This window comes from Saccopteryx bilineata, chromosome X (assembly GCF_036850765.1).
Source record: "Saccopteryx bilineata isolate mSacBil1 chromosome X, mSacBil1_pri_phased_curated, whole genome shotgun sequence".
In the NCBI taxonomy this organism is placed as follows: Eukaryota; Metazoa; Chordata; class Mammalia; order Chiroptera; family Emballonuridae; genus Saccopteryx; species Saccopteryx bilineata.
Window position 1 is genome coordinate 97098249 of NC_089502.1, and position 72089 is coordinate 97170337.

The 72089-nt window shown below is 38.3% G+C and overlaps 1 non-coding gene across 1 annotated transcript; it reads right to left on the bottom strand.

The window, feature by feature from the left end:
* Nucleotides 1-39720: 39720 nt before the first annotated feature.
* Nucleotides 39721-39796, bottom strand: TRNAA-UGC (transfer RNA alanine (anticodon UGC)). Its single transcript has one exon. It is a non-coding gene; the product is annotated as a tRNA-Ala (tRNA).
* Nucleotides 39797-72089: the final 32293 nt, after the last annotated feature.

The following is a 72089-nucleotide window of genomic DNA, read 5'->3' on the forward strand; positions in this document are numbered from 1 at the left end:
TTGGGTCCACATGTTGGGTGGGATGGGGTCTCAGAGAATCACTAAGGTGGGGCAATCAGTGTGATCCAAGTTGAAAGGACTCAGATATGGCACCCACTTGCAGGCTCTGTGATGGAAGTGCCCAGAAAAGAATATATTCATTCTACTTCATTTTCTTCAGTTTATCACTCAGGGAGATGCTTGGGCATCTGTATGGGGAAAAAGCTGCCCCTCTAGTTTTGCTCTGATGCTAGACTACTCAGTTTCTTCCCATATGTCCCTGGTGCCCTAGTGCTAGAATTCAGAGTGAATGAGTCGAGTAAGTCCTTGTGTGGGCCCTTAAAGAACACCTTGGACTCCAGGCACTCTACATCTCATTCAGTCACAATTTGAGTTTATTTTCACAGCCAAGAGTTATGGGGACTTCTCTTCCTGCAGCTGGAACCCTGGGCTGGGGTTCCAGTCATGGACCAAACCCCTTGCTCCTAAGAGGGACCTCTTCATTTGCACTATTCTTCCTAATTTTTTTATCCACCACATGTGGGTGTGGAACTGGCCCATTCAGACTCTCTGCCTCTTTTACCAGTCTTGATGTGGCTTTTTCTTTATTTCTTAGTTGTAGGACTTTTGTTCAGCTAGATTTTAAGTGGTTCTAAATGATGGTTGTTCTGTAGTTCAGTTGTAATTCTGAGGTGGTTTTGGGAGGAATTGGTTGCCACATTTATCTATGCATCCACCTTGACCTGAACTTCTTTCTTATCTCCTGTTAAAGTACCTGGATGAGAAAAAGTGCCCCTAGAAAACAATAAAGAAGGTAAAACAGCTCACTACAAATTTCATATTCTAAAAACTTTTATCTTTAAAGTGTACTTAAATGATAAAAACAAAAGATCTTGACTGACCAAGGTGTAATTAATTATAGGGACTAAATCTGTAAAACACAGTAATCTTCTCCATCTTCTCCTTTTTCAAGATAGTAGAGGCACACAATGGCAGCAGTCTAATATTGGCTAGCTTTGTGTTTTGTTGTGCTGCAGAGTCTAGGTTTAGTGCTTGGTACAATCTCATTGAACTAAATATCAAACCTGATCACAAGATTGGATCACTGGATGATGAAAGTTCATGTTACTTCAGTATCTAATAAGTCACATATGGATATTTTATATAAGCTCATTTTTGTTGAGAGTGAGTTTGTGTCAAATTAAGGATTTCATGAAAATAAATAGGTCTGAGTAATAAATCTCTAGAACTTTCAACAAGAGTAGGAGCATTCGGCCTGTTCATCTGCCATGCTCCAGATCCAAAATATATTCATTCTGCTCCATTTTCTTCAGTTTATCACTCAGAGAGATGCTTCTGCAGTATTTACTGGTATTTAGAAAGTCCCAGGCTAGCCTGATCAGGTGTTGGTACACTGGATAGAGCACAACCTGGAGGCTGAAGACCCAGATACAAACCCTGAGGTTGCTGGATTGATTGCGGGTTCAATCAGCTTGAGCACGGGCTCACCAGGTTGACCGTGGGATGGCCAGCTTGAGCATGGGATCATAGACATTACCCTATGGGTCACTGGCTTGAGCTCAAAGGTCAGTGATTTGAAACCCAAGGTCACTGATTTGAGCTCAAGGTCACTGGCTTGAGCCCAAGGTTGCTGGCTTGAGTCCAAGGTTGCTGGCTTGAGCCAGGGGTCACTGGCTCAGCTGGACCCCCCCCAGTCAAGATACATATGAGAAAACAATCAATGAACTATGAGTTGATGCTTTTCATCGCTCTTTCTTTCTGTCTATCTGTTCCCTGTCTGTCTTTCTCTCTCACTAAAAAATAAATAAGCAAAAAGAAAAGAAAGAAAAAAATAGAAAGTCTCAGACTAGATTAAGAAAAAAAATCACCTCTGTGTCCTAATTTTTTCTTTATTTCTTTACAGTGGAGCAGTCTTCTCAACCCCCTCCCTGACATTTTAGTACCACCTTGATCCATATATACAGGTCTTTGTTGAATACACTGGGGTATAGACAGGAAAATAAAGAGCTGTACCAAACAGTTCTTTTTAAAGTCTTATGGCCTGCAAACAACTGTACATAGACTTACTTGGATGTACAAAAATTTGTTTTATAAATTGCCTTGTAAGGTTTATATATCTAAAATAAAATAAACAAATATTAAGAAAGGAAAAAGTACACTTCTTAGCCTTTAGTTCAAGAAATCATAAAATATGAAGTATGATTTACTCAAATAGAGTGGGTTATCAGTACAATGAAAAAATTTAAGCAACAACCTAACCAGTGGTGGGCAGTGGATAGAGCATTGACCCAGAACACTGAGGTCCCTGGTTTGAAATCCCAAAGTTGCCAGTTTGAACGTAGGCTTGTTGGCTTGAGTATGGAGTTGCCAGCTTGAGCACAAGTTCATACCTGAATGCAGGACCTTTGGAATGATCCCAGTATCAGTGGCTTGAACCCAATGTCACTGGCTTGAAGCCCAAGTTTGCTGACTGAGACCAAGGTCTCTGGCTTAAGCCCAAGATGGCTGGCTTGTGCTCAAGGTCACTGGCTTGAGCAAAGGGTCACTGGTTCCGCTTGAACCCCCTGGTCAAGACATGTATGAGAATCAAACAATGAACAACTAAAGTGTAGCAACTATGAGTTGATGCTTCTTATCTCTCTCTTCCCTTTCTCTCTCTTCCTGTTTTTTTCTCCCCCACCACTCTTTTACTCTCTCTAAAAAAAAGAAGAAATGTATGTATTCATTAACACTTACAGTATTAAAAAATCTCAAAACTTAGTACCTTAAAGCAACTAATCATTTCATTTTTGATTCTATGAGTTAGTTCTACCGTTCTTGTAATCTGGGCTAGTTCTGCTAATCTCTGCTTTCAGGGTGGCTAGAGGCTGGATGATCTAAACAACCTCATTCACATATCTGGTGTTTGACAGGCAATGATGGTGATGAAACCTCCTGTCTCTCATCACTCAGCAGGGTAGCCCTGGGTTCTGCATGTAGTAGTTTCAGAGTTCTAAGAGTGTGAAAGCATAAATTGCAAGACTTCTTAAAGCCTAGGTTGACAATTATCCAAAATCACTTCTACTGCATTCTGTGGTCAAAGCAAGTCAAAAGATTTAAAGGGTAATTAAATTGGCTCTATTTCTTTATCATAGAAGCTGCAGACTGCTGTGGCTATTTTTGCACTCTCTCAGAAGAAGTATATATACATACATTGCACGGCACTCTAATCACAATTATGCTAAACAAACCCACTGCTAGGGACACGGGTATGATGGTGTCAAGGGTGCAGAAACCATACTCCAAAGACCAGGGATCTAGAAAAGGTTCTGCCATGTATTACTTCCTAACCTTAAATAAATTCATCTAACTTCTGTGGGCTTCACTTTAGTCATCTCTAAAATTAAGGATTGAATAAGATGATCTTTAAAGTCTACTCCAGATTTCTAAAGACTAAGAATTCAACACACTTCTTGGCTTTTGAAGGCCAGATTTCTTAGTTGTAAGGATCTCAAGAGGATGGTGTAAAATTCTAAATTTATCTTAACTTTAGGACTCTAACTTGGGAAAGAAAACCTATGCAATGATTGCAGCCATGTACAAAATATACTTATGAAAAAATATATAAAAGTTAATGAATTATAGATTTTAAAAATTATTCTAACAGACTTAAAATTTATGTTCTTATATGAACTCAATTAAAAAGGAATAAGTACTTTTTACATGGTATTTCCAATAAGAAATTTTTTGTCAGATCAGCAGGACCACAACTCTCACAGCACCCAAAAGCAACAAGAAATTAATTGCTTGTTTAGCTTTTTTCATTCTCCGTAGGCAGTAGAGAGAATGGTGAGAGAGATCCTTGCATCTCATATTCTTTTCTTCCTGTCACATATCATGCCCAGACTCCTCGCCAAAATTATTTGTTTTCTTCCCAGACAGCTACACTTAAACTTTGAATTGAAAGTTATTTTTCTTCAAACTAGCCAAACATTCAAGACAGTTGTTATGAGAGTGAAGGAAAGGAAGTAAAAGGAAGGATTATGGTTAAGGGGTCATCTATTTCCACTTTTACCTAAGCAACAGTCATCATTGATTTCCTAGTGTTCAATTTTCTTAGATCTTTTCAGGTTTATGTTACTTGACCTTTCAGGTAAGTTAGAACTTCTTGACCACTCTTTTTTTTTTCTTGGTAGTTCTTTCTCCCTTGGCTTCAAAGATACTACTCTGACTTTTTCCTTTTCTTCCATAGCCAGTTGCTTGAATGTTGGTGATGTCTAAGTTTTAACTCTGGTCTTCCTCTCTGATCATACAATAACAACCCTGTGTGAACTCACCTGTTCCAAGATTTCAAAGACTCTTTATGTTCTGTTGACTCCCAGTTATATATCCTTACCACAAACTTTCCTCCTAAACTTCAGACTGCATTCTTGGTAACTTTACGTGATATGCCCTAGGGACCTTAAACTCAACACATTTCCAAATTTCTATATCTTCAGCTCAGTGAATTACCATCTGCCCACTTTCTCTCTTCAGTGAGCTGAGCCTATTTTCCCCTCAGAATCATTTCCTGCCATTCCCCTGCTTTACTCACAGGAATTAAACCCTGCAAGTTACACCTGTTAGGTTCTTATATCAACCAGCTTCTGGTTTTTGTTTTTGTTTTCCCATTGAGAGACCCCAGCTTTAAAGACTAGCAAGGATCAAGAATGTAAAATTTTTCTTACCAAAACTGATATGCCTAGTTCACCAAATCAGGAGCCAATTTAGCACCATTTAACTCCCAATTTAGCATCATTCTTTGGGGAACCAGCAAGCTATAATATATAGAAATAAGTTGATTGCATTTGTCCTCTTCTTATCATGAGGGGCCATACTTTGTTCTTACTATTTTGAATAAGGATTTGTCTTCTTAATACCACCATCTATGAGCTTATGGAGTGATTAATTCAGCACTATGTTATCACATATGCCAGTGCTTCTGTCCAAGGGACATATTTCATTGCAGGAAAAATACAGTAATAAATTAAGCTACTTCGATCCTTTAATTTTGGCATAGATATCTGATAAAATAGTACCAACTGGGAGGTCACATTCTGTGAGGGTGTGGTGTTCTCCTCAGGATATGGCATATTGTATGTAACCAACATATGGCATATCTGTCTTTATACAGGATACATGAGTCTAGAAATTGCAAAAAAGTGCAAATGGCCCTTCTTATTATTTTATCTAAAAATCCACTCACATAATTTGTGCTTCCCGTCCACAGATTTTAGTTCTGCCAGATTAGAAGTCTTTGTTCCCAAGGAAAAAAATGTTTCCACCCAGTTTCATTATAATTTAAAAGTTGAGATTGTCACCTGGTATTTGGAATTCCTCATATCACTGAACCAACAAGCAGAGAAAGAGTTATTATATTGGCTGAGGTGATTATGATTACCAATAATAAATCAGTTTACTGCGATACCATGGAGATGTGGGGCTATGTCTGAAACCCAGGAGATTCATAGGGGATATCTTTTAGTACTTCTTTGTTTGATAGTTAAAGTCATCCAAAGTCTACAGCAACCTAATAAAGTACAGGACAACCAAGGACTCAGAACTTTCAGGAATGAGAAATTGGATTATCCTATTGGACAAAGAGTTGCAACCACTCATTGCATTGGCTGACAGGATAAAAATAACAAAAAAATGGTGGAAAAAGAAAGTAATAAATGCCAACTGTAAGGTCGGTGGATAGAGGGCTGGTCACGTGGAAACTTAGGCTCTGGGAACTTTGGCTAGGACCGCCCACAGTCAAGCGCGCCAAAAAGAAACTTCCTAGGACTCCTTGGAAACAAAGGCGATTGACTGTCAGCCAGAAAGATTTCTCTATGTCATATTAGCCCGACTGCCCTAGAGGGACCCTTTTTAAAATATACCCGCGCGGTCTGTCCATGTGCGATTTTTTCCTGACCTCCATCTTGCATGCCAGTGAGTCTCGTCCGGGAACGCTTTGTACTGAATAAAGCCCTTTGAACTTACCACACTTGGTGGCTCCGAGACCTGTTCCTTCCTTCTCGGCAGGGAAAAATACCTTACACCAACTATGACCACATGACCAGTTACAGGAACAAGAATTATAGCTGCCAGGGATCATTTATTCTGTGTGTATTAATCAAAAATGTCTCATTTCACTTTTCTCTCCCTGCTACTTTGTACAGTATAAGGAATGTTGGTAGTAACTACTTGGTAATTTAACTTATAGGTCACCAGACTACCAGGAGCCACATCTAATATTTATAGGAGTGATTCCATAATGCCTGAAAATCTTGAACTTGAAATAGAAAAATAGCTCAAATAAAACTTTTTCCCCTTCCTGGAGAAAGCTGGTGAGTCGTATCATGAATAATTGTCTCATGTCTGACAGAAACACATGAATTGTTTAAATGTGTGTATTAGTTGAAAATATATGTTGAGTACCTAAGACTGACTATGCAAATCCTAGGCCTGTTTGACCTCACATCTGTTTCTTGCCCTTCCCCAGCTCTGCTCTATACCCTAGAGAGTTGACCTCTCTGGGTTATATTCCCCAGGCCGTCGAGTAATCTGATTTGCAATTGGATTTGGAATTTTTAGGAAATTGGCAGGTGGGAATAAAAAAGAAGCTGGGATGTTTTCACCCTTTCTTTCTGATGTGGGTAAATTTTCCAGCTGTGGTTACATCTGTGGCTTCAGTTCTTGTCAGACAAGCTACATACTATATTTCCAGCTTCCTCAGGGCAGTCTTGTCCCCTGAGCTTCAGTAATATGGCTTTATCTTTTGTCTTTCTGGCTAAGGACTGGTGAAAGCTTCTTACTGTGGCAATCTCTGAGGTTCATCACTGTCCTCTGTTTAGCTCCCATCTTCTCTCTCACATGTGTAATCTACTTTCTGTATTAAATTCACCAACTGATACAACAAATCTTGTTCTTTAACTTGCCTTGTGGCTGTTCACTATTGTTCATTTCTTACAACCATATTTTATATATACAGTGGTCCCTTGTCTATCACAGGTATTAGTTCCAGAAGCCCCCGTGATAGGCAAAAATCCGTGAAGTAGCAATCTTATATTTATTTTATTATTTATATATATTTAAATTTTTTTATTTAATCTTCTTTTTTTTAAATTTATTTATTCATTTTTAGAGAAGAGAGAGACGAGAGAGACAGAGAGAGAGAAGGGGGGAGGAGCAGGAAGCATCAACTCCCATATGTGCCTTGACCAGGCAAGCCCAGGGTTTCAAACCGGCAACCTCAGCATTTCCAGGTCGACGCTTTATCCACTGCGCCACCACAGGTCAGGCTAATCTTCTTTTAATACGTTTTAATTAATATTTTATATTGTTTTCAATTTTTTAGGCAAAAATGCTTATTTTACCACAAAAATAATTAAAATAATAAATATATAAAAATACCTGTATACCGCAAAATCCCATGATATAGCAAAAAATCTGTGATACCAAATTAGATATATACAATTTAAAAATCCGCAATACAGTGAGCCTGCAAAAAGTGAAACGCAATATGGTGAGAAACGACTGTATCAGGTTCTCACTACGTTTTACTACTATGAACACTTGTGCACAGGTTTTTGTGTGAATGTAAATTGTTGTATCTCTGGGATAAATGCTCAAGTGCAATTGTTAGTAAATGGTAGCTGCATATTTAAACTTTTTAAGAAATTGATTAACTATTTTAAAATGGACTGTACCATTTTACATTCCCACCAGCAAAATATGAGTGATGAAGTATCTCCACATCTTTATCAGTATTTTGTGCTGTCACTATAGTTTATTTAAGCCGTCTTGATAGGTGTAGAAGGATATCTCACTGTGGTTTTAATTTACGTTTACCTGACATTTTAATGATATTAAACATGTTTTCATGTACTTATTAACCATCTATGTATACATTTTGGTGAAATGTCTGGTCATATCTTTTGCCCATTATTAAATTGGATTATTTTCTTTTTACTGTTGAGTTTTGTAAGTTCTTTTTATATTTAAGTCATTTATCAGATACATAGATTGCACATATTTTCTCCTAGTTGTCTTTGTACTCATTTAAAAAATATATATTTATTGATTTTAACAAGAGAGAGAAAGGGAGGGAGAGAGAGAGAGAGACAGGAACACTGATCTCCTCCTGTATGTGCCCCAACTGAGGATCAAACTGGAAACCTCTGAGCTTTGGGAGCTATCTCGCCAGGGCGTCTTTATACTCTTAATAAGGTCATTTGTAAAGCAAAATTTTTAATTTTCTTGAGGCTCGATTTATTGATTTTTTTCTCTTATGAGTTTTTTTTTTTTGTAGTAAGTCTAAGAACGTTTTGCCTAGTCTAAGATTCTGAGGATTGTCTCCTACATTTTGTTCTATTCAATAAAAGCCTTATTACTTTACATCTAAGTCAGTGATCCATTTTGAGTTAATTTTTGTATGAAGTGTAAGACTTAGATCAAAGTTTATTTTCTGCTTATGGATGTCCAATTGCTTCAGCAAAAGTTGTTGAAAAGACTATCATTTCTCCATTAAATTACTTTTGCACCTTTGTCAAAAGTTATTTGAACATACTTGAGTGGGTCTATTTCTGGATTCTCTATTCTGTTCTATTGCTCCATATGTCAATCTCTTCCAAAATAGTAGTCTTGATTACTGTAGCTATATAAGTTTTGAAGTCAGGTAGTAAAATGTTTCTTCCCATTTTCTTTTTCCAATTATTTTAATCTTTCTGGTTTATTTGCACTTCTATATAAATTTAGAATAATCTTATCTGTATCCAGAAAAAGATTCTGACTGGGATTTGAATAGAAATTTTATTAAACCTATACATCAATTTGGAGAGAACTGACATCTTTACTATGTTAAGTCTTTCAATCCATGAACAAAATATGACTCTCCATTTATTTAGGTCATCTTTGATTTCTTTCATCAACATTTTGTATTTTTTTAAAAATATTTTATTTATTGATTTTTAGAGAGAGAGGATTGAGAGAGAGAGAAAAAGAGAGAGAAGAGGGAGGAGCAGGAAGCACCAACTCCCATATGTGCCTTGACCAGGCAAGCCCAAGGTTTTGAACCGGCGACATCAGTGTTCCAGGTTGACGCTTTATCCCACTGCACCACCACAGGTCAGGCCAACATTTTGTATTTTTCAACATATAGTTCCTGCACATGTTTTATTTTAGAGTCAAACTTAAGTATTTAAAAAATGGATAGCAATGATAAATAGTATTATATTTTTAATTTTATTGTTTTCTATTTATTGTTAGTATATGAGGTACAATTAATTTTTGTTATGCTTATCTGTTGTCCTGCAATCTAGGTAAATTCACTTATTAGTACTAAGAGTTTTGTCTTGTTTTGTAGATTCCTTGAGATTTTCTACAAAGATAATTTTGCAATCTGCGAATAGAAACAGTTTTCTTTCTTCCTTTATGATTGGTATGACTTTCATTTACTTTTCTTACCTTATTGAAGTAGTGAGAAACTCTAGCACTATGTAAAATAATAGTGGTATAAGCAGATATGCTCATCTTGTCCCTGACCTTAAGAGGTATTCAGTGTTTCACCTTCAAGTATAATGTTAGCTGTAAATTTGTAGATGCTTTTTACCAAGTGGAGAATGTATTCTCTAATTCTACTTTTGTGAGAGTTTTTTTCTCATGAATGTGTGGTGAATTTTTTCAAATGCTCTTTCTGCATCAATTGATATTATCATATGATTTTTTGTGTGTGTTCTGTTGATATGGCAGATTATACTGACTACTTTAATACAATGGTACCTTAAGATACAAGCAGACCAACATACGAATTTTTAAGATACAAGCTGCAATTAGGTCTGTACTTTTGTTTGAGATCTGAGCGAAATTCTGAGATATGAGTTGTGATTCGAGAAGCTGCAGCTAGTTGGCACATTGGCACATGGGCCCAGTATCGGCAGCAAAATACCAGCATCTTGTTTTTTCTCAAGTGTTACCCACAGAATCAAGTCGAATTTCGTGCGCTGTACTCATTCTTGCATCATTTTTGCATTTTTTACTAACTTTTTTTGTGTGCTATCATGGGGCTGAAGAAAGTGAGTGTAAAGGACAGTGGTGAGAAGAGAGAATGATGTCAATAGAAGTAAAGCAAGAAATAATAGAAAAACATGAGCATGGTGTTCGAGTGATTGAACTGGCAAGGCTGTATGACTGCAATACATCTACAATTTGTATCATCCTTAAACAAAAGGATGACATCAAAAGCGCAAATCCAGCAAAAGGAACTACAATTCTGTGTCAATGAGGACAAATATCCATGAAGAAATGGAGAAGCTTCTGCTGGTGTGGGTGAAAGAGAAAGAGCTGGCAGGAGATACAGTGACGGAGACTAATACATGAAAAGGCATGTATTATTTACAGCGACTTGAAGAAGAAAGAGCCATCAACCTCAAAAGAGGCAGCAGAAGATACGTTTAAAGCAAGTCACAGTTGGTTTGAAAATTTCAAGAAGACATCTGGTATCCACTCGGTGGTGAGGCATGGTGAAGCTGCCAGTGCTGATGTTAAGGCAGCTGAGAAGTACATCACACGTTTTGCTACGCTTATCGCAAAGGAAGACTACATCCACCAACAAGTATTCAAATGTGATGAAACAGGATTGTTTTGGAAAAATATGCCCCAGAGGACTTTCATCACCTCAGGGGAGAGAGGCTGCCAGGCCATAAACCCATGAAGGACCATCTGACCCTTGCATTATGTGCAAATGCTAGCTGTGACTGTAAAGTAAAGCCACTGCTAGTGTATCATTCCGAAAATCCTCAAGCCTTTAAGACTCACAAGATTCTTAAAGAAAAACTGCAGATTATGTGGCTGGGGCATGGGTTACGCAACAGTCTTTTATTGAATGAGTAAATCTTGTCTTTGGTCCTGCAGTGAAGAAATATCTTCAAAAAAATAAAATCCCGATGAAAGCATTACTAATCCTTGATAATGCTCCAGCCCACACACCTTGTCTTGAAGATGACATTCTCGATGAGTTCAAATTCGTGAAAGTCTTTTTTTTTTTTTAAACCAATGTGTGGTGTGTTTTTTTTTTTGTGTTTTTTTTTTTTTTTTGAGGCAGAGATAGACAGGGACAGACAGACAGGAACGGAGAGAGATGAGAAGCATCAATCATCAGTTTCTCGTTGTGCGTTGTGACTTCTTAGTTGTTCATTGATTGCTTTCTCACATGTGCCTTGACCGTGGGCCTTCAGCAGACCGAGTAACCCCCTGCTGGAGCCAGGGACCTTGGGTCCAAGCTGGTGAGCTCTTTGCTCAAGCCAGATGAGCCCGCGCTCAAGCTGGCGACCTCGGGGTCTCGAACCTGGGTCCTTCCGCATCCCAGTGCAGCGCTCTATCCACTGCACCACCACCTGGTCAGGCTCGTAAAAGTCTTGTACCTCCCACCCAACACAACTTCAATCTTGCAACCTATGGATCAGCAGGTTATTTCCAACTTTACAAAGCTTTACACAAAGCACTTGTTCTGCTGCTGCTTTGAAGTGACTGAGAATACAATTCTAACCCTTCAAGAGTTTTGGAAAGATCACTACAACATCATGATATGTTTACACATTATTGACTTGGCATGGCAAGAGGTTATAAGAAGAACCTTGAACTCGGCTTGGGAAAAGTTATGGCCTGATGTTGTTGCAGACAGGGACTTCGAAGGATTTGAACCAGAGACCGAGGTAGAAGTGTTGGAGGAGATTGTGTCTCTTGGAAAGTCGATGCGTCTGCACTAGAGGTAGATGAGGGTGATGTAAACGAGCTCATCGAGGAACATGAGGGGCAACTCTCAACTGAGGAGTTGAAGGAGCTACAGATGATGCAATATACGAAGCTTCTGCAAGAAATTAGTAGTGAGGAGGAGGTAGAGTCGGAGGAAGTGATTTATTTCTACAAGTGAAATTAAAGACATGCTGGCAACGTGGGAGAAGCTTTCAAGTTTCATTGAAAACAAACACCCAGAAAAATTTTTAACTGGTCATGCTTCAGCACTTTTTAATGTCACTTGTTTGTCACATTTCCTTAACATTTTAAAAGGCAGGCAAAAGCAAACCTCTTTAGATAGAATTTTTATTGAAAAGTCCTGCAAGTGAAAGTGCTGAAAGTGCAACCAAAAAGGCAAAAACAGGTGATGATTAAATGAAAAATACATAATGTTAAGCTTAGGTTAAGTTTAAAGTTAAGAAAGTGCATTTTTTTTAACAATTAAGTTTTTGTGGTTTCAATTTTAAGTAAAGAAAGTGCAGTTTTAGTTTTGTTTAAAGTAAAGAAAATGCAGTTTTAGTTTACATTAATGTTAAAAAAAGTGCAGTTTTAGTTTACGTGTCTACAGTGCCTGCATCCCTTCCCTCCTCCCTCCTCCTCCGCCATTCACCTTCATTAGCCGCACTAGTCTTGTCTCCAAGGTAAGAATACAGTACTAAATAACTTTTTTTCTTTGATTTCATATATTTTGTTACGCATTGGTAAAGTATACATGTGTGTTTCTTAATGAAAAATCTCTTTTTTCATAATTTAGGATGGTTTGGGGATGTTTCACAGGGCTGGAGTGAATTAAATCTATTTCAGTTATTTTATTTTATTTTTTATTTTTTATTTTTTTAATAAATTTTTATTAATGGTAATGGGATGACATTAATAAATCAGGGTACATATATTCAAAGAAAACATGTCTAGGTTATTTTGTCATCAAATTATGTTGCAAACCCCTCGCCCAAAGTCAGATTGTCCTCCGTCACCCTCTATCTAGTTCTCTGTGCCCCTCTCCCTCCCCCTAACTCTCTCCCTCCCTCCCTCCCATGTCCTCCCTCCCCCCCCCACCCTTGGTAACCACCACACTCATGTCCATGTCTCTTAGTCTCATTTTTATGTTCCACCAATGTATGGAATCATGTAGTTCTTGTTTTCTTCTGATTTGCTTATTTCACTCCTTATAATGTTATCAAGATCCCACCATTTTGCTGTAAATGATCTGATGTCATCATTTCTTATGGCTGAGTAGTATTCCATAGTGTATATGTGCCACATCTTCTTTATCCAGTCTTCTATTGAAGGGCTTTTTGGTTGTTTCCATGTCTTGGCCACTGTGAACAGTGCTGCAATGAACATGGGGCTACATGTGTCTTCACGTATCAATGTTTCTGAGGTTTTGGGGTATATACCCAGTAGAGGGATTGCTGGGTCATAAGGTAGTTCTATTTGCAGTTTTTTGAGGAACCACCATACTTTCCTCCATAATGGTTGTACTACTTTACAATCCCACCAACAGTGAATGAGGGTTCCTTTTTCTCCACAGCCTCTCCAACATTTGCTATTACCCGTCTTGTTGATAATAGCTAATCTAACAGGAGTGAGGTGGTATCTCATTGTAGTTTTGATTTGCATTTCTCTAATAACTAATGAAGCTGAGCATCTTTTCATATATCTGTTGGCCATTTGTATCTCTTCCTGGGAGAAGTGTCTGTTCATATCCTCTTCCCATTTTTTTATTGGATTGTTTGTTTGTTTGTTGTTGAGTTTTATGAGTTCTTTGTAAATTTTGGATATTAGGCCCTTATCTGAGCTGTCGTTTGAAAATATCAGTTCCCATATAGTTGGCTGTCTGTTTATTTTGATATCAGTTTCTCTTGCTGAGCAAAAACTTTTAATTCTGATGTAGTCCCATTCATTTATCTTTGCCTTCACTTCTCTTGCCATTGGAGTCAAGTTCATAAAATGTTCTTTAAAACCCAGGTCCATGATTTTAGTACCTATGTCTTCTTCTATGTACTTTATTGTTTCAGGTCTTATATTTAGGTCTTTGATCCATTTTGAATTAATTTTAGTACACGGGGACAGGCTGTAGTCGAGTTTCATTCTTTTGCATGTGGCTTTCCAGTTTTCCCAACACCATTTGTTGAAGAGGCTTTCTTTTCTCCATTGTGTGTTGTTGGCCCCTTTATCAAAGATTATTTGACCATATATATGTGGTTTTATTTCTGGGCTTTCTATTCTGTTCCATTGGTCTGAGTGTCTATTTTTTTGCCAATACCATGCTGTTTTGATTATCGTGGCCCTATAATATAGTTTAAAGTCAGGTATTTTAATGCCCCCAGCTTCATTCTTTTTCCTTAGGATTGTTTTGGCTATTCGGGGTTTTTTATAGTTCCATATAAATCTGATGATTTTTTGTTCCATTTCTTTAAAAAATCTCATAGGGATTTTGATGGGAATTGCATTAAATTTGTATATTGCTTTGGGTAATATGGCCATTTTGATTATATTTATTCTTCCTATCCAAGAACAAGGAATATTTTTCCATCTCATTGTATCTTTTTCGATTTCCCTTAACAATGCTTTGTAATTTTCATTATATAGGTCCTTTACGTTCTTTGTTATGTTTATTCCTAGGTATTTTATTTTTGTTGTTGCAATCGTGAAGGGGATTATTTTTTTGAGTTCGTTTTCTAATATTTCATTGTTGGTATATAGAAAGGCTATGGACTTTTGTATGTTAATTTTGTATCCTGCGACCTTACTGTATTGGTTTATTGTTTCTAATAATCTTTTTGTGGAGTCCTTCGGGTTTTCGATGTATAGGATCATATCATCAGCAAAAAGTGATAGCTTTACTTCTTCTTTTCCGATATGGATGCCTTTTATTTCTTTGTCTTGTCTGATTGCTCTGGCCAGAACTTCTAGCACCACGTTGAATAAGAGTGGAGAGAGTGGACAACCCTGTCTTGTTCCTGATTTAAGGTAGAAAGTCCTCAGTTTTATGCCGTTTAATAGGATGTTGGCTGATGGTTTATCATATATGGCCTTTATCATGTTGAGATATTTTCCTTCTATAACCATTTTGTTGAGAGTCTTAAACATAAAATTGTGTTGTATTTTATCAAAAGCCTTTTCTGCATCTATTGATAAGATCATGTGGTTTTTGTTCTTTGTTTTGTTGATATGGTGTATTACGTTAACCGTTTTGCGTATGTTGAACCATCCTTGAGATTCTGGGATGAATCCCACTTGATCATGATGTATTATTTTTTTAATATGTTGTTGTATTCGGTTTGCCAGTATTTTGTTTAGTATTTTAGCATCTGTATTCATTAGAGATATTGGTCTGTAGTTTTCTTTCTTTGTGCCATCCTTGCCAGGTTTTGGTATGAGGGTTATGTTGGCCTCATAAAATGTGTTTGGAAGTATTGCTTCTTCTTCAATTTTTTGGAAGACTTTGAGTAGAATAGGAACCAAGTCTTCTTTGAATGTTTGATAGAATTCACTAGTATAACCGTCTGGGCCTGGACTTTTATTTTTGGGGAGATTTTTAATAGTTTTTTCTATTTCCTCCCTGCTGATTGGTCTGTTTAGGCTTTCTGCTTCTTCATGACTCAGTCTAGGAAGGTTGTATTGTTCTAGGAATTTATCCATTTCTTCTAGGTTGTTGTATTTGGTGGCATATAATTTTTCATAGTATTCTACAATAATTCTTTGTATTTCTATGATGTCTGTGGTGATCTCTCCTCTTTCATTTTGGATTTTATTTATTTGAGTCCTGTGCTTTTTTTCCTTGGTGAGTCTTGCCAAGGGTTTGTCAATTTTGTTGATCTTTTCAAAGAACCAGCTCCTTGTTTTATTGATTTTTTCTATAGTTTTTCTGTTCTCTATTTCATTTATTTCTGCTCTGATTTTTATTATCTCCTTTCTTCGGCTGGTTTTGGGTTGTCTTTGTTCTTCTTTTTCTAGTTCCTTAAGGTGTGAAGTTAAGTGGTTTACTTCGGCTCTCTCTTGTTTGTTCATATAGGCCTGAAGTGATATGAACTTTCCTCTTATTACTGCTTTTGCTGCATCCCAGAGATTCTGATATGTCGTATTTTCATTTTCATTTGTCTGTATATATCTTTTGATTTCTGCGCTTATTTCTTCTTTGACCCATTCATTTTTTAGAAGTATGTTGTTTAGTTTCCACATTTTTGTGGTTTTTTCCCCCTCTTTTTTGCAGTTGAATTCTAGTTTCAAGGCTTTATGATCAGAAAATATGCTTGGTACAATTTCAATTTTTCTAAATTTGCTGATATTGTCTTTGTGGCCCAACATATGGTCAATTCTTGAGAATGTTCCATGTACACTAGAGAAAAATGTATACTCTGTCGCTTTTGGATGAAGTGTCCTGTAGATGTCTATCATATCCAGGTGTTCTAGTATTTCGTTTAAGGCCACTATGTCTTTATTGATTCTCTGTTTGGATGACCGATCTAGAGCCGTCAGCGGTGTATTGAGGTCTCCAAGTATGATTGTATTTTTGTTAGTTTTTGTTTTAAGGTCAATAAGTAGCTGTCTTATATATTTTGGTGCTCCTTGGTTTGGTGCATATATATTAAGGATTGTTATGTCTTCTTGATTCAACTTCCCCTTAATCATTATGAAATGACCATTTTTGTCTCTGAGTACTTTTTCTGTCTTGTAGTCAGCATTATTAGATATGAGTATTGCTACACCTGCTTTTTTTTGGGTGTTGTTTGCTTGGAATATTGTTTTCCAGCCTTTCACTTTGAATTTGTTTTTATCCTTGTTGCTTAGATGTGTTTCTTGTAGGCAGCATATAGTTGGATTTTCTTTTTTAATCCATTCTGCTACTCTGTGTCTTTTTATTGGTAAGTTTAATCCATTTACATTTAGTGTAATTATTGACACTTGTGGGTTCCCTACTGCCATTTTATAAATTGCTTTCTGTTAGTTTTGTATCTAGTTTGATTCTTCTCTTTTGTTTTTCTATCATTTGTTTTTTTTTGTTTGTGTTCCATACTTCTTTGCTCTGTTGCTACCTTTTTTAAGTCAAGTGTTTTTGTGGTGGTTTTTTTAAGGGTGGTTACCATTAAGTAATGAAAAGGGTACCTACCATATTCATTGTAGTACCCTATCTTATAAGTATTTCTGCACTTCATCATCCTTTGCTACTGTTAATCTCCATCCTCTCCCCCCTTTTTTTCCTTTGTTGTCACAGTTTTAGTTTGGTTTTATTGTGTTCTTGGTGGAGCTGTTACTTGTGGTGTTGTTTTCTTTTGTTCTTTGAATCTGGTTGGAAACCCCCCCTTAGTATTTCCTGGAGTGGGGGCTTTCTGTTGATAAATTCTCTCATCTTTTCTGTATTTGTGAATGTTTTTATATCTCCTTCATACTTGAAGGATAGCTTTGATGGGTATAGTATTCTTGGCTGAAAGTTCCTCTCTTTCAGGGCTTTAAATATTGGGGTCCACTCTCTTCTAGCTTGTAGAGTTTCTGCTGAGAAATCTGATGATAATCTAATAGGCCTTCCTTTATATGTTGTACTCTTCTTTTCCCTGGCTGCCTTGAGAAATTTTTCTTTGTCATTGGTTTGTGTCATCTTTATTATGATGTGCCTTGGAGTGGGTTTGTTGGGGTTAAGAAAACTTGGTGTTCTGTTTGCTTCTTGAATTTGAGGCTTTAGTTCCTTCCACAGGCTTGGGAAGTTCTCGTCTATTATTTGTTTGAGTATATTCTCCATTCCATTTTCTTTCTCTTCTCCCTCTGATATACCTATTATTCTTATGTTATTCTTTCTGATGGAGTCAGACAATTCCTGTAGGGCTTTCTCATTTTTTATTATTTTTGAGTCTCTTTCTTCTTCTCTCTGTTGTGCCTCAAGTTGTTTGTCTTCTATTTCACTAATCCTATCTTCAATCTGGGCTGTTCTGTTAGCTAAGCTTGTTACCTCGTTTTTCAGCTCGTGAATTGAGTTTTTCATTTCTGTTTGATTTGTTTTTATAGTTTCAATTTCCTTGGTAATATATTCTTTGTGTTCATTGAGTTGTTTTCTGATCTCCCTATATTGCCTTTCTGTGTTTTCTTGTATATCTCTGAGTATTTTTAAGATTTCTATTTTAAATTCTCTGTCATTTAGCTCCAAGGCTTCCAGTATGTTAAGTCTTTTCTCCATAGATTTTTCCACATCTATTTGTGTTACCTCTCTTTCTTTTGTATCCATAATATTCGATTTCCTCTTTCTTATCGGCATCTGAGGGTGGTCTTATTGATAGCACTAATTAGAATTAATAAAGAGTAAAAAGAAAAAAAAAAAGGGTAAAACACCCCACAAAAAAAAAACAGTAATAATTTATTATTTCCCCCTTTTTTTCTCTCTTCTCTTTCCCTCCTCTCCCCTCCTCAGGGAAATATCATGCCTATAATGGAGGGCCTGATTTGGGGTGAAGAGTTCAAGGGGCAAAAAAAAGGGAGTAGGGACCTACTAAATGCAAAAAAAAAAAAAGGGAAGAAAATCTTAGACAAGCATAAGATGATTTGCTTGTAAGTGATGGTCAACTAAGAGATATAATGAGAGGGATAAGAGGGAATCAGAAAAAAGGACCAAAAAAGAATAATAAAGAAGAAAAAATAAAAATAATAAGTAAAAATCTGTTGTATTAAGTGGAGCGAAGACTAAATACAATGGAGACCTTGGGTTGGGAGGACCCAAAATGCCACAAAAATAAACAAACAAGAGAAAAAAAAATAAAAACAAAAGCAAAAAAGAGAAATAAAGCCAAAAAAAAGCCTTGAGTCCCAAATTAACTAATTTGTTCGTGATTGAGGATTATATGGGAGGAAAGTAAAATGAGAAAAGAAAAAACGAATAGAAAGGAAAAAATAAGAAAAAGAGAAAAACGAAGGAAGAAATAAAATAGGAGGAGAAAAAAACAAAATAAAGCAAGACAAAAAAAAAACAAAAAAAAAAAACAAAAGAGGAGAGAGTGAGAGTTAAGTGTTTTGGAGTATAACCTTAAAGGAGGGTGAGGATGAAGAAGAAAAATAAAATGCAACACTCATGGGTAGTGTAGTTCAAGAAAGGGGAAGCATAAGATGGGCAGAGAATAGAAGGACCGAGGTGGAGGAAATAAAGGCAAAAAGATAGAAGAAACAAACAACAACAACAACAACAACAAAAAATTAGTGGATCAAGTTGTAAAGTCTGTGGGTTTTTCTTGATTTTGAGAGGTTAACTTCTTCCTTTTTCTTTTCTCTCCCTCTTCCTAGTCGGTGACTCTGTACCCCAGGCTCTGCCCCTGTGTCACTCTTAGGTAGGGATTTGCAGTTGATGGGATTCTATGGCAATGTCATATAATTGGCTTTAGTCTTGCTGGAAGTAAAGGCTTGTTGGCGTTTGTAGGGTCCAATGATGAGAGAGTTTGCTTTCCTGGATTCTCTCTCCTAGTCCCCCCTTTCTGAATTAGCAGTCTGGTGATCCAGCTATAAGGCTGCAACTGCTTCTGCCTGGGGAGTAAGAGGCTCAAAGAGCTGGGAAATCCCCACTCTATCCCCACTCAGTGCAAGGCTTTGGGAAAGGCTCTGAGAGTCAGGGCCTCCAGTGTAATCAGGCGGGGGTGGGAGTCAATTGTTGTCAAGGTGACTGTTCAGCGCCTATCATTTAGTTGGACCTCTCAACCCAGGCTTTCCACACTTTGTAGCCTGTTTTTGCAGGGAAGAAGAGGCACTAGTCTCTGCTTACGACTAGTGTAGTATAGACCTTATTATCTGCCAAGTCCTTCTTGTTAGCGTTTATCCCTGAATATGGAGGCTCTATCAATCAGAATATTTCAGTTATTTTAAATAGGAGATATTTGTTTGATATACGAGTTGACTGACTTATGAGCTCAGTTACAGAATGAATTAAACTCGTATCTCAAGGTACCACTGTATTTGAATATTAAAGTACCCTTGCATACCTAAAATAAAAACTCTATTGATCATGGCATAATTCTTTTTATATATTGCTAAATTCTATTTGCTAATACTTTGTGGAAGATTTTAATATCTATTTTCATAAGAGATATTGGTCTGTAGTTTTTTTGGTTTTTGTTTTGTTTTGTTATTTATTTTTCTGATTTTGAAATAATACTAGCTTTATAAAATGAATTGTAAGTATTCCCACCTTATTTATTTTCGAGGAGAAGCTATGTGGAACTGTTAATTTAAAAACATATATTTGGTAGAATTCCAAAGAGGAAGCATCTGGGCTTGAAGATTTATTTTATGGGAATTTTAAAACTACAGATCCAATTTCTTAAACAGTGATAGGGCTATTCAAATGTTCTATCATATGGGTCAGTTGTGATAATTTGTGTTTTTGGGGGAATCAATCCATTTCATTTAAATTATCATATTTATGCCTGTGAAATTATTCATGGTATTCCCATAGCATCCTTTTGATGTCCTTGATGTCCACAGTCTCTGTAGGAATATCCCTTGTTTCATTTCTGATATTGGTAATTAGTGTCTTTTCTCTACTTGTCTTTGTTAATCTTACTAGATGTTTATCAATTTCACTGATATTTTCTAAGAACCAGTTCTTTGTGTTGTTGATTTTCTTTTTAAAAATTTTTTATTAATTTTAATTTTTGTGTTAACATAGATTCAAGTGTCCACTTAATATAACACACTCACCCCCCACCACCATGTTCCCATTACACCCCATTTTCTCCCCTCTCCATAACTCCCTCCCCCCTTCCCTCTGGGATTTTCTGTCCTATTATGTATATGTATGTGTCAATTAGGGGATGGGATCAGAGAAGGTGCAGAACTTCTTTATTTTTTTTTCTATTCTCAATTTTACTGAGTTCAACTCCTATCTTTATTATTTCCTTTCCTCTGGTCGCTTTGGGATTATACTCATTTTTTTTCTCCTGGTTTGTGAGATGCGAACTTGGACTACTGACTTAAGACTTTTTTTCTTTTATAAGGTAAGCATTTAGTAGTATAAATTTCCTTTTTCATTGCTTTAGCTTTGCCTTACAAATATTGAAATGCTGTATTTTTATTTTCATTTAATTCAGCATGTTTTCCAATTTCCTTTGAGACTTTCTCTTTGGCCCATAGATTATTCAGAAGTTTGTTACTTAGTTTCTAAATGTTTGGAGAGATTTTGTTTATTTTTCTGTTAATTCCAATTAATTATATCATGGTCCAAAAAACGCTTTGTATAATCTTAATTCTTTTTAATTTGCTGATGTTTGTTTTATGACCCAGGATGTGATCTATCTTGGTATGTATTCCATGGAACTTATGTTTTCTGCTGTTTTAAGGTGAAGTGTTTTAACAAATGTCCGTTAGATTCTGTTGGTTGTTAGTATTGTTGATTTCTCCTATATCCTTGTTGATTTTCTGTGTAGTTGTTCTAACAGTTTTTAAGATGGAGTACTGAATGAAGTTTCCAACTATAATTGTGGATTTGTTGGCTTCTCCTTTCAGCTCTATCACTTTTTGCTTTATGTATTTTGAAACTCTATTGGATGCATACACATTTATATTTGTTATGTCTTCCTGTTGGATTAATTTTTTTATCATGTTGTATCAGTTATTGTCTAGTATTTTTTTATTTGATTTAAAGTCACTTAATCAGATACTCATACAGCCACTTCTGCTTTTTCACATTACTGTTTGCATGTTTTATCTTTTCTTCTCCCTTTACTTTCAATTTTTATATGTCAATGAATTCAAGGTGAGTTTTTTAAAAATACCATATAGTTGGCGTGCTTTTAAAAAAATCCCCCCTGTCTTTGTTCTTTGGTGCATTTCTATGTTTTATATGTAAGGTAATTATTGATATGTTAGTTCAGAATTACATTTGCCATTTTGTTTTTTATATGTTTCCACTGGGTCTTATTTCTCTGATTGTTTGACTTTTTTTTTGTAGGTTACTTGAGTAGATTTTTGGATTCCATATTGATTTATTTATAGTGCTTTGGATGTATCTCTCTTTATAGTTTCTGTAATAAACTATATAGTTTACTACAGAATAACTGTAATAAAATAAATATATAGTTTCTGCATAGTTTTTGATGTTCTCTGTATCTCTATCAAATGAACAAATAAATCTAAGAATAAATAATTGAATAAATGAACTGTTGAGCAGGTGTGATCAATAGTCAAGTACAAATTGGGATTTTAGATCTCTTGATCACAATAGTTATTTCTCGTGAGGAACTGACTCAGTTCTATTTATAGGCTGTAATCCTAAGTGAAATGCAGTTCCCTAAGGAATTAACAATCTCTTCTGTCCTTGGTTATTTGCATCTTCACTTTCCTGAAGCATCTAGTCACCCCAATTGATTGAGAGCAAGAAGAAAAGTGATGGGGATTTCATGAGAACTCTTAAAACTCCCAATGAGAATAAGGAATAATCCAAGAGACTAAAATTATGAATGTCCTGCTTTGCCATTTAACCTGTTTTGTCCCCATTATTTATATCCTTTGAAATATATACATTAGAGGCTCTTGCAGGATAACTCAGTCGGTAAGAGCATTATCCCAACGTGCTGAGGTTGACAATTTGATCCCTGGTCAGGACACATACAAGAATCAACCAATGATAGCATAAATATGTGGAACATCAAAAGCTCTCTCTCTCTCTTCCTCTTTCTAAAAAAAATGAACAATTTAAATAAATAAAATTTATCTATTAAAAATCATTATTTGGATAAACATGGATGAATTCTTAAATATGTCTTTGGATAAAAAATTAAATGTTCCCAGATTCTCAGAAATACAGGACTTTGGCAATGTGTTTCAGCAGTCACTCTTGTCTATAACTCACAACACTGAGCTGTAGTGCTTTGAGGATCAGTTTCATTTTAGTCTAGAAGCAACAACACATACTGTATTTGATTTCCTAACTAAAGGTTTGATGAACAGATTTAGTCAAAGGCAGAACCATGTTTACTATGTTAGTTTATTGAAAAAAAATCTTTATAGTAAATGTATCAGTTGGTTTTATATATCATTCCTGTTTTCACTGTTTTCTTTCTTTCTTTCTTTCTTTCTTTCTTTCTTTCTTTCTTTCTTTCTCTCTCTCTCTCTCTCTTTCCTTCCTCCCTCCTTCCCTCCCTCCCTCCCTTCTTCCCTTCCTTCTTTCCTTCCTTCTTTCTTTCTTTTCTTCCTTCTTTCCTGTCAATTAAAGCCTATTTTTATATACAGAATACATCCAAAAAATAAAACATGTAATGTTTGCTGAATCAGTGGCAAATTAATGATGAATTTAATCAAAATATATTTAGGCCCTGGCCGGTTGGCTCAGCGGTAGAGTGTCGGCCTGGCGTGCGGGGGACCCGGGTTCGATTCCTGGCCAGGGAACATAGGAGAAGCGCCCATTTGCTTCTCCACCCCCACCCCCTCCTTCCTCTCTGTCTCTCTCTCTTCCCCTCCTGCAGCCGAGGCTCCATTGGAGCAGAGATGGCCCGGGCACTGGGGATAGCCCCTTGGCCTCTGCCCCAGGCGCTAGAGTGGCTCTGGTCGTGGCAGAGCGACGCCCCGGAGGGGCAGAGCATCGCCCCCTGGTGGGCAGAGCGTCGCCCCTGGTGGGCGTGCCGGGTGGATCCCGGTCGGGCGCATGCGGGAGTCTGTCTGACTGTCTCTCCCCGTTTCCAGCTTTGGAAAAATAGAAAAAAAAAAAAGAAAAAAATATATATATTTAAACAATAACTGTATATTCTCTGGCAAATGAATTTAAATGTACTGAAAAGAAAACAAAGCAAATAATAATAGGTCAAATAATATGTATATATTTTGGTGAACACAATTTAATAGAAGTTTCTTTAATTGGCAGCTGAATTGACTTGTAATCCTATTTGTGGTAAGGTTTTTCAGAGCATAATCTGAAACCTGTGGCCCTTTACCACTTGGAACCAGTTAAACATTCCTGCTTCATGACAAGTTTCCAAATAATTTGGTAAAACTTAACCAAGTTGTGGCAGTGTGAAGACCAAAGACTCCCTGGGGAGGCTGTGACTGTTACTGCCTAGAAAGGAGCCTTACTTAGCTTCAGGCTCACAAAGGTCATTTTCAAATACTGTTTCGGGTACAAAAAAGGGGCCTTAAAGCAGTGGAGTGGGGATGTAGGTCAGTTTCAGGCTCTGTCCACAAAAATAAATTGCAACCTAGAATTTTAGCCAAGTTCTGAGCATGTCCAAAGAACATTCATGTTCACCATCATTCTAGATGAGAGAGCCTGGAAAAAGAAAAGCCACAATCACAGTGAGTGAGGAGCCATTGCTCCACCTCACCCACAGGTATTGTAAAGTACCAAAAGCTACAGAATTAATATTAATATTTTGGGAGGCTTGAAGAACATTTTATTAATTTGGGTTAAAGTGTGCAGAGAAATTGTGAGAAATAGTCTTTGTACTGTGTGATTGGCATGACCAGGATGGCCCTTGGCATTGTATTGTAAATGTAAAGGGGTGAATGGCTAGCCAGGTACTGGGAGAATAAAGCCAAAGTAAACCTTTTCCTATAGTAATGAGCCATTTGCAGGCATTTGTTCCCATGGAAACTACCTCTCCCATTTGAATGCATATAGTTAATGTGTGTGACTCTGGACAAAGAGATGGCGAATAAACACTAGAAAATATAGCAATGCCTTTTAGTATGTAAAGAGACATCTTTCTACCATTGTGTTAGCTTGTAAATTTTGTTTTCTCCAAAATGATGTATGGCTTGCAAATTGAACATGGTCCTATCATGTTAAAGGACATATGACTATAACCAATAGTGGTAAGGGGCTCCTAATTACAATTTTTGCTTCTGTACTTCCCACTTACAAAACTATAAAAAAATAAGTAGAACAAAGGGCTGGCGCGCGCTCTCCCTCAGACCACTGTTGGAGTTGCGCCGCTTGGCCAAGCTAGACAATAAGGCTTTAATGTGTAATCGACGGACTTTGTTCGTGTCTTCAATGTTTCGGGTCCCTCCGGATTAGGATTAACAGTGAGAACAAGGTCACTTAGAGTAAAAATATTTAATGTTTATAGAAAGAATGATATTATTTTGTGTCCCTATTAAGTGGTCTTCAATTTTTTTGGTTTCATTAATATGCTTTCTTTATTTGGAAGAATTACTAGGTTTGTTTACCAAATGATTACCTAATCATATATTATTTTGCCTTCTAAAATGGCCAAAAAGTTTTGTTTTGCTGTTTCTGTATTTGCTTCGGAGCAGCTGTATTCTTATTCCTTAGTGGAGTAGGTATAGGTTGTTTAAGGATTAACATGAATAATTAAAATGAAAAATTACCCTTTTGTTTGTGATACAACTTATATTTTTCTTATTTTTTAAACGTCTTTTGACTTTCTTTTTTTAAGAAGAGAATTTTACTTTTTAAATAATCAAGTTTACCAATTTTTGATGTTATAGGTTTGGATTTTGAAATTTAAAAGGCGATCCCACTCTGAATTTATCAATTAATTCCTCCAGGCTTTGTTCTAGTGCTCACAAAGTTAAATTACATCTTTGATTTGGTTGGAATATGTCCTGGTGGATTGTATAAAGTATAGATTCAAAGTTATTGTTTTCTAGACAGTTACTAATATTTACAAAACAGTTTTTAGAATAAAAATATTCGCAACACTGATATGAAAGGATACCTATACCATATATGAATTTATTACATGTATTCCAGTCTGCTTTATTTTCTCTTTGTTTTATTTGTTTATCTTAATATTTATGCACTGATATCACATTGTTGAGGTCTTATATATAAAATGTTTTTATGGTTGATAGAGATGGGCTTCTTTACTTTACCTCTTTTTCTAAATTTTCTCCATTATTCTTTTTATATTTTTTGTATGAGCTGTAGAGTGATTGTATCTTTTTAAAAAGGTTTTATGTACTGATTTTAGAAAGGGGGGAGAGAGCAAGAGAAAGGCATGAGGGAGGAGCAGGAAGCATCAACTCATAGTTTCCTCTCTTATGTGCTTTGACTGGGTAAGCCAGGGGTTTTGAACTGGCGACCTCAGCATCCCTGGTGAATGCTTTATCCACTGCACCAGCACAAGCAGGCAGAGTACCTTTATCTTATTTCTACCCAGATCACCAAAATTAAACAAGTAAATAACATCTGCTGCAGCTCATTGTGCTATCACATTGAATTTATGAATAAACTTAGAATTTGTATCTATTGCAAATTAAGTCTTCTCACCCAAGAATATGGCTTGAGCTTCTAGTATAGGATTTTTTTTAATGTATACATGTTAAGCCAAATTTGGAGGGACCCGAAAGCATGAAAGACAGGAACAAGGTCCATTGTTTACACATCAAAGCTTTATTGTCTAGCTTGGCCAAGCAGCGGCAACTCCGACAGAAATCTGACGGAGAGCGCACCGGCCCTTTGTTCTACTTAGTTTTTATAGTTTTATAAGTAGGAAGTACAGAAGCAAAAATTGCAATTAGGAGCCCTTACCACTATTGGTTATAGTCATATGTCCTTTAACATGATAGGACCACGTTCAATTTGCAAGCCATACATCATTTTGGAGAAAACAAAATTTACAAGCCAACACAATGGTAGAAAGATGTCTCTTTACATATTAAAGGCATTCCTATATTATCTAGTGTTTATCTGCCATCTCTCTGTCCAGAGTCACACATGCATTTACATAGAAGAGGGAGTTTCAGTGGGGACAAATGCCCACGAATGGCTCATTGCTATAAGAAAAGGTTTATTTTGGCTTTTCTCTCCCTGTAGTGGCTAGCCATTCACCCTTTTCCCCACAGGCATGGTGGAATGTCTGGGGATCCATGTTTTCCTCCCCTTTGCATTTACAATACAATGCCAAGGGTTATCCTGACTATGCCAATCACACAGTACAGAGACTATTTTCACAATTTCTCTGCACACCTTAACTCAAATTAATAAAATGTTCTCCAAGCCTCTTATAATATTAATATTAATTCTGTAGCCTTTGGTACTTTACAACACCTGCGGATGAAATGGCTCAGTGGCTCCTCATACGAGAAAAGTGATTTAAATTATTCTTCACATAAGTTTTTTTTTTCTTCACATAAGTTTTTGATATTTGTTAACTATAATCCTATGCTTTTTCAATGTTATTGTCACTATTATAAAGTTGGTATTTTCTTTCATTATAAATTCAAACTAGCTGTTATTTAAGCAAATAATTTTTTAAAATGAGAGTAGAGGAGATACAGAGACAGATTCCTGCATGCTCCTGGACCAGGATTTACCTGGCAACTCCAATCTGGAGCCGATGTTCTGCTTATCTGGGACCACTTGCAACTGGGTTATTTTTATCCCCTGAGGTAGAGGCTTGATGTAACCATCCTCAGAGCCTAGGGTGATGCTCTCGAATCAATCAATCCAGCCATGGCTGCAGGGGGAAAAAGGGAGAGAAGAAGAGGGGATGAGGAGTGAAGAAAAAGCAGGTGGTCATTTCTCCTGTGTGCCCTGACCAGAAAATCAAACTCAAGATTTCCACACATCCAGTTAATGCTCTACTGCTGAGCCAACTGGCCAAGTGAGAAATTTTTATATGATAAAATCTTACTGTTTTTTCCAAATGGGAATCTCAGAAATATCACCGGAACTTGACTGTGATTCAATGATACTTCAATTAACAAATTCTTAATAATGAAGTTTCATTTTAACATACTGTACTTGTTGTAAATTAGCCAGATCCACAAATCCGCGGGTGTTCATAGAGGCATGTAGTCCAAATAAGTTTTTGAAAAGTTTTATTAAAGGAGGAAATTTATTAAATATGCCAGCCGCATATGGCTGACATAGGGCAACAGACTCAAACTGTGCAGCCCCCCAAAATAGTTCAGGGGCTGTGTATATATTCTTAATTATACATGGGAGGGAAAAAAACCCTGACATCATGGCATAAGTTTATACCTTTTGTTTAGAGTTACATACTTTAATTACATGCTTTCAGGAAGGGAAGGGTGGTTTCCATGGGAACAAATGCCTGCAAATGGTCCATCAGCCCAAGAAAAGATTTAATTCTTTTCTCCCTACACCTGGCTAGCCATTGACCCTTTCCCCCATAGGTATGGGGGAAGGTCAGGGAATCCAAGTCTCTTTCCTCTTTCTGCATTTACAACACAATGCCATCTTGATCTTATGCTAATCACACAAATATAAGGATTATTTTCAAAATCTCTCTTTGCACGCCTAGCCCAAACCAATAAGATGTTCTTTAAACTTCCTAAAATATTAATATTAATTCTGTAGCTTTTGGCACCTTACAACACACTAACACAATTTTTTTCTGGCAATATAACAACCCATGAATAAAGCCTTAAAATGTCTGTTTCCTTTGATTTATATGTGTTTACAGGCTATGAGCATACATATGAAGATGCCAAGACTGGCTGACTCTAGGTAAAAGAGTTTGTGGAAGGGTTTACATTTCTTTGTTTTCTGTTTACTTACATGTTTTTGATTGTTTAAAATATCAAACATGCATTAATTTTCTGACATAAATATGATTTTTATTAAAAATTCATCATCTTAAATCATAAAATAGATTCATGTGTGCACAGCCACATGTCACCAAAATCTCCTCCACAGCCTGGGTTTGCTGCTGAACAGTGCGGACAGTGCATACAGGTAGCTCTGTGCTGAATAGAAAGGAAAGGACGGTTTGGGAGTGAGTTAGGCTTGATACCTAATCCTAGCTCTGCCACCTGATAGTTTTGTGTTCCTGGACAGGTTACTGAGCTTTCTTGGACTTTCATATTCTCTCCTTAACAATATAGGGATTGTTGCTGTTATAGAAAATATAGGTAACACAATATTTAACATTCATCAAGAATTTCAGTAAAAGGTGATTGTTTCATTGATTCAGCAGAATTGAGACAACCCCAGATAACATTGTGAAGTCTGAAAGTTTTCTCCTCCCTTTATTCTCTCTTGCTGACTCCCGTACTTCCTTCTCAATAACTTCTAATATTTAATATATACATTTTTGCCCTTTATTTTTCACCTTTCCTTATTGAAAACCCCTTCTTATTATCAAAACAAGAAACTATATACAACATCCTCAAGTATGCATTTTACCTTTTATACAGAATAAAAACTAAAACAACTGTTCTCAGTTAAAGGAATTTTAGGTTAGGGTGATTTTGCCCCTCCCTCACCCAAGAAAAGTATTTTATATTTTCCAAAACACTTCACATAGAGTTCATTGACATTGAGTCACCTATACATTATTTATAATTTATTTTACTACAATTTGAATAATAGTTCTCAATGATACTGTTAAATACATTTTCATGCCTCCAGTATTCCTCCAAAAGCAATGAAGTTTCTGAATACAATATGTGCTGTCAGAACACACTGTATTTTTGTTAATAAAACTATGTTAGAATACTTATATTTAAATTTTATAACAGAACAAAAGAAGTGCTTTAGTGTCACATTCTTTTTATTGAAAAAATTTGATGTGTAACATTATGCAAGTTTAAGGTGTACACATGTTACTTTGATATATTTACGTATTATAATATAATTGCTTATGTAATGATATTTATCACATTACATAATGTCCATAATTAGAGCTCATTTAGATTCTGTTACCCAAATGTATTATTGAGCCTAAATGAAAATAAAGTGCAGGATGTGTAAATAGGAAGAAAGCAATAAACAGTAAAAGCAATTTTGCTGATTTTGCAGCACAGTTAAGACCGGTTGCAGAGGCTGAATATCAAAGGTTTCAGAGGCCAACAGGAGCAAGATTAAGGACAAAAAGAAGATTACTCCTTTCTAAGTGGGAAGATGAGAAAGAGAAAGGGGAACCTACTGTGTTAAATGAAGTCAGTTCCAAGGATCTGGAGCCCTGTGGTACTGGTGTTGACAGTAGTAATACAAGTTAGACAGAAACATTTGGACAGAGGGTGAAGGCAGGTCTGTCTGGGGAACTATGGCAGGAAGTGCTGAAGGGAATGACTGAGGTACAGGCAGGAATCTTTGTGCACAAGAAAGATGTAGACATGTACAGATGGTAAGAAATGTCTATATGGCTGATAGCAAAAATAACCCTACCCATCTTTACATGGAAAGGGAAAGATTTCAGAAGACAGGTTTACCATGGCTTTGTGAGTCAAAAATGCCAACTTTAAAAAGAGAAGCACTGGTGCCTGACCAGGAAGTGGCGCAGTGAATAGAGCGTCATCAGACTGGGATGCGGAGGACCCAGGTTTGAGACCCCAAGGTCGCCAGCTTAAGTGCGGGCTCATTTGGTTTGAGCAAGGCTCACCAGCTTGAGCCCAAGGTTGCTGGCTCAATCAAAGGGTCACTCGGTCTGCTAAAGCCTCCGGTCAAGGCACATATGAAAAAGCAATCAATGAACAACTAAGATACTGCAATGAAGAATTGATGCTTCTCATCTCTCTCCCTTCCTGTCTGTCTGCCCCTATCTGTCTCTTTCTCTGTCTCTGTTAAAGAAAAAGAGAGAGAGAGAGAGAGAGAGAGAGAGAGAAACAGAGAAACACTGGAATTTGAAAGAAACACCCATAAATAAACCAAATTAACCTTACTTAAGGACAAATCTAAGGTTTATAGAGGCGGTATGGCACAGGTGAGGAGTCAACCTATAAAAATCTCAAAAGCAGCCTTTGTGCCTCAGTTTCCAAATCTATACAATAGGGATAGTAAAGCTACATGTATCTTATAGAGTTATAATCATGATTATAATGAGGTCATCTGTGAAAAAAACATTCAGAAGACAGCCTAGAACATAGTAAGTGCTACATGTTTGTTATTGTTTTGCCACTAATCTTCATTTAATTATTATGGTGCCTTCCAAGGGCAGCCCATGCAGCCTTTCTGGAGGCTAAGTACATCATTTAACAGCAGGACAGTGAAAGAGCAGTGTTCTAGGATCACATAATTCCTTTGTGCCGCATTAAGGACGCTTCTAGCTTCCTGGTAAGTTTAGAACATTGGTGTGATGCTGGTTAGGAAGGGAAAAGGTAGAGAAGGAAGGTGGTGGGAGGCAAAGAGCTATTCTGAGTTTTGAAGATGTAATCTCATATGAATCTAATGTTGGTTAACCTCTGTTAAAATATTCAAAATTTCTGGAGATGTTTTCTCTGAATCTATGTACCCTAATTAATCAATGTCACCCCATTAAAATTAATAATAAAGGAAAAATATTCATAATTTGTTTTGACTCAGATTTTACTTTTATTTCATTTACCCATCATTTGTAACATTTAAGAAACTATATATGGGATTGGTCAAATTCATGTTCTCTTTTACATAGTTCACGCAAGACATCACCATACAGGTGCCATCATAGACTCATGGACACTTACTGGTCCCTTCAAAATAATTAAGAAACAGACAGGTGGCGGCCCTGGCCGGTTGGCTCAGTGATAGAGCGTCGGCCTGGCGTGCAGAAGTCCTGGGTTTGATTCCTGGCCAGGGCACACAGGAGAAGCGCCCATCTGCTTCTCCACCCCTTCCCCTCTCCTTCCTCTCTGTCTCTCTCTTCCCCTCCCACAACCGAGGCTCCATTGGAGCAAAGATGGCCCGGGCGCTGGGGATGGCTCCTTGGCCTCTGCCCCAGGCGCTAGAGTGCCTCTGGTGGCAACAGAACGACGCCCCGGAGGGGCAGAGCATCGCCCCCTGGTGGGCAGAGCATTGCCCCCTGGTGGGCGTGCCGGGTGGATCCCGGTCGGGCGCATGCGGGAGTCTGTCTGACTGTCTCTCCCCGTTTCCAGCTTCAGAAAAAAAAAAAAAAGAAAAGAGACAGGTGGCTTCCATAGGCCAGTGTTAGGCAAATAAGTTGTAAAATTTGTGTTATTTGAATTTGCCCACTTTGATTGTTAAAAATGGCGCTGCCTGCGTGGAGCACCTGATTACCTTCATGTTTGAGAAGGGGCTTGGCTGTGCTAATATGTGCTGGAGCAGGAGGTTGTCCCACCAAAAAGTTTTAAAAGGAGTAGCTAGAAGGCTTTTTTAGGGAGAAGACCATGTTGTTCCAGGGGAGAGAGGCCACATGGTTGGAGAGGAGGAGGCAGCCAAAATGCAGGCATGCAGAGGGGACTGAGTGAGACTGGTGAGGCCTTTAATTCTAGAAAAAAACTGAAAAGATTCTCCTGGTTGTGGAACCGAAGGAACATGTGAGTAGGTTTTGGTGCCCCGTGTGTTTGTTTTTACTTGTTGGCCAGTAGGAGTCTAGAATAAAAGGGAAATGGACCAAGATTTCTTGGTTCTGTTGCTTTGTTACCATCAACCCAAATCAAATGTGAACCTGCAAAGGCCAGGCGACTGTGATGGTGGCCAAGGCTACTTGCCTTACAACCAACAAGTCACTATTCTTTCTCTTTTGGGGTTCATTGAACTTCCAGCAGAAGGTATTGACAATGAATACTTTTCCATCTCATTGAGCTGTAAATTGTAACTTTGTAACTGCCTCCTCAAATCCCCAGTACTTTCACAAATTTATCTTTTATGAGTGTTGCAGGAAAGCAACTCAGTGGAGGATAGACACTCAGACAACTGTGTAGGAGGAAAAAGAGAATTTATTAAATCAGGTGGAGCACATGGGGCCTGCGTCTCCTGTTAGATTCAAGGAGTACTGACATGCTGGGGCTGCCAAGAGTGTACAAGGTCCCTGTGACACTAAGAACAAAGAGTTCAGCAACATCCTGCATTGAGTCAGAGACCCTTATCAGAAGTTTATGTTTGAAATTCTCCACTGAGCAATACCCCCCCCCGTAACTGCGCACGACCTCCCTAGCCAATGACTAACAGCCACATCAGCTTCTGTATGATGCTTGCTCATCCTAGACAGCCACCCTATAAAAAGGAGCCATTTTAGAAGCTCGTGGCTGCAGTGCTCCAGTCTCTTCGGAGGCGTGGGTTGCCTGCAGTCCCTGTGCAGGTTTAGGGGGCTGCAGTGTTCCCCTGTGTGGGTTACCTGCAGTCCCTGCACAGGTTTAGGGGGCTGCAGTGTTCCCTTGCATGGGTTGCCTGCAGTCCCTGCGCAGGTCTGCAATAAAACTTATAAAATTTACTTTGTGTCTGCTGTGGCCTGTCTCCTGGGATGTAACATCTCCAAAGACAAGTGCTCCCTGAAATTAAATTTCTTACATCTTATATACCCTTTACAGAACACAAGTTCACATACATGGATCTCGTGATTTCTTTGTTTAGAGGTACATATGTCAATCACACGATTTCAGGATGGAGGGGCTTACTTGATGTCAGAGGATAAGCATTTGTAAATCTCCCATTAAAAAGAAAGAAAGGGGAGAGGAAAGGGCTACTCAAATCTCCCTTCCCCCTCCTGCATTCCTGGCTGTTTACCTTCTTCCTCACAGGTGTGGGGAAGGGAGGAGGTCCAGTCTCCTTCTTTCTTCCATTCAAAACTTTCTAGTATGAAAACCTCTCCATTTACAATATAATAGCCCTTCCTAAGTAGGAATGCGATCAGCCATCTTGAGCTGGTGTAAATCACACACAAGTATAAAAATCATATTTACAAAATCTCTCTGAACGCTTGGCCTAAATCATAAAATGCCTTTTAAGTCTCTTAGTAAAAAGGGGGTTTCTTATTTTACCATCACCCTAAAATGAAACCAGTACCCATTAGCCATCACTCCCCATTCCCACACCAGACCTAGGAAACCACCAATCTACTTTCTGTTCCTGTATATTTGCCTTTTCTGGACATTTTATATAAATGGAATTTGCACTATGCAGCACTTCCTGTCAAGTTTCTTTCACTTAGCATGTTTCTGAGGTTCATTCATGTTGTAGTATGCATTAGTACTTTACTCCTTTTTATTGCCAGATAGCATCCCATTGTATGGATATACCACAATTTGTTTATTCATTCATTATTTTATGGATATTTGGTTTGTTTCACATTTGGGCTATTATAACTAATCCTGATATAAACATTAACATATAAGACTTTGGACATAAACAATTTATATCAAACTTAGTGAAAGTAGATTAAAATTCAGCTTAGATTCTCATTTCAGTCAAAACACTATCTTTAGTGGAGATTTTGGGGGGTGATATTTGCAGATTTGTAAAGCCAGGAGCCAAGGCCAGGGCCACTATCAGAGGAGCCCAGCCCATGCAGGTTCGCATTGGATTCGGACAGTCGGTAAAGAAACCATGGAGCCAAAAACTGGTGGGCCATAGTCTTTAATCTAGCTTGCACCCGGCGGGCAAGTAAAAATACACACTGGGCTCCAAAACCCAGTCACATTCAGTGCTCACAAAGCTACTGACTTATCCGAGTTTCCTAGAATCAAAGGTTTCTAGCTCACCAGACTTATTCACCTCTGTTCCCCATCTTCTTCCTTATCCCAGATACAAACTCTACACAAACTGGCATCTCACTCAGCACTCTGCCATCTTGGCTGCTTCTCCTGGCCTCCTCCATGTGGCCTTTCTCTGCTCTCCTCTGCTCTCTCTTCTAATCTCAGGAACCAAGAGCCCAAGCTCCCACTTCGTCCCCATTTTATAGTGTAGCAATCCAAACTCTTAATCCAATATACAAAACAGGGAAGTCTCTAATACAAAGTCACTTCTCTGAGGCATGATTGGATTGTACCGCCCTACATCAAAAAGGGTAGGAAAGGCTTAATCCCAAAACCAAGCCTCAGGCTACAAGGATTCTCCCTGCCTTTAGCCCACCCCAACACACATTAATATCACCTGGGCAATGGCCTCTTTAACAAAGTGAGCATAATACATTTTATCTGCCCAACAAGATTAAATGGCAGTTACACAAAAGTGCTGTTAATCACAGTGCTAGTTAAAGAAACATTTGTTTAAATTTCCAAGGACTTTATGAAAATTTGGAGTTATATGAGAATATTTAGGTTGTGCCATTTCCATGACCACTGGTTAGCATTTTCCAATGGCTATAAACAATAACAAGGGTTAGAGTGAGTATTTGTTGGCTTGAATTTAAAGGACTGGTCTGGGGCTTAAACTTTCTTTCTGCCTTTTCTATACCCCTCTTTGCTGTCCTGGGAAATTTTTGTCTTCACATTCCTCAGTTTTCTAGTCTTCAAAATGGAGATAAATGGTTCTCATACAAATCATAAGGCAGTTAGAAAGTTAAATATCTTCCAGACATTTAGAGCTCCTGGAGTGAAAGGTAATGCACAATAATAAACATAAAGAACTTTTGTTAGCAAAGATGAAAGAAAGGCTTAGTCAACCTTTTGTTCTTTCTGGAAAATCCAAGAAATATATAAAAGCACAGGGTTTCCGTGGGCGAGAATGTAATATTCATTTCCACTAGGGCCAAAAATGTTAAGCCCTTGATTAGAGGAAATTTTCCTGAGTTCCCCAAAGCTTTCCTAACTATATGCTAAAATGAAAATCTTTCACCTTTTCATCAAAGCATAAAAATATTTGGTTTAAAGCAGAAAAAGAAAAAAGTTCTGCAGAAAAAATTTAATCCAATAAGTAATTAGCCAGCAAGTCCTCATTGAAGGAAATAAAAAATGTTTCTGGTTTTAAGGAACTTACTCTTCCGAAAGGGTTCAAAGAGAATTAACTATGACTTATTTCATTTTAGTACATCATGTCTCTTTCCATTCCAGAATGTTCTCTGGCCTGTTAAAGGTAATTTTTTTAATTGTTTTTTAAGTGCATTTTATTGGCGTGACTCTAGTTATCATAATTATATAGGGTTTAAGTGCCTGTACAACCATACTGTTTGTTGACCTTCCCAACTCCCCAAGTTAAACTTTTATCCATCACCATCTATCCCCCCTAACTCTTCCTCCACCCCCCCACCTCTCCCAGCAATTATCACACTCTTGTCAATGTGAGGTTACTTTTTTTCTTTTTTTCTCTATCATTCTACCTCCCTCACCCAGCAACCTCTCCCCAATCCAGAATAGCTTTCAGCCTGCTATTGTGTGAGCCTGTTTCTATTTTGCTTGTTAGTTTATTTTGTTTAGTAGAATATACATATGAGTGAAATCATATGATACTTGTCTTTCCCTCATTGGCTTATTTCACTTAATGCTCTCCAGGTCATCCATGCTGTCACAAAAGGTAAGATTTCCTCTTTTTTTTTTTATGGCCTTGTTGAATTCCATTGTGTAAATGTGTCACAGCTTTTTTATCCACTCATCGGATGAACACTTACTTGGGCTGTTTCCATATCTTGGCTATTGTAAACAATGCTGCAATGAACATAGGGATGCATGTATTCTTTTGAATTAGTATTTTGGGTTTCTTCAGATAAATTCTCAGAAGTGGGATTGCTGGGTCAAAAGGCAGTTCTATTTTTAATTTTTAAAGATAACTCTGAGGAGCCACTGCGCCACCTCACCCGCAGGTGTTGTAAAGTACCAAAAGCTACAGAATCAATATTTATATTTTAAGAGGCTTGAAGAACATTTTATTGATTTGGGTTAAGGTGTGCAGAGAAATTGTGAGAAACAGTCTCTGTACTGTGTGATTGGCATAAAACCAGGATGGCCCTTGGCATTGTATTGTAAATGAAAAGAGGAGGAAAACATGGATTCCCAGGCATTCCACCAACCCTGTGGAGAAAGGGGTGAATGGCTAGCCAGGTGCAGGGAGAGAAAAGCCAAAATAAACCTTTTCTTATAGCAATAAGCCATTTGTGGGCATTTGTCCCCAGGAAAACTACCTCTCCTATGTAAATGCGTGTGGTTAACACGTGTGACTCTGGACAGAGAGATGGCAGATAAACACTAAAAAATATAGGAATGCCTTTTAATATTTAAAGAGACATCTTTCTACCATTGTGTTAGCTTGTAAATTTTGTTTTCTCCAAAATGATGTATGGCTTGCAAATTGAACATGGTTCTATCATGTTAAAGGACATATGACTATAATCAATAGTGGTAAAGGGCTCCTAATTGCAATTTTTTACTTCTATACTTCCCACTTACAGTACTATAAAAACTAGGTAGAACAAAGGGCCGGCGCGCTCTCTCTCAGATTTGTTGGAATTGCCGCCACTTGGCCAAGCTAAGACAATAAAGCTTTAATGTATAATCGACAGACTTTGTTCGTGTCTTCCATGTTTCGGGTCCCTCCGGATTAGGCTTAACAACTTCATACTGCCTTCCACAGTGGCTGAACTTATCTGTATTTCCACCAACAGTGCACAAGGGTTCCCTTTTCTCCACATTCTTGTCTGCATTTGTTTGCTGATTTATTGATTATAATGATTCTGATAGGTGTGAGGTGATATCTCATTATAGTTATAATTTAAATTTCTCTGATGATTACTAATATTGAGTATCTTTTCCTATGTCTGTTGGCCATAGGTATGTCTTCTTTAGTGTCTGTTCAGGTCTTTTGCCCATTTTATAATTAGATTATTATGTTGTGGGTTTTTTTGATGTTAAATTTTTATATATAAATTTTGAGTATTAATCCCTTATTAGGGATGTATCGGGAACTGTGGACAAGGCCCACCAGGGGTGAGGACTATGGAGACACAGAGACCCGACTCCAGGGACCAGGTTCAGTGATGCAGATCCGATGGTATGTAAGCTCGCTTATATACACAGATTCAGCCTATAGGGTGTTACAGCGTGTTCTTTAAAGCCAATGGCTGAAAAGGTCAGGGAGCTGCCTGGTTGGCGCTGAATTACTTCTTTACAGCAGGTAAGCTCCCTCCTGGGTGTGCCTACGAAGGTTTCAGGTGCTGGAGTGTTCTCACAGCATTGCAACAGCCACAGCTGCTAGGAATGCACTCTGCGCTCTACCTACAAGGGACTATATTCTACCATTAAGTGGCTTGTCTTTTCATTTTGTTGATGATTTTCTTTGTTGTGTAAAAACTTTTTAGTTTGATGTAGTCCCATATATTTATCTTGTCTTTCTTTTCCCTTGCTTAAGGAAATGTATCAGAAAATATTGCTACAAGAAATGTCCAAGATTTTACTGCCTAAGTTTTCTTTTAGGATTTTCATAGTTCTATATCTAATATTTACATTTTTAAAACATTTTAAGTTTACTCTTCTGAATGGTGTAAGAAGGTGGTCTAGTTTATTTTTTTTTATTTATTTTTTTTAATATTAATATTTTTTTATTAAATTTAATGCAGTGACATTGATAAATCAGGGTACATATGTTGAGAGAAAATATCTCTAGATTATTTTGACATTTGATTGTGCTGTATACCCCTCCCGCAAAGTTAAATTGTCTTCTGTCACCTTCTATCTGGTTTTCTTTGTGCCCCTCCCCTCCCCTAACCCCTCTCTCCTTCTTCACCCCCTCCCCCCTCCCCCAACCCCCCCGCCCCTGTTGCCATCACATTCTTGTTCATGTCTCTGAGTCTCATTTTTATGTCCCTTCTATGTATGGATTCATCTCAGTTTTTTTTCTGATTTACTTATTTCACTCTGTATAATGTTATCAAGGTCCATCCATGTTATTGTAAATGATCCGATGTCATCATTTCTTTGGTCTAGTTTATTTATTTTTTTGTTTTACATGTATCTGTTCAGTTTTCCTAACACCATTTCTTGAATAAACTCTCTTTATCCCACTGTATTTTCTTGCTTTATCAAATATTAATTGACTATATATGCATGGGTTGATTTCTGGGATTTCTATTCTATTTCATTGATATATATGTCTGTTTTTATGACAGTACCATGCTGTTTTGATTACTATGGCCTTGTAGTGCTACAGGAAAGTGACCCAACAAAGGACAGACACTCAGATAACTATATAAGAGGAAAAGAGAATTTACTAAAAAGCCAGCAGAACACACCGGGCGAGTAGCTCCAAAGACACGTGCTCCTTGAAATTAGATTGTTTACATTTTATATACCCTTTACAGAACACAGGTTCACATACACGGGTCTAGTGATTCTTTTGTCTAGATTCTATACTTCTGGACTCTAGAAGTATACATGTTAATCACAGGATTTCAGGATGGGAGGGATTTAGGTGATGTCAGAGGATAAGCATTTGCAAATTACCCATTAAGGTCTCAGAAACTGAAAGAAAAGGGAGAGGAAGGGGCAACTCATATCTCCCTCCCCCCCTGCATTCTTTACTGCTTATCTTCCACCTCACAGGTGTGGAGAAGATGGGGGGGGGTCCTATGTCTCCTTCCTTCTTCCTTTCAAACCTTCTAGTATGAAAACCTCCCCATTAGCAATATAATAGCCCTTCCTAAGCAGGAATGTTATCTGTAACTTTACCGGCCATCTTGAGCTGGTGTTGCCTAGTTCTCATTGTAAATTACACACAAGTATAAAAATCATATTTACAAATTTGGCTAACATCTTACTCCTTCTGCTTGCTTTTGCCATCTATACCACAGGTATTCCAACACAGGAAATGAAATACATTACAGTAACAATACAAGTCATATAATTACAAAGGTGTTCTTTACAAAATCTCTCTGAAAGCTTGGCCTAAAACAAAAAATATCCTTGAAGCCTCTTAATTCTAGAGGGGGCTTCCTATCTCAGTAGTAATATGGACATTTTAATGATGTTAATTCTTCTTATCCATGAATACAGTATATGCTTCCACTTGTTTTTATCTTCTTCAATTTCTTTCTTCAGTGTCATAAATTTCTGAGTACAGGTCTTTTACATTTTTTTTTTTTTTTCTCTGAAGCTGGAAACAGGGAGAGACAGTCAGACAGACTCCCGCATGCGCCCGACCGGGATCCACCCGGCACGCCCACCAGGGGCGACGCTCTGCCCACCAGGGGGCGATGCTCTGCCCATCCTGGGCGTCGCCATGTTGCGACCAGAGCCACTCTAGCGCCTGGGGCAGAGGCCACAGAGCCATCCCCAGCGCCCGGGCCATCTTTGCTCCAATGGAGCCTTGGCTGCGGGAGGGGAAGAGAGAGACAGAGAGGAAGGCGCGGCGGAGGGGTGGAGAAGCAAATGTGCGCTTCTCCTGTGTGCCCTGGCCGGGAATCGAACCCGGGTCCTCCGCACGCAAGGCCGACGCTCAACCGCTGAGCCAACCGGCCAGGGCCCTCTAGTAGTTTTTGATAAAATCTGTAGGACATTTGTTGGTCAAATAAGTTTGTAAATATGATATATATGTTTGCTTGCTTATATTATAGTTTGCATTGGGTGTGGGGGACAGGCTGTAAGCAGGCAGGGTGGTTATAGTCTAAGGCTTGGTTTTAAGACTAAGCTTTCCCCACACTCTTGACTGATTGCATGATGTGGGGTGGTGCACTTTCATGAGGAATCCCATTATGCCTCAGATAAGTGACTTTGTATCAGAGACTTCCTTGTTTGTATATTGGATTAAAGGTTTTGATTTTGATACTATAAAGTGGGGCAGACTGGGAGCTTGCTCTCTTTCGGTTCCTGCTATTACCATTGCAGGGGCCTCCCTGATCCCTTGCCCTTCATGAGAAAAGCTGGTTTTCTGCTTTTCTTTTGTCTTCTCTTGTGGCTTGCCTGTCTTGGTGAGACATTTCTTGCCTGTCCCATCCGCCATTTCTTTACCATCTGCCCGAATCCAATGGGAACCTGCATATGAATGGCCATGATGGTGGCTCCTGGCCTTACAACTGGTGTAGTTTGTGGCAGGATTTGGAGATCGGTATGGGGCCGTCACACTTGACGGGTGGGGTAGAGTACTGGTTGCTGCTCTGGCTCCGCATGGCTGTTTTTTTAGGGGTCATGGGCTACATGTATTTTACTCAAGATGAAACCAGGAGTTCTGTGCTAGAAGCTGCCTGAGGTCAAAAGCTTCAGTATGAATTGCAAATCAAACAGTAGAATAGACTGGAATTGGAGCGAGCACTGGAGAAGGAATTATGGGTTCGCGAGTTGCAGTTTGCCCTGGAAGCTGAACGTTTGCACCGGTGGTTTCAAGAGCTCGAGTGTCAGCTTCTGGCCAAAAGCCAGCAGCCATGGAAGCCTAAATGGTTGCCAGAGGAGCAGCAGCATCCATGCCAGTGGATTGGCTTTGAGTCAGCGGGAGCAGGCACTTGCAACTCCTCTTCTGTAGATGAGAAGCCTCAGGTTGAAGCTGACATACGCACACTGAGAGCCCGACTAGTGGTCGTCAAGGAGGTAAAAACCCAGCAACAAAGAGTCCCCCAGGGTCAGCCACAGCCTCCTGCCCAGGTAATGGAACACTCTGTGGTCCGGCCCTATACCCAGGCAGAGCTGATGGAGTTTGGGACACAATTTAGGCAGAAACCTACTGAATCCCTGGTAGCCTGGTTACTATGATTTATGGGACCTAGGGGTGGGTGGCATCATGCTCTCCAGAGCAGAGATGGAGACATTGGCCACCATTACCACACACTCCTACTTGAGGCAGCATTTTCAGAACTGCCATGGCAACCCAGGAGACTATACCCTATTACAGGGGTTGGGAACCTTTTTGGCTGAGAGAGCCATAAATGCCACATATTTTAAAATGTAATTCTGTGAGAGCCATACAACGACCCGTATACGTTATGCACTATCCAATAAAAATTTGGTGTCCCAGAGGATAACTGTGATTGGCTCCAGCCACCCGCCAACATAAACATGAGCTGTAGGAAATAAATGGATTGTAATACATGAGAAAGTTTTATATATATTTTTAAAAATAATTTTATTTTTTTAATGGGGCGACATCAATAAATCAGGATATATATATTCAAAGATAACAACTCCAGGTTATCTTGTCGTTCAATTATGTTGCATACCCATCACCCAAAGTCAGATTGTCCTCTGTCACCTTCTATCTAGTTTTCTTTCTGCCCCTCCCCCTCCTCCTTTCCCTCTCCCTTTCCCCCCTCCCCCCCCCCCCCCCGTAACCACCACACTCTTATCAATGTCTCTTAGTTTCACTTTTATGTCCCACCTACGTATGGAATAATGCAGTTCCTGGTTTCCTCTGATTTACTTATTTCGCTTCGTATCATGTTATCAAGATCCCACCATTTTGCTGTAAATGATCCGATGTCATAATTTCTTATGGCTGAGTAGTATTCCATAGTGTATATGTGCCACATCTTCTTTATCCAGTCATCTATTGACGGGCTTTTTGGTTGTTTCCATGTCCTGGCCACTGTGAACAATGCTGCAATAAACATGGGGCTGCATGTGTCTTTACGTATCAATGTTTCTGAGATTTTGGGGTATATACCCAGTAGAGGGATTGCTGGGTCATAAGGTAGTTCTATTTTCAGTTTTTTGAGGAACCACCATACTTTCTTCCATAATGGTTGTACTACTTTACATTCCCACCAACAGTGGATGAGGGTTCCTTTTTCTCCACAGCCTCTCCAACATTTGCTATTACCTGTCTTGTTAATAATAGCTAATCGAACGGGTGTGAGGTGGTATCTCATTGCAGTTTTGATTTGCATTTCTCTAATAGCTAAAGAAGATGAGCATCTTTTCATATATCTGTTGGCCATTTGTATTTCTTCCTGGGAGAAGTGTCTGTTCATATCCTCTTCCCATTTTTTTATTGGATTGTTTGTTTGTTTGTTGTTGAGTTTTATGAGTTCTTTGTATATTTTGGATATTAGGCTCTTACCTGAGCTGTTGTTTGAAAATATCATTTCCCATTTAGTTGGCTTTCTGTTTATTTTGTTATCAGTTTCTCTTGCTGAGCAAAAACTTCTTAGTCTGATGTAGTCCCATTCATTAATTTTTGCCTTCACTTCTCTTGCCTGTGGAGTCAAATTCATAAAATGTTCTTTAAAACCCAGGTCCATGAGTTGAGTACCTATGTCTTCTTCTATGTACTTAATTGTTTCAGGTCTTATGTTTAGATCTTTGATCCATTTTGAGTTAATTTTAGTACAGGGGGACAAACTGTAGTCCAGTTTCATTCTTTTGCATGTGGCTTTCCAGTTTTCCCAGCACCATTTATTGAAGAGGCTTTCTTTTCTCCATTGTGTGTTGTTGGCCCCTTTATCAAAAATTATTTGACTATATATATGTGGTTTTATTTCTGGACTTTCTATTCTGTTCCATTGGTCTGAGTGTCTATTTTTCTGCCAATACCATGCTGTTTTGATTGTTGTGGCCCTATAATATAGTTTGAAGTCAGGTATTATAATGCCCCCAGCTTCATTCTTTTTCTTTAGGATTGCTTTGGCTATTCAGGGTTTTTTATAGCTCCATATAAATCTGATGATTTTTTGCTCTATTTCTTTAAAAAATGTCATTGGAATTTGATGGGAATTGCATTAAATTTGTATATTGCTTTGGGTAATATAGCCAGATATAATGAGATGGAAGAATATACCTTGTTCTTGGTTAGGAAGAAAGTTTTATATTTTTTAACGTTATTATACAGTATTTGTCAGTGAGCTAGATGCAGCCATCAAAAGAGCCACATCTGGCTTGCGAGCCATAGATTCCCGACTCATACCCTATTAGAATGGGTGATGGCCACCATTCGTATGGTCTGGCAGAATGCTGGAGAATTGCCAAGGGCAATGAGTCAGTAGCAGTGCTACAGTGAGTTAGTAAAGATCCTTCGGGAACTAGGTATGAAGAATGCCGTTTTCAACCCTGGGTCCTATGGGCCAGATAAGGATGTGTTTATGGCAACAAATGAGATAATTTGTCCTTGCTAGCACCCCATCGGCCCTTTTTGGGTCACTTGTGGCTATTTTGGGCCCCGATGTGGGGCAGCCCATCAATGCAGTTACACAGATGGTAGCAGATTTGGGAGAGCTGGAGGCCGCTCAGGATCATAAAGTAGTGAGGGCTGCTGCCTATGTCCCCCCCCCCCAACTAACAAGGGAAATGGGCCTATAAAGGTCACCCGAACACAGATGTGGGTAGATTTGATTGCAGCCGAAGCAGATAAGGGGAAATTGGCAGGCCAGTCTAATAAAATTCTTTTGGAGCTTTGGCGGCAGCTTAAACCAGAACAGAAGTTCCAGCCGCTGAGATGAAAGACCCCAGCAGCTACCAATAAAACGTTTGGTGCACGTACAGCTCAGTTACAAGATTATATGATAAGACAGCTGAGGGAGAGGAGAACTCCCAAGACCCACTGTACCAGTTTAAATAGGAAAAGGGCCGAGGGACCCGTCTAATGGGTATGGGAGGGGACTGGAGGCCACACGTGGAACTGGCTATCCACTGCTCCCCTTCCAATGTACAATGGCTACTGGTCTTGGTGGATACAGGTGCAGAATGTTCCCTCCTCTGTGGGAACCCAGAGCAGTTTGCTGGGACCCCAGTGACCATTGACGGTTATGGGGGCCAAACTATGAGTGAAGCCAATAACTATTCCATTGGGGATAGGAAGACTGCCTCCTAAGCCATATAAGGTGTATGTATCTCCTATTTCTGAATATATTTTGGGGGTAGAATTTTTGCAAGGACTGTGGTTGGAAACTACAGCTGGGGAGTTCCGGCTGCAGATCAGGGTTGTGAAGGCAGAGTTGCGAGGACACGCATCACATTCCCCTTTGCAATTACCTATCCCTCGGCATGTGACTAACACCAAGCAGTACCACCTGCCAGGTGGTTATGAAGAAGTCACAGGGACAGTCCTCAAACTAGAAAGGGTGGGGATCATTCAACCAGCACACAGTCCTTACACCTTCCCAGTGTGCCCTGTGTGCAAACCAGACAGAACCTGGAGAATGACAGTAGATTACAGAGAACTTAATAAAGTTGTTCCCCCTTTGCACATTGCTGTTCCCTCAATAGCTAACATGATGGTTTGGCTAAGCCATGAGTTGGAGACATACCACTTTGTGGAAGACTTGGCCAATGCTTTTTTCTCTATTGATATAACTGCAGAGAGTCAAGACCAATTTGCCTTCAGTTGGGAAGGGAGACAATGGACCTTTACAGTGTTACCCCAGGGCTATTTGCATAGCCCCACCTTGTGCTATGGGCTAGTGGCTGCTGACCTGGCTAAATGGAAATAGCCAGAGGCAGTTTGCATGTACCATGATATTGATGATATTATGCTAATTAGAGATTCTCTTCCAGAATTGGAGCAAGCAGTCCCTACCCTGCTATCCTATTTGAGAGCATGTGGCTGGGCAGTCAATGAGAACAAATTACAAGGACCTGGGTGATCTGTTAAATTCTTAGGAGTTGTCTGGTCGGGTAAGACAAAAGTTATCCCTCACGCAATTATAGATAAGATCCAAGCATACCTTGTGCCCACTATGGTAAAACAGTTACAGTAATTCTTAGGTTTGGTGGGGTATTGGCAAGCAATTATACCCCATTCGCTCAGTTACTACGCCCGTTGTACAATCTTATTTGGAAGGGGGTTTGTTGGGATTGGATTGAGCAGGCTCAAGGTTCATTTGCAGCAGCTAAGAGAGCTGTAAGGTGGCACAGGCCTTGAATGTGTTTGATACTTCCAGGCCCTGTGAGCTGGATGTTCATGTAATCTCGGAGGGGTTTAGATGGGGCTTGTGGCAACAGACAGAGCACTTATGGCAACCTATTGGGTTTTGGTCCCAATTGTGGAAAGGTGCTGAAGTTCATTACTCATTAGTGGAGAAGCAGCTGGCAGCTGTGTATGCTGCCCTCCTGGCCACTGAGGGTATTACTACCACACCGCCAGTTACAGTCAAAACAACATACCCTATTGCAGGATGGGTGAAAGATTGGGCAACCAAACCACGTAGTGTTATGGCCCTAATATCCACCCTGGCCAAGTAGTGTGCCTACCTGCAACAGTACTGTGCTCTTAGCACCATCCCATTGAGGGCAGAAGTGCAGGAAGTCTTGGGTCCAGTTACCTAAGCGACCTTAGAGTCAGGTGCAGTTGGGGCTCAAGAGGCAGAACCTGAAGTCAGTCCCTACCAGGAGGGACGGGTGCCCATCCCTGAGGATGCCTAGTATACTGATGGTTCCAGCAGGGGCCCACCTGCCAAATGGATGGCTATAGCCTTCCGTCCAGCCACTGAGACTATTTGGATGGACATGGGTACAGGCCAAAGCAGCCAATGGGCAGAATTAAGAGCTGTTTGGCTAGTTGCCCACAATGAACCTTTACGTTTGATGATCTGTACTGACAGCTGGGCTGTCTATTGTGGGCTGACCCTTTGGATTGCTACTTGGCACATTAACCAGTGGATGGTAATGCACCATCCACTATGGGGTCAGGCCATGTGGCAGGACTTATGAGAAATAGGACATCAGAAGCAGGTGACAGTATATCATGTCATGGGGCATGCCCCTCTAGCCCATCCTGGAAATGATGAGGCAGATACGTTGGCAAGGGTGTGATGGTTGGAGACTGCACCTGCAGGTAATGTGGCACAGTGGCTCCACCGGCACCTGCTCCATGCAGGACAGAAAACTATGTGGGCTATGGTTAAGGCTTGGAATTTGCCTGTGTCCTATGTAGAAGTACTTGCAGCCTGTGAGCAATGTGCAGTATGTTCCAAGGAGCACCCTCGGAGACCACTGGTGTCACCTGGACAGATCCAGAAGGGTCATGTTCCACTGACACGATGGCAGATAGACATCACTGGACCCTTACCAAAGTCAGAAGGGTACCTGTATGCAGTCACTTGTGTAGATACTGCCACCGGGCTGCTTGCTGCTTACCCCGCCTGTAACCCTCACCAAAGGGCAGTCATACAGGCTCTGGACCGCCTGAGTGCTGCATATGGGTGACCGCTAGTCCTTGAAAGTGACAGTAGTACCCACTTCACTGGTTCAATGGTGAGGCAATGGGCTCAAGAGCTGGGCATGGACTGGAAGTACCATGTTCCCTACCACCCCCAGGGTGCTGGTATCATTGAGTGGTATAATGGACTCTTAAAGCAGGGACTGTGACAGGAGGGGGCACTGGCTTCCTTACTGGATGGACACACCGTTTATGGACAGTACTCTGGATTTTGAATGAGAGACCTCGATGGGGGAGTCCAGTTCCAGTAGAGGCCCTCCTGCATCAGGCAGCTGCCCCCATTCAGTTGCAGATACGCACCAAGGACATTTTACTCAAGCCAGGTTTTGGACAGTAGGGCAAGGTGCTCCTGCCTGTCCCAACATCCCTTCTTAAAGGTCAACAACTTCAATGGACTTGGCCCCGGACTGTACAGACCCCCCATCTGAGATGGGTGGTCTTGTTGGCACCATGGGGAAAGGGGCTGGAGGTGAACCTCCAGTTAACTCCTTGGGCAACCAGCACCTGGCCACCTAAGTTAGAAGTGTATTGCCCCTTGAGTGCTCAGGGGAACAGCATTATGAAGTTCACCTTTGTAATTTCTTTATGGCCAGTAATGAGTTCTCCTATTTTACTACACATAGAACCAGCAGATGTTGGTGTATTGGCCAATAAGGTTTGGAATGCTCGCTCAGGGCAGCCTCTGGTACCAGCTACAGTGATGTCTGCAGACAAAACTCTGGCCTGTATTCTGCCAGAGGGAAAAGATTTGCCTCCTTGGTGCTGCTGACAGCTCTTTCATTTCACCCATAGCTTTTGATTTATTAATCCTATTGCTGTAGTCAGTACTGTTTCTGATTATGCAATGTATCCCACTTCTTGCACAGTGACCATCATGGAAGATACCTGTGGTTTAGATTGTGAAGCGAGCAAAAGGGGTGGAATGTTGGTGAAATAAGTTTGTAAATATGATATATATGTTGGCTTGCTTATAGTTTGCATTGGGTGTGGGGGACAGGATGTAAGCAGGCAGGGTGGTTATAGCCTAAGGCTTTGTTTTAAGACTAAGCTTTCCCCACACCCTTGACTGATTGCATGATGTGGGGTGGTGTGCTTTCATGAGGAATCCCATTATGCCTCAGATAAGTGACTTTGTATCAGAGACTTCCTTGTTTGTATATTGGATTAAAGGTTTTGATTTTGATACTATAAAGTGGGGCAGACCGGGAGCTTGCTCTCTCTCTCGGTTCCTGCTATTACCACTGCAAGGGCCTCCCTGATCCCTTACCCTTCATGGGAAAAGCTGGTTTTCTGCTTTTCCCTTGTCTTCTCTTATGGTTTGCCTGTCTTAGTGAGACACCAATAAACAGAATGACCCACCATCCTCTGACTCTGCCATTACTTTACCGTCTGCCTGAATCTAATGGGAACCTGCATGTGAATGGCCACGATGGTGGCTCCAGGTCTTACAACATTCTATATACAATGTGATGTCACCTGCCAGTAATGACTGTTTTACTTCTTCCTTTCCATTTCAGGTGCTTTTTAATTTCTTCTTCATGTCTTATTGCTTAAGTGGTTAAGACTTCCAGTGCTATAATTGATTAAGAGTGGTAATATAGAACATCCCTGATTTGTTCTTGATCCTAAGGAAAATAGTTGTAGTTTTTCCCATTAAGTATGGCATTGGCTATAGATTTGTCATAGATGGTCTTTATTACATTGAAGTATGTTCCCTCTATTCCCATTTTGCTGAAAATTGTTAACATAAATCGGTGCTAGATTTTATCAAATGTTTTTTCTGCATCTATTTATACAATCACATAATTTTTATACTTTCTTTTATTCTTGTGGTGTAACACGTTTATTGATTTGCAAATGTTGTACCAGCCTTGCATACCCAGAATAAGTCCCACTTGACTATGATCTTTTTAATGTAATGCTGGATCTTATTTGTTAATATTTTCTTGAAACTTTTATCGTCTATGGTCATCAGTAACATTGGCCTATAAGTTTCTTTCTTTGTAGTGCTTTTATCTAGTTCTGGAATAAGATAACACTGGCTTTATAGAATGAACTTGGTACTCTTTCCCCTTCTTGAATTTTTTGTAACAGTTTGAGAAGGATAGGTGTTAATTCTTCTTTAAATGTTTGGTAAAATTCACTTGTGAAGCCATTTGGTTCAGGACTTTGGTTTGTTGGGAGTTTCTTGATAATTGTTTCAAATTCACTAGCTAGAATCTGTCTATTCAGAATTTTTTATTTTTCCTTATTAAGTTTTAGAAGATTGTATGTTTCTAGAAAATTATCTAAATCATCAAGGTTTACCAATTTTTTTGGCATATAGTTATTTGTAATATTTTCTTATAATGTATTGTATTTCTTTGATGTCTGTTGTTACTTGACTTGTCTTTTTCTATCTCTGGTTTTATTTATTTGGATCTTCTTTATTGTTTATTTTTTTTGATGAGTATGGTACAAGTTTTGTCAATCTTCTTTGTCTTCTCAAAGAACCAGCTCTTGGTTTCATCAATCTTTCTTATTTTTTAAATCTCCTTTACATTTATCTGTGCTCTTTTCTTTATTATTTTCTTCCTTTTACTCAATTTAGGCTTTTGTTATTGTTTTTCAAGTTTCTTTAAGTGTTACGTTAGAGTACTCATTTGATATTTTTCTTGCTTTTTTAATGTAGGTCTATAATGTTATAAATTTCTCCTCTTAGGACTGCTTTTGGGGTGTTGTGTTCTCATTTTCACTAGTTTTAAAGTACCTTTTGTTTTGTTCCTTGATCTCATTGTTCAACCATTCTTTGTGTAGTAAAATGTTGTTTATCCTCCATGTCTTTCTGTTTTTCTTCAGTTTTTCTTGTCATTGATTTCTAAATCATGCCCTATGGTCAGTGAAAATATTTGATAAGATTTTAATCTTCCTAAATGTATTGAGAGACCACTTGTTTTGGTCCTAACAAGTGGTCTATCCTACCTTTGGGTAAAATGTCCTGAATATATTAACTAAACCCAGCTTATCTAATGTGTCATTTAAGGTCATTGTTATTTGTTGATTTTCTGTCTAGAAGTTATATACATTGATGTTATTTGGGTGTTAAAATATTTTGCTATGACTGTATTGCTGTCTATCTTTTCCTTTATGTCTACCAAGATTTGCTTTACATATTTAGATGCTCTTACATTGGGTATGTAAATATTTATAAGGATTGTATCCTGTTCTTGGATTGCTCCCATTATCATTATAATAAAATGTCCTTCTTTATCTCTTACTATAATCTTTGTTTTAATGGCTATTTTGCCAGATATAAGTATTGCATTCCCAGCTTTGCCTTTTTATTTCTTTTGTTTGTTTTTGTTTTTTTTGTTGTTGTTTTTTTATTTTACAGAGACAGAGAGAGAGAGTCAGAAAGAGGGATAGACAGGGACAGACAGATAGGAATGGAGAGATGAGAAGCACCAATTATTAATTTTTCATTGCAACACCTTAGTTGTTCATTGATTGCTTTCTCATATGTGCCTTGACTATGGGCCTTCAGCAGACCGAGTGACCCCTTGCTTGAGCCAGCGACCTTGGGCTCAAGCTGGTGTGCTTTTCACTCAAACCAGATGAGCCCATGCTCAAGCTGGCGACCTCGGGGTCTCAAAATTGGGTCTTCTGCATCCCAGTCCGATGCTCTATCCACTGTGCCACCATCTGGTCAGGCTCCTTTCCATTTCTATTTGCATGAAATATTTTTCCATCCCTTTACTTTTAGTCTCTTTGTATCTTTTATTCTGAGGTGGGTCTTTTGCAGATAGTATATATATGGGTCTTGCTTTCTTATCAATGCTGCTACCCTATGTCTTTTGATTGGAGTATTTCAGACATTTATGTTTAAAGTAATTATTGATAGGTACATATTTATTGCCATTTTAATCCTTTAACTATGTACCTCTGTTTCTTCTTTTGCTTTTCCTCCTTCTGTTCTTCTTCCTCCTTCCCTTCCTCCTCTTACTCCTCCTCCTCCTCCTCTTTCTTCTTCTTCTTCTTCTTCTTCTTCTTCTTCTTCTTCTTCTTCTTCTTCTTCATCTTTCTTCCTCTTTTTTTTTCTTAAAGTAGATCCTTTAACATTTCTTATAATACTTGTTTGGTGTTAACAAAGCCCTTTGCCAATTCCTGTCAGGGAAACCCTTTTTAAAAAAAAATTATTAATTTTTAATTTATTGTGTTTACATGGATTCAAGTTGTCCCACTAAATATAACTCCCTCAACCCCCACCCCTGTGTCCCCTTTTATACCCTCTTTGCCCCCATCACCCTAACTGCCTCCCTGCTTCTTTGTAGGATTTTCTGTCCTGTTATCTATATCTCTGTGTTATACACATACAGTTTCACTAATCCCTTTATCTTCTGTGATCCCATCCCCTCTCCCCCCTTCCCTCTGACATCAGTCCCTCATGTCCCTGTGACCCTGCTCTGTCTCAATTCCATTCCTCAGGTCTCTTTGGCCATTAGATTCCACATATATGTGAGATCATATGATATTTGTCTTTCTCTGCTTGGCTTATTTCACTTAGAATAATAATCTCCAGGTGCCCTGGCCGGTTGGCTCAGCGGTAGAGCGTCGGCCTAGCATGCGTAGGACCTGGGTTCGATTCCCGGCCAGGGCACATAGGAGAAGTGCCCATTTGCTTCTCCACCCCTCTGCCATGCTTTCCTCTCTGTCTCTCTCTTCCCCTCCCGCAGCCAAGGCTCCATTGGAGCAAAGATGGCCCGGGCACTGGGGATGGCTCTGTGGCCTCTACTTCAGGCACTAGAGTGGCTCTGATCACAACATGGCGATGCCCAGGATGGGCAGAGCATCGCCCCCTGGTGGGCGTGCTGGGTGGATCCTGGTCGGGCGCATGCGGGAGTCTGTCTGACTGACTCTCCCTGTTTCCAGCTTCAGAAAAATGAAAAAGAAAAAAAAAATCTCCAGGTCTATCCATGCTGTCACAAAAGGTAAGATTTCCTTCTTTTTCACTGCCATATAACATTCCATTGTGTATATGTACTACAGCCTTTTATTCCACTCGTCTATTGATGGACACTTGGTTGTTGCCAGATCTTGGATATTGTAAACAATGCTACAGTAAACATGGGGGTGACTATCTTCCTTTGAATCAGTGATTTGGTATTCTTAGGATATATTCTTAGATGTGGGATAGCTGGGTCAAAAGCCAGGTCTACTTTTAATATTTTAAGGAAACCCCATACAGTTTTCCACAGTAGCTACACAAGTCTGCATTCCCATCAGCTGTGCAGAAGGATTCCCTTTTCTCCAAACCCTTGCCAGCACTTATTTTGTGTTGTTTTGTTAATAAGCGCCATTCTGACAAGTGTGAGATGGTATCTCATTGTAGTTTTAATTTACATTTCTCTGATGATTAGTAACATTGAACATTTTTTCATAGGCCTATTGGCCATTTGTATGTCCTCTCTGGAGAAGTGTCTGTTCAGTTCTTTTGCCATTTTTAAATTGGATTGTTTACCTTCCTAGTGTTAAGTTTTAGAAATATTTTATACATTTTGCTTATTAACCCTTATCAGATGTATTGGTGAATATATTTTTCCATTGTGTGGGTTGTCTTTCTTTTTGTTCATGGTGTCTTTTGTTGTGCAAAACATTTTTAGTTTGATATAGTCCTATTTGTTCATCCTATCCTTTATTTCACTTGTCCATGGAGATACATCAGCAAAAATATTGCTACAAGAGATATCTGATTGATAGTTTATTGCCTATGTTTTCTTCCAACATGTTTATGGTTTCACAACTTACATTTAAGTCTTTTATCTATTTTGAGTTTATTTTTGTGAATGGTGTAAGTTGGTAGTATAGTTTCATTTTTTTTGCATGTACCTGTCTAATTTTCCCAACACCATTTATTAAAAAGACTGTCTTACTCCATTTTATGCTCTTACCTCTTTTGTCAAATATCAATTGAGCATAAAAGCGTGGGTTCATTTCTGGGTTCTCTGTTCTGTTCCATTGATGCATATGCCTGTTCTTATGCCAGTATCAAGCTGTTCTGAGTACAATGGACATGTAGTATAAATTGATATCAGGAAGTGTGATACCTCCCACTTTATTCTTCATTTTCAAGACCGCTGAGGCTATTTTTGTTCTTTGTTGGTTCCATATAAGTTTTTGGAATATTTGTTCTATAAAGTATACCATTGGCATTTTGATAGGAATTGCATTGAATTTATAGATTGCGTTGGGAAATATAGACATTTTAATGATGTTTATTCTTCCTACCTATAAACACAATATATGCTTCTACTTGTTTGTATCTTCCTTGATTTCTTTCATCAATGTTTTATAATTTTTCATGTACAAGTCCTTTACCTCCTTGGTTAAAATGACCCGTAGGTACTTTATTTTTTTGTTGCAATAGTGAAGGGGATTGTTTCCTAAATTTCTTTTTCTCAGAATTTATTGTTGCTTTATAAAAAATTCTCTGATTTTTTATATTAATTTTATATCCTGCCACCTTGCCGAATTCATCTATCCAGTCTAGTAATTTTTTGATTGAGACTTTAGGGTTTTCTATGTAAAGTATCATGTCATCAGCAAATAATGATATGACTTCTTTTCCAATTTGGTTGTCTTTTATTTCTTTTTCTTGTCTGACTGCTGTGGCTAGGACTTCCAGAACTATGTTGAATAAGAGTGGTGGAAGGGTACAACCCTGCCTTCTTCTTGATCTTAACTATATTGCTTTTAATTTTTACCCATTGAGTATGGTATGATGTTGGCCATATGTTTGTTATACATGCCCTTTATCAAGTTGACGTATGTTCCTTGTATTCCCATTCTGCTGAGAGTTTTGATCATAAATTGGTGCTAGATTTTATCAAATGATTTTTCTACATCTATTGATATTATCATGTGATTTTATCCTTTCTTTTGTTTATATGATGAATCACATTTATTGATTTGCAAATATTGTACAATCCTTGCCTCCCCAGAATAAATCCCACTTGATCATGATGTTTGATTTTTTTCATGTATTGCTGGATCCATTTTGCTAATATTTTGTTGAGAATTTTAGCATCTAAGTTCATGAGGAATACTGGCCTATAGTGTTTTTTGTAGTGTGTTTACCTGGTTTTGGAATAAGGATTATATTTGCCTTATAAAAGGAGCTTGGAAGTCTTTCCTCTTCTTGTACTTTTGAAATAGCTTGAGAAGGGTAGCTGTTAGTTTTTCTTTGAATATTTGGTAAAATTCGCCTGTGAAACCACCTGGTTCTGGGCCTTTGTATACTGGGAGTTTTTTGATAACTGTTTCAATTTCATTTGTTGTAATCATTTTGTGTAGTTTTTCTGATTCTTCCAGATTGAGTTTTAGAAGATGATGTTTTTCTAGGAATTTACCCATTTAACCTAGATTGTCCAATTTTTGGCATACAGATCTTCATAGTATTTTCTTACAAACATTTGCATTTCTGTAGTGTCAGTTGTTACTTCTTCACTTTCATTTCTAATTTTATTTATTTGAGTCCTCTCTCTTTTTCTTTTGATGAGTCTGGTTAAAGGTTCACCAATCTTGTTTACCTCTGTATTGTTTTTTTAGCCTCTATGTTATTTATTTCTGCTCTGATCTTTATTATTTCCTTCCTACTTTTTCTGGGCTTTATTTGTTTTGTTTTTTTTAGTTTTTTTTTAGCTCCAGGGTTAAGTTGTTTATTTGAGCTTTTTCTTGCTTCTTAAGTTATGCTTGTAATGCTATGAACTTCCCTCTCAGGGCTGCTTTTGCTGTGTCCCATAAATTTTGAGTTGTTATATGTTCATTTTCATTAGTTTCAAAAAATTTTTTGATTTCTTTCTTGATCTCATTGTTAACCTATTCGTTATTTAATAACATGCTATTTAGCCTTCACGTGTTTGAATGTTTTTCAGTTTTTCTATTTCAGTTCATTTTTAGTTTCATGCCATTGTAATCAGAGAAGATACTTGATATTATTTCAGTCTTCTTAAATTTATTGAAAGTCATTTTGTGTCCTAATATGTGGTCTATCCTATAGAATGTACCATGAGCACTTAAAAAGAATGTATATTCTGCTGCTTTGGTGGCAAAGGTTCTGAAGATATCTATTAAAACCAGTTGATCTAGTGTGGCATTTAAGTCCACTGTTTCTTTGTTAATTTTTGTCTCGAGGATCTATATCTTGATGTTATTGGGATATTAAAACCCCTTACTATTATAATATTGCTGTTGATCTCGCCCTTTATCTTCATCAAAATCTATTTTATATATTTAGCTGCTCCTATATTAGTCGCATAGATATTTACAATGGTTATATTCCCCTGTTGGATTGCTCCCTTTACCATTATGTAGTGACCTTCTTTATTCCTTATGACAACCTTTGTTTGAAAGTCTTTTTTGTCAGATATATGTATTGCAACCCCATGTTTGTTTTCATTTCTATTTGTGTGAAATACTTTTTTCTATCCTTTCACTTTTAGTTTATGTGTATATCTTGTTCTGAGGTATGTCTCTGTAGACAGCATATGTATGGGTCCTGTTTTGTTATCCATGCAGCTACCCTATGTCTTTTGATTGGAGCATTAATTCTATCTCCATTTAAGGTTATTATTAATATGTAGTTGTTTATTGCCATTTTATTCTTTAAATCTACAATCCTCTTTTTCTTGATTTTTTTTTCTTTGCTCTTTTTATAGTAGGCCCATTAACATTTCTTGCAGTTCTGGTTTGGTTGTAATGAATTCCTTGAATTTTTTTTTTTTTTGGTCTGGAAAGCATTTTATTTCTCCTTCAATTTTAAATGATAGCCTTACTGAATAAAGACGTCTTGGTTGTAGGTTCTTGCTTTGCATTACTTTGAATATTTCTTGCCAATCCCTTCTGACCTCAAGTGTTTCTGTTGAGAAGTCTGATGTCATCCTTATGTGGGTTCCTTTCTAGGTAATTAACTGCTTTTCTCTTGCAGCTTTTAGTATTCTTTTTTTTGTCTCATAACTTTGACACTTTAATTTTGATATATCTTTTGTAGTCCTCCTTGGGTTCCTGGTTAATGAAAATCTCTGTGACTCTTGAACTTGTGTGACTTTTTCTTTCATTAATTAAGGAAATTTTCAGCTCTGATGTCTTCAAACAGTTTCTCTATTCCTTGATCATTTTCTTGTCCTTCAGGAACCCCTATGATGTAGATGTTGTTTCTCTTCATATTGTCATAGAGTTTTCTTAGAGTTTATCAGATGTTTTGAGCCTCTTTTTTTTTTTTTTTTTTTTTTTTGGCTGCTCTGCTTCCATGCTTTCATTTATCTTTTTCTCTAAATTGCTTATTTGATCTGCTTCTTCATTGATCCTGCTATTAATTCCTTCTAGTGCAGTCTTCATTTCTGATATTGTATTTGTCATTTCTAAATGGCTCTCTTTTATGATTTTAATGTCCTTTTTGATGCTTACTGTCTATTTAGGTGCTCATTATGTCCATTTATTGTTGCTCTATGATCCTTGAGCATTCTAAAAATCATTGTTTTAAACTCTGCATCTTCTATTTCGGTTACTTCCATCTCATTAAGTTCTTTATTTGGGGATTTCTCTTGTTGATTCATTTGGGTCACATTTCTCTGTCTGCCCATTTTGTCTGTGTATTAGGTAACACTGTCTGACTTTTAAATTTTTGTGTGGTCTTTATGAAGAAGATGGGTTATGTGGTACTGTACTCCAGGCCACTTTTTTTCCTTGTTCTAGGAATGCTTCTTGAGGGTCCTATTTTCCCTCTTGTTGTATGTGAGTATTAGATGTAGTTGGTCTTTTCATGAGTACAGTTATCTCTTTAGGCTGGCTGACTCTGAGGGTCAACCTTGATTATGTATACTACATGCTGTGTAATGTTTGTCCTGTTGGGCATACTTATTCTCCACAATGTCTGGTGCCTGCTAGATTAAACCTTAGGTTGTGCTGCTTGTGTAGGTAGTTGAGTCTAGGGTTGTTGCTGTCTCACACCCACTTCCAGTAATTTTGGCTCTAGTTCTTCTTGGGTTGGCGTCAGCTGTTGTTTGTAACCTTCTGTGGGCTACCAGGCTGCAGCTACTGAACTTTTTGCTATTTGTGTCTGCCTTTTCTGTGTCTGGGTACCATGAGAGGGGCCAATCTTTGTACAAGGATCAGCGTTCTCCTCCTTAGTCATGACCGCAGCTCCATAAAAGCCCCAAGTTCTGTAAGATTTGTCTCTACTTTTCAGCTGCTCCTTCTCCTCTTGAAGCTGCCTGGTCTTCCCACAGAGTATTCTGTAGTAGGACTGTAGTGTAGGCTCAGATTGGCCTCACCCAACCAAAACCTCTATAAGTTGCATGCTTCATGGATTAGGGCATCTGAGGTTGTGAATACCACGTTTGTGGGACCCACTACTTCAGGAATCTCTTGGTTAGGATCTCAGTACAGGAAGTGGGACCACTATTCCAGAGCTTGATCTGTCAGCCACTGCTGGATATTCAAATTTTATTTATCCCCAACAAGGTGAGCAGTAGGTTCAGACTGAGTGTGGCCGACAGTCCCCTTTGCAGAAGTTCTTTCAAATGTTGAGACCCACATCTCAGGAAGAGTGACTGAGAGAGTCCTCTCCTGGGGCTGACTGTGCCCCTCCTGAAGGTGGCTAAGCAACTTGACCAGATCCAACAATAGACTCACAGAGATCCACACTTTAAATGTCCATGCTTCAAGCCTTTCTCTGTTCCCCTGTGGAATATAGCCTAGCAGGACAGAATATCCAGTGCCCAGGCTGGTTGCCTGTGAAGCTCCACCCTATCAAATGCACATGAGTTAATGTGTCAGTGCTGATCACAGAGAGTGGAACTCAGCTCAGCTCAGTTGAGTGTGAAGAGATTTTCATTAGGATAATACTTTAGCAATGGTTTTTATGTCCTGAACCAATGCTTTCTACAGCTGGCCCCTGGATGTGCCAGCCCTGGGCCTCCTAAGTAGGAATGTAGCACTGAACAGTGGGAGACACTGCCTGTGACTGGCCCTCAGCAACCTTTTATGAAGCTATAAGCAATTCAGAGTTTGTGGCTGCCTCTGCTGGCCCAGGTGTATATGGAAATAACAAGCTGAACTACTAGGTTGGCTTTTTTCCACTCTGCTTGATGGTCTCAGCCACTGAAAAAACTTCTGCTGGAGCCTAGAGCCTGTTGCAATTCAGCAATTAGGAAGGGTGGTGGGTGTCAGTCTTGGCACCAGGTGTCAGTCTGTCCAGACTTTTTTTCACGGACCTTAGTAGGATGTGCCCCTAGGAGTCTGGTGGGTGTGACCTCTGAGACCCAGAGGTGTTGTCTGCCCACCCACAGTTTCAACTGAGTCTCTTGTGAGGTGGAAGCACCAATCATAGACTCAGGAGAGTGTGGCAGGGAGCTCCGGTCTCAAAACTAGAAAACTGAGTCACTGACATGCTCCCTACTTCCTGGCCTCTCAGAACAACCCATCACCATTGCTGAGATAGGAGAGACTCCCAAGGGTGGAACAGTTGCTTTTCCTTAGGCTGATGCCACTCAGAGAGGATTGCTTCTCCCAACAAATTTGGCAACTGTAGTACTGGAGAATGACTCAGCACAGGGATTCTGGTGGCTATCCCCCACAGTGTCTCTCTTTGGACCTCCAATTTTACACCCTCCTGCCACAACTCCCAGTCTTCTTAGGTCTCCCCTGTTAGAGCCCCGGGTAAGTGGCTGTGAATGAGGTGTTCTGTGCGGGCCCTTTAAAATGGAATCTGTGTCCAAGAGCTGTGTCTCTTTCTCTCAGACAGAAATCCTGCTCTTTTCACAGCTAAATGCTATCTGGGCGCCTTTTCTAGGCTCTAGGGCTGTAGGCTCGGGCTCTGGGCCTGGAGCTGAAGACCCACATTTTTCAGGGCAACCCACCTCACCATGTTAGTTCCACCCTTGGGAGTCTCTCCTCAGCCACCACTTGCTTCTGGTAATGGGGCAGTCCTTTCCGCGTCTCTACTCTTCCTACCAGTCTCAGTATGGCTTCTTCGATGATCCTTGGTTAAAGAGTCCTCTTAGTTTAGTCCAAAATTGGTATTTCAGGATGATTGTTCTTATATTAAGTTGTAATCCAATGTGGTCCTGGGAGGTGGCAGTTGGAACATCTGCCTACTCCATTGCCATCTTTCTTCTGTGGTCTGTCTAAGGCAGAGTATGACACTGGACAGGAGACATTGTTTTTTCGCTATGAGAAGAAATAATGTAGATCTCTGGGTTTGGCAAACAGCTTTGCATGAGACAATTGGTCTTCTGTGCTGTCATCACAAGCTTCCACATCAGTTCCTCTGATAAATAAAATAAGAAAACCTTCTCCTGAACTGCAGCAAGGTAGAAATAAAAATCTGTGACCACAGAAGAGTCCTCTGAGAAGGGCTGGAAATCAGCAGCCTTCTCTCAGATGTCAGGACTAGAGGAGCCTAGAAAATTGCAAGTCTTCCGTTTCCATGGGGCAGAACACAGGCACGGTACCTCTCAGCTGGGTTCTCCGCTAAGAGCCTAACAGGATTGAAAGCAAAGCGCTGCCCAGACAGATTCTTATCTTGTTGTTCTGGGGACAATTCAGCCTGCAAGCTCCATAAGGTTGTTGACAAAATTCATGTCCTTCTCATGCTTTCAACATGGCCACCTTCGTCTCCTGTCAAGGAAACTCTTTATTTCTCTTTCAATTTTAAATAATAGCCTCGTTGTGTAATGTAGTCTTGCTTGGTTTTAGGTCCTTGCTTTTAATCACTTTGAATATTTCATGCCAGTCCTTCTGGCCTGAAATATTTCTATTGAGAAATCAGCTGATATCCTTATGGAAGCTTCCTTGCAAATCACTAAGTGCTGTTCTCTTTCTGCTTTTAAGATTTTCTTTCTTTCTTTAAACTTTGCCATTTTAATTATGATGTATCTTGGTGTGGCCCTCTTTAGGTCTATTTTGTTTGGGACTCTGCACTTTTTGGACTTTTGTGTTTTATTCCTTCCCCAGTTTAAAAAAAAATTTCTCTCATTATTTCATCAAATAAGTTCTTGATTCCTTGCTATCTCTCTCTTCTTTCGATACTCCTATGATATGGATGTTGTTAAGTTTTATGTGGTCCCAAAGGTCCCTTAATGTCACATTATTTTTAATTTTTTTTTTGTTTTTTTTTGTGGCTCCCCTGATTGGATATATTTTTCTACCTTGTCTTCCAAGTTACTGATTCAATCTTCTATTTCTTCCAACCTACTATTTATTTCTTCCAGTGTATTCTTGATGTCAGATATTGTATTCTTCATTTCTGACTCTTTATAGTATATATTTTCTTTTTTATGCTTGTAATCTCCTTTATTGAAATTCTTACTTTGTTCATTGAGTATCCATATAACCATTACTCTGAAAACTATATTTGATAAATTACTTATTTCCATTTGAGTTAGCTCTTTTTCTACAGATTTCTCCTATTCTGTCATTGGGGCCTGTTTATTTTTCACCCCACTTTGGCTGCCTCTATGTATTGCTATGAATTAAATAGATTTGGTTTGATTTCCAGTGTTCATGGGATGCTCTTATGTAATAAGTGTTCTCTTAAGTCCAGTGGTATAGACTCCTTGATCATCTGAATTCGGTGCTCCAAGAATGACCTTTGTGTTGGTTATGTTAGCCCTCTTATTGTAATTGAGTTTTGATTACTATTGCTCATTGTGTGTGGGATTGACCCTCAGGCTGGCTAACTGTGATGCTCTACCTGGAACAATGCATGTGAGCTTATGTACAGGTACTGACTATGGAAAGAAGATTTACCTAATATTGGTTTGGTGCATGAGGAGCTTTCCCTTTGGATATGCTACTTGTAAAGCAAATTGGACCCTGCTGTGATATTGTATGACTCTGGCCACTAAATGCATTGGTTCTGGGCCTCCTGGAAGGCAATTTGGTGCAGGCCAATTGAAGACACTGCTTGTGCCTAGCCTTCAGCCATTGTTTGAAGCTATAAGCAAGCCACAGTTTGTGGCAGCCTCTGCTGGGCTTAAGTTCACATGGCAAGACAAAGCTGCACACCTAGTCTAGCTTGTACCAGCATTTGTCCCAGGGGTAGATCAGCAAAAGTCCCAAGGCACCCTGAAATATGCCTCTGCCTGATGGCTGCCTGTTAGGCTCTGTAACTGAAAGAGCCTCTCTCTGGTGAAGTCAAGCAGCTCAAGTTATTGAATCTCCCCTGAGAGTTAGGTGCCAGTCAGGCTTCAGGAAAGGTGGTGGGTATGGTCCCTACCCCTATTCACAAGTCTTAGTCTATCCCAGATTTTTCCCAGACCTCAACAGGGTGGATCCCCTAGGACTCAGGCAGTTGGGGTTTTGAAACCAGGAATGTAGGTCTGCCAGGAGCCAGAAGGGTGGTTCTGTTGAATTGTCCATGAGGGAAAGTGCCAGTCAGAATCACAAGAAATTGAGAGAAATGGATCCTGCCTCAAAGCCAGACAACTGAATCACTGTCACTCCATGAGTCTGTCTAGAACTCTATTCCCTGGCCAAGACAGCTGACCTATGACCAGGGCATAATCTCTGTAGAGTGCAGCAAATTTATTTCCACCAGGCAGAATCTGCATGTAGAGCAGTGCTCCACCCAAGTATGAAGGCAACTGGGTGTAAGGAGGATAATTCATCACAAGCATTTTGGTAACTGTTCCCCTGTGTTTGTCCTCAGAGCCACAAATGGCAGACTCTACTTATATGACTCTAGTCCACTCAGCCCTCCCATCACCACAACACAGGGTGAAAAGCTGCATTAGCCATTTAGGAAGGTTCCTGAGTCACTTAGACTCTTGTCTCTTTCTGGCAGATAGAAACCTCACTGCTTTTCATAAGCAAATGCTATCTGGATGCTTCTTCCTGTCTCTGGTGCTCTGGGTTGGAGAGCCTGACTTGAGGTTTAGGCCCCTTCATTTTCAAGGGGATGTCCTCCCACAGCTGAGATATCTTGCCAGAATTTCAGCCAAGACTCATGGCAATAAGGCCAACCCTTTTTGCATCTCTGCTTTTCCTACCAGTCTGGATGTGGCTTCTTCTGTGAATTCTTGGTTATAAAACTCCTTTTCATTTAGTTTTGAGTTGGTTTTTCAAAATGATTTTTCTTAAATTTAGTTGTAACTCCAGTCTGGTTGTGGGAGGCAGTGGGTGTACAGAATTTTAGTCTGAAGATAATTTTTTTAATGTACAAGTTTTGATTCTCATGGGGATATAAAATGAACTTACAGTAAAGATTTTAGTTAACTCATAATGAGAAACACAGGCAGATGTTATAACCAATTCAAAAGGAATACCAATAACAGACATATATATGGATTAAGAATATTCAAATGAATGTGCAAATGGAGGTTAAGTGTGGCTTTTTTCACAGTGTGAAAGTGAAGTCAATTAAACCTCTAGCAGAAATGTCTCTGGAGTGCTCAGAAAATATTTTTATGGACAGAGATAACTAATCAGACAATAAAAGCTATGGAAACCAGAGGGGGAAATTGATACAGATCTGTAAGATTTTCTGCAAAAAGAGAATAACAATTAAACTGAAGATATTTGGATAAGGTTTGGGTGCAAGGGAGGAGAGAAATGGGCAGTTCTAGGCAGGGCAGAAATAGGATGACCTAGTTTGTTGAAGGTCAGTACAGCTGGAAATGAAGACTTAGACTAACTCCATGATAGTGATTAAGAGGTAAGTCATTCATACACAAAGTCTCAAAGAAAGACCTGGCTGTCTCCCAATTGCTTTGTAAGTGGAATCAATCCCTGGGATCCCAGAGTTACATAGTGTGGTTTGAAGGGTCTCAACTTCTCCCCACCAAATACTTAATGGATTCACCAGACTGCCCCAGTGTCTGAAGTTCCTAATTTTATTCACTCCTTTGGTTAAACAGTATTAAGAGCAACTGTTCAAGTGCAAATGGCATCTGTCTTTGAAGAGTAAGTTAGGTAGCCTTATATTGGACATTAATACCTCAGTTCCTATTAGCTGATCAGTTTTCGCAAAACAGGAAATACACCCCATAAAGGGAACCCACAGTCAAATACCACTTTAGATTTTGACCAGTTTTGTTCTGGACAAAACTGTTCTAGCCATCTGTGCTTATCCCACAAGATGCTTTGGGATACAGGGAAAGGGTCTCTTCAAAGCGTCCCCCAAGCATAAACCTGTAGATAGTGGGCAGCTTTGCTCCAAATAGTGCTAATGATAACCTTTTTGGATGAGATTCTGTCTGACCTGGCTTGAAACTTAAGGATTTTCTCTTGAAATCATACCTCAATAAGTCCCTTTGAGTTTCTCTGCTCTTGGGCATATTTTTGTTTTGATTGGCTCACAGGAGAAGCAAGGAAAAAGCCAGGAGCATGAAACCCTGTTTAGTAGAAGGAAATGCAGAGGCTGTACTTTCAAGGGTAGAGTATCTTCTCAAATAGATGTTCAAGCAGGAGAAAGGGATTGGCAAAAGAAAGTGCAGCTTCTTGAAATGATGCTTCTCCCATCTCACTTCGCTTTCTATTCACTTCTTTAGCATTTCTCATAGTGCTCAACTTTTGAAGTTGATTCATATGTTTTGTGTACAGTCTTGGGGAAATCCTAAGAAATAGTAAATTAGACCACCAATAAGCATTGTGCTGGACACTGTGGGGTGTACGTGTGGAAGCAAGACGCCAACATATGAAAATCACTAATAAGCATAACAAATATTACCATCAACATTATGGAATGCCTGCATTTCAGAACTCACCAGAGTGACCTGTGGTGGCGCAGTGGATAAAGCATTGACTTAGTATGCTGAGGTTGCTGGTTCAAGACCCTGGGCTTGCCTGGTCAAGGAACATACAAGAAGAAATTACTAGGAGTTGATGCTTCCTGCTACTCCTTTCCACCTTTCTCTCTCTCTTCCCTCTGTCTAAAATCAATAAATAAAATATTTAAAAATAAAAGGTAAAAAACTAATATTTGAAAAAATTTAATTATCTTCTAGGGCAGCAATTCTTAACCTTTGCTATTTTCTAAAATCACACAAAGAGACTTTTTAAAAGTACAGATGCGTCTTTACGTATCAATGTTTCTGAGTTTTGGGGGTATATACCCAGTAGAGGGATTGCTAGGTCATAAGATAGTTCTATTCTCAGTTTTTTGAGGAACCACCATACTTTCTTCCATAATGGTTGTACTACTTTACATTCCCACCAACAGTGAATGAGGGTTCCTTTTTCTCCACAGCCTCTCCAACATTTGCTATTACGTGTCTTGTTGATAATAGCTAATCTAAGAGGTGTGAGGTGGTATCTCATTGTAGTTTTGATTTGCATTTCTCTAATAACTAATGAAGATGAGCATCTTTTCATATATTTGTTGGACATTTGTATTTCTTCCTGGGAGAAATGTCTGTTCATGTCCTCTTCCCATTTTTTTATTGGATTGTTTGTTTGATACGTAAAGACACATGTAGCCCCATGTTCATTGCAGCATTGTTCACAGTGGCCAAGACATGGAAACAACCAAAAAGCCCTTCAATAGAAGACTGGATAAAGAAGATATAGCACATATACACTATGGAATACTACTCAGCTATAAGAAATGATGACATCGGATCATTGACAACAAATGGTGGGATCTTGATAACATTATACGGAGTGAAATAAGTAAGTCAGAAAAAAACAAGAACTGCATGATTCCATACATTGGTGGGACATAAAAACGAGACTAAAAGACATGGACAAGAGTGTGGTCATTATGGGGGGGAGGGAAGGGAGGAGGGAGAGAGAAAGGGGGAGGAGAGGAGCACAAAGAAAACTAAATAGAAGGTGACAGAGGACAATCTGACTTTGGGTGATGGGTATGCAACATAATTGAATGACAAGATAACTTGGACATGTTTTTTTTGAATATATGTACCCTGATTTATTGATGTCACCCCATTAAAATTAATAAAAATTTATTTAAAAAAATACAGATGCACAAACCCTACATTTACTCCAAAATTCTCTTTAAGTGGATTGCAATGAATCCCACCTATTAGTATTTGAAAACATTTTTCTTAGAAAAGTAAATACAACTTTTAAAAGTGCATAAAATTAAAATGTACATTTTAATAAATTATTATTCAGTGAACACCAGTACAACTAACACCCAGCCCAAGAAATAAAACATTTTCTAAATTCAATGAGCCTCCTCTTCATGACTCCATTGTCCCTATCAATAACAATCACTTTCCTTCTCTATAAGTAACCATTATATTGATTTTTATTGTCATTATTTTTTGTTTTTCTTTATAGTTTTACACTTACTATAATATTAAATATGAGTTTGGTCTTTTTCTGAAATTTATGGAATGGAAAGGAATACTTTAGATTCTCTGTATTCTTTGGTGTCTGGCTCTTTCAGCATTATATATATAAGATTTATTTAATTTGTTGTACATTCATTTTCATTGCTATGCAGTATTCCATAGTATGAATATCCCACAATTCATTTATCCATTCTACTGCTAATAAATATTTACATTTTTTCCAGTTTGGGTCTTCTATGAACAACTTTGTATATGTCTTTTGATAAACTTACATATGAATTTCTGATGGATTTATACTCAAGTACTATTATTCAGTCATTAGTTTATATGTTCAATTTAAGCAAATACTGCCATTTTCCCAAGTGTTTGTGCCAATTTACTGTCCCATCAGCATTATCTAAGACATATTTTTGTTTCCATTAGCACTGACATTTGAAATTTTTAATTTTCCCTAGATTAAGGTATTGTGATGGGCTAAATTTTAAATAAAATGGTATTTTATTGTGATTTTAATTTGTGTTTCTCTGACTAGTGATATTATATACTTTTTCATATATTTGTTGACCATTTGAATTTCCTCTTTGTTAAGTGGTGGCTTTAATTTTTTCTCATTTTTCTAATGAGTTGTTTTTTTTCTTATTGTTTTGTGTGAATTATGTATTTATGCTGGATACAAGCCCTTTATTAGTTGTATATTTTGCATGCATCTCTTCCCATTCTGTGTCTTAACCTTATACCTAATAATGTTTTTATGAACACAGTTATTAATTTTAATATAATCAGAGTTATTCTATATATTACATATATAATCAGAATTATTAGAGATTTTTAGAATTATTAGGGTTTTTTAAGTCAATATGAACCCATTGTAATAAATAGAAGACCATAAAGATAAAGAGAAATTTTGCCAAAGAGACATTTTGCCAAAGATTAGATGAATCAGATTTGTAACTAGGTACAGAAAAAGTCCACATGATGTTGTCATTTTTGAAAACCAATGGGGTATATATAACACAAAGTTCTGATGGAAACCTTTCTAATTACATAGATACACAAGGTACAATGAACAAGTCACCAAGACCTGAAAAGGAACCCAATTACCAGACTAATAATCTTATATTATTTTCCAATTATTCCAAACTTTCTATTATTGGTTTCTCAATTAGATTATGAAAATCCAGTCCAGTAAGTGGAAACTATTATCCTTGGACATAACACAAAATCTGTGGAATTGTAATCAGGGAACAGTACAGAGAATATAAATGCTGGGTCATACTTGGCAAACTATAAGTGTTTCATTATCACTGGTGCAAGAAGCACTGGGAAAAAGTAAGAACATGGGGCTCACAAGTAAGTGGTCTTGCTTTATACTGAAGTAGTGATCCATTAAAATGCTTTGAGCAGAAAACTAAAAGTCATTTTGTAATGTGAGTCACTGGCTGCTGTATGAAGAAAGGGTTAGGATAAAGGAAGTGAGACTGATTGTTCAAAGGCCGGTGGCCACTAAAAGGAGAAGTCTTATGATGTCTAAGCAATAAATTAAAAGAAATTGGTGATTATTGGAAGATGGAAGAGGTGAATAAAGGAAAATATATCTTAAAATTTTTAGAAAATTGGTCCAGAAAGATATTTCACTTAAAAAGCACATTCATTCTATGATTTCATAATTTTGGGAAACATGGTGTCATGCTCTTAGATTCACACTAGAATAGTTCTCTTTATTTTTGTTTAACACAACAGTTAAAAACTTTATTTTATCAAATACTTTTAATTTTACATAGCACCTATTTTCTGTTTTGTTAGGTTTGCCTTTGAGAAAAATTGGTCTAGGATGGCTTCCAGGGAGTTCTGGCTTGTTTAATAAAGATTGGTTCTGAGTTTAAGAATACACCAGTAAGAGCAGATTTGTGGAACAAGATATTAAGTTCAGTTTGCATATTTTGAGTTCTAGGAGGTTATCTCCCATAAACAATTGAATACATGAGCTTACAAATCAATGCTGAGATCTGGGATAGAGGAACAGATTTGGCAATCATCAGTTTAATTCAAAGGAGTACCTATAAATGATATTTCTAAGAAAAGTGCACATAGATAGGAGACAAGAGGGGTTAAGATGACCTTAACAGCATAACAGCACCATTGACTAAATTCTTTTCTCACTGTTTTGCCTCTTACAGATTTTATATTTATATGTAGGTTTAAAAACTGAAATTTCTGTTTGGTTCCACTGCTTCATTTGTCTATTTCTCTGCCAATATGCTACATTAAAAGTAATTATGTTTGGTTCTGGCTTGCTAGTTCAGTTAATTAGAGAGTCATTTCCATATACCAAGGGTGTGGATTCAATCCCTCATCAGGGTACATACAAGAATTAACCAATAAATACATAGGTAAATGTAGTAACAAATCAATTAAAACAAAGGCTATAGTAAGAGATAAAGAAGGTCACTATATAATGATAAAGGGAACAACCCAACAGAAAGATAAAACCATTATAAGTATCTATGCACCTAATATAGGAGCACTCAAATATATAAAGCAGACTTTGATGGATATAAAGGGTGAGATCAACAGCAATATTATAATAGTAGGGGATTTTAATACCTCACTAACATCACTAGATAGATCCTCAAAAAAGTAAATTAAAGAAACAGCAGACTTAAAGGACACACTAGACCAACGGGATTTAATCGATATCTTCAGAACCTTTCACTTTAAAGCAGCAGAATATACATTCTTTTTAAATGCTAATGGTAAATTCTTTAGGATAGACCACATGTTAGGGCACAAAAGCGGGCTTAACACATTTAAGAATATTGAAATCATATCAAGCATTTTCTCTGATCACAATGGCATGAAACTAGAAATCAACCACAACAAAAAAACTGAAAAATACTCAAACACTTGGAAACTAAATAGCATGTTATTAAATAATGAATAGGTTAACAATGAAATCAAAGAAGAAATTTAAAAAATTCCTAGAAACAAATGATAATGAGCATACAACAACTCAAAATTTATGGGACACAGAAAAGCAGTACTGAGAGGGAAGTTCATAGCATTACAGGCATACCTTAAGAAGCTAGAAAAAGCTCAAATAAACAACTTAACCCTGCATCTAAAAGAATTAGAAAAAGAACAGCAAGTAAAAACCAGAGCTAGTAGAAGGAAGGAAATAATAAAGATCAGAGCAGAAATAAATGACATAGAGACTAAAGAAACAATACAGAGTATCAATGAAACCAGGAGCTGGTTCTTTGAAAAAGTAAACAAGATTGATGAACATATTACCAGACTCATTAAGAAAAAATTGAGAAGACTCAAATACATAAAATTAGAAATGAGAGTGGAGAAATAACTGACACACAAAAATACAAAGAATTGTAAGAAAATACTATGAAGAAGGTATGCCAAAAAATTGGACAACCTAGATCAGAGGTCTCAAACTCAACTCAGCATGTGGGCCGCAGAGCAAGATCACAGCCGTTTGGGGGGCCGCACTAGGTCTACAAAAGGCAACTGTTACGCAACACTTTTCTCACTGCAGTTGAAAACAAAAAAAAAATCAGTACAACAAGCACAATCGTACATGGTTTACTCAGTGTCACAAAATGACCAGAAACTGTAGTTCGCATCACAACTGCTGTTAACTAAGCTAATATCTAGCTAGGATGCTAGAGAAATGAAATATACAAGTAGGCCCCTAGGCTTACTTAATTTTATCCAAAATATTTTGAACTTTGTGGATTAGTCTGCGGGCTGCACAAAATTGTTCGGCGGGCCGCGAGTTTGAGACCCCTGACCTAGATGAAAGGAACAAGTTTCTTGAAACATATAATGTTTTAGAAATCAATCTGGAAGAATAAGAAAACTTAAACAAACCGAATAGAACAAATGAGATTGAAACAGTGTAAAGCCAGCCGCCACGGCCAGGGCCACTATCAAAGCAGCCTGGCCCATGCAGGTTCGCATTGGATTCGGACAGTCGGTAAAGAAACAATGGAGCCAAAAACTGATAGGCCATTTTCTTTAATTCTAGCTTGCACCCAGCGGGCAAGTAAAAATACACACTGGACTCCAAAACCCACTCACATTCAGTGCTCACAAAGCCACTGACTTATCCGAGTTTCCTAGAATCAAAGGTTTCTAGCTCACCAGCCTTATTCTCCTCAGTTCCCCATCTCCTTCCTTATCCCAGATACAAACTCTGCACAAATTGGCATCTCACTCAGCACTCCGCCATCTTGGCTGCTTCTCCTGGCCACATGGCCTCTTTCTGCTCTCTGCTCCGCTCCCTCTGCTCTCTCATGCTAATCATCCCAGGAACCAAGAGTGCAAGCTCCCGTTCTGCCCCTATTTTATACTGTAGCTTCACAACCTTTAATCTGATGTACAAAATAGGGAAGTCTCTAATACAAAGTCACTTCTCTGAGGTATGATTGGATTGTACCACCCCACATCAAAAAGGGTGGGAAAGGCTTAATCCTAAAACCAAGCCCCAGGCTACAAGGATTCTGCCTGCCTTTAGCCTACGCCCCAACACACATTAATATCACCTGGGCAATGGCCTCCTCGTGGGCAGCGTCAACTTTAACAAAGTGAGCATAATACATTTTATCTGCCCAACAAACAGTTATAAAAAAACTCCCAATAAACAAAAACCCTGGGCCAGATGGCTTAAAAAATGAATTCTACCAAATATTCAAAGAAGTAACTCCTATCCTTCTCAAGCAATTTCTAAAAATTCAAGAGGAATAAAGACTTCTAAGCTCCTTTTATGAGGCAAGCATTATTCTGATATTCAAACCAGGCAAAGAAAACACAAAGAAAGAAAATTATAGGCCAATATCCCTGATGAGTTTAGATGTTAAAATCCTCAACAAAATAGCAAAAATGATCCAGCAATATGTGAAAAAAAATCATACACCATGATCAAGTGGGATTTATTCTGGGGAGGCAAGGCTGGTACAATATTTGCAAATCAATCAATGTGATTCATCACACAAACAAAAGGAAGGAGAAATACCACATGAAAATTTCAATAGATGCAGAAAAAGCATTGGATAAAATCCAGCACCCATTTATGATCAAAACTCTCAGCCAAGTGGGAGTACAGGGAACATAGCTCAACATGATAAGAGCCATCTATGACAAACCCACAGCCAGCATCATACTCAATGGGCAAAAATTAAAAGCAATCCCCTTAAGATCAGGAACAAAACAGGGGTACCCTTTTTCACCACTCCTATTCAATATAGTTCTGGAAGTCCTACTCACAGCAATCAAACAACAAGAAGAAATAAAAGGCATCCAATTTGGAAAAGAGGTAAAATTATCATTATTTGAAGATGATATGATATTGTATATAGAAAACTCTAAAGTCTCAGTCAAAAGCTACTGGAACTGATGAATGAATTCAGCAGGTGGCAGAATAAAAAATTAATACTCAGAAATCAATGGCATTTTTACACAACAATAAATTGTCATAAAGAGAAATTAAGGAAACATTCCTCTTCACTATTGCAACCAAAAAAATAAATAAATAAAGTACCTAGGAGTAAATTTAACAAAGGAGATTAAAGACTTGTACTTGAAAAATTATAAAACATTGATAAAAGAAATCAAGGAAGATAAAAATTAGTGGAAGCATATACCGTTTTTATGGGTAGGAAGATTAAAAATCATTAAAATGTCTATATTACCCAAAGCAATCTGTAAATTCTATGGAATACCAATTAAAATACCAATGACATACTTCAAAGATATAGAACACATATTCCAAAAATTTATGTGAAACCAAAAAAGAACATGAATATCCTCAGCAATCTTGAAAAGAAAGAATAAAGTGTAAAGTATCACACTTCCTGATATCAAGTTATACTACAAGGGCATTGTACTCAAAATTGCTTGGTACTGGCATAAAAACAGGCATATAGATGAATAGAACAGAAGAGAGAACCCAGACATAAACCCACACCTTTATGGACAACTGATATTTGACAAAGAAGGTATGAGCATACAATGGAATTAAGACAGCCTCTTCAACAAATGGTGTTGGAAAAATTGGAAGCTTCCTGAAAAAAAATGAAACTAGACCACAAATTTACACCATTCACAAAGATAAATTCAAAATGGATAAAAGACTTAAATGTAAGTCATGAAACCATAAGCATCTTAGAAGAAAACATCGGCAGTAAGTTCTCCGACATCTCTCGTAGCAATATATTTACTGATTTATCTCCATGGGCAACTGAAATAAAAGATAGGATAAACAAATGGGACTATATCAAACTAAAAAGTTTCTGCAGAGCTAAAGACAATAAGAACAGAATAAAAAGACAAACTACACAATGGAGGAATATATTTGACAATATGTCTGATAAGGGGTTAATAACCAAAATTTATAAAGAACTTGTAAAACTCAATACCAGGAAGACAAACAATCCAATCAAAAAATGGGCGAAAGAAATGAATAGAACTTCTCCAAAGAGGACATACAGATGGCCAATAGGCATATGAAAAAATGCTCAGTATCACTAATCATTAGAGAAATGCAAATTAGAACCACAATGAGATATCACCTATCACCTCACACCAGTCAGGATGGTGCTCATCAACAAAACAACACAAAATAAGTGCTGGCGAGGATATGGAGAAAAGGGAACCCTCCTGCACTGCTGGTGGGAATGCAGACTGGTGCAGCCACTGTGGAAAACAATATGGAGATTCCTCAAGTAATTAAAAATCAAACTGCCTTTTGACCCAGCTATACCACTTTTAGGAATATAGCCCAAGAACACCATAGCAGTGTTTGAAAAGAAAAAATGCACCCCCATGTTTATGGCAGCATTGTTCACAATAGTGAAGATCTGGAAACAGCGCAAATGTCCCTCAGTGGACCAGTGGATTAAAAAGCTTTGGTACATATATACTATGGAATACTACTCAGCCATAAGAAATGATGACATCGGATCATTTACAACAACATGGATGGACCATGATAACATTATACTGAGTGAAATAAGTAAATCAGAAAAAACTAAGAACTATATGATTCCATACATAGGTGGGTCATAAAAATGAGACTCAGAGACATGGACAAGAGGGTGGGGGTTACGGGGTTGGGGGGAGGAGAGGGAGGGGGTTGGGGGAGGGGAGGGACACAAAGAAAACCAGTTAGAAGGTGACAGAAGACAATTGGACTTTGGGTGATGGGAATGCAGCATAATCAAATGTCAAAATAACCGAGAGATGTTTTCTCTGAACCTATGTACCCTGATTTATCAATGCCATCCCATTAAAATTAATAAAAAAAGAACACAAAACTGAAACCTCACCAAAGGGATTGAAACTTTAAAAACAAAAATAAATAACTCAGTTCATAA